Genomic DNA, 66,974 nt, shown 5'->3' on the forward strand with positions numbered 1-66,974 from the left:
GAACAAGGAAAAATTACAATTTTAAAGTCCTTTGGCCCTGAGAAATTCAGAGAGAATACATTTAAACTTTTCTTCAGTTATAAATCCAGTTCAGGTCTTTGAAACGTTCATACTGTATAGCGAGGTTAGATTTATTTCTTTACCTTGATTATTACAATTCGTTTCTTCAATTGAGGTACCTAGGAATCCTTGTTATACATTTACTTTGGCTCTATTGTGTCTGCTTCTAGATCATTGCTTATACAGGCCATTGTCAGCACAGCAGTTGTGAACCAAACAGGATGGTGGCAACAATGGCAAACACTACGTATTCTTCCTCATCTGGGCATTGTCAGCAGGAGTGAAAGCTCGCAGAGATTCCTTGAAGACCAGTGAGAATCCATAAAGAAAGAAATATTGCTCATATTTTGTTCATGAAAAAAACATAAGCTATCTGCTTTTAGGTGATAAATATTTTTACCTCATAGATTGCAATTTTTAAAAAAAGTTTTTTTAAAACCCTGTCATAGTGCCGGAATAACACTAGGAAGAAAAATATTGTAATATATTTTAGATTTATATACTTAACATATTTTTCAGAGTATAAGACGCACCTTCCCCCCACCTCCAAAAACAGGGTGAAAATCTGGGTGCGTCATACAGTGAATACAGTATTTTGGGCCTCCCGAAACCCCACCCCTTTCCAAAAATGGACATGCATAGCCTTTAGGAGGCCTGCAAAGTGCTCCTGGGGGCTGGGGAGGGCAAAAACAAGTGAAAATAAAAGCATTTCATTTCATTTCAAAAAAAAAGCAGGGGAAATTTTCTCATTGTGTTTAACTTTGAAGACATTTTATTTGGGTAAGGCACTTGGGATCAAGAGATGAAAAAAGATACAGAATACAATTATAATAAATACATGAATAAATAATAAGAGAAAGATGTATAACTCCTATTTGCATTTTGGATCAAAGACAGCAGCGTGAAAATCCTGCCTTGCTGAAACAGATGGAGAATAGCTGCCAAATCTGCATTTTTTCCCCACTATTGAAGACTTGTAACTGATTATGAAAATTGCTCTAGTACGAATTCCTTCCCTTGGCCATTGTAGATCAATAGGAGTAGAATTGATGTGCCATAGCCAATCTACAAAATGGTCAAATGTGCATGGATGAAATATGCACTCATTTGAAAATTTACTCTGAGCTGAAGCCAGAACATCAAGCAACTCTAAGAAATTCTTTAATTCCAGTCTCATATTTGGTTAAGTAGAAATCCTTTGGTATGAGACACGTAAGTGCAACTTAATTTGTGGGATTATACTTAATTTAACAGAACATAGAATAACAGAGCTCGAAGGAACCTTGGAGGTCTTCTATTCCAACCCCCTGTTTGAGCAGGAGACCCTATATCAGTGGTGATGAACCTATGGCATGCATGCCAAAGGTGAAACTCTGAGCCCTCTCTGTAGACATGCATGCAATCACCCCAGCTAGGCTCCATCACATGAGAGAGAGACAGAGACAGAGAGAGACAGAGAGAAGGGGGTGGAGGGAAAGAGACAGAGGGAGGTAAAGAGAGAGAGGGAGGGAGGGAGAGAGGGAGGGAAAGAGAGGGAGATAGGGGAGGGAAAGAGGGGGGAAGAGAGAGAAACAGAGAGAGGCAGAGAGAGGGGGAGGGAAAGAGAGAGGGAGGGAAAGAGGGAGAGAGAAAGAGAGAGAAAGGAAGGGAAAGAGAGAGGGAGGGAAAGAGAAAGGGGGAAAGAGAGAAAGAGAGAGACAGAGAGGGAGGGAGGGAGAAAAACAGAGAGGGAGAAAGAGGGCGGGAGGGAGAGGGGGGAGGGAAAGAAAGAGGGGGAAAGAGAGAAATGATATTACAAAAGTTTTTCTTTTTTATTGTTGCTAAATGTAATATTTCAAAGCAGGAAAAAAAATGAAGGGGCCTAAAAGTGCATTTATCACATTTTTCTTAGAACAATTAGCTGAACTCTGCCTTGTTTATCATTGTTTTAGGTAGTAAAACCTTGGTATTCAGGTTAAATTGCCGTGTTGCCACTTTGTGATAAATAAGTGGGTTTTGAGTTGCAGCTTGGGCACTCGGTTTCTAAAAGGTTCGCCATCACTGCCCTATACCATTTTAGACAAATAGTTGTCCAGTCTCTCTTTCAAGGCCTCCAGTGATGGAGCACCCAAATGTTTGAAGGCAAGCTGGTTGATTGCTCTCAAATCACCCAAATGTTACTTATGAATGCTTGTATAATGGTGTTTGGCATTACTGATTTAAACCTGAATACAGGCCATCATGTTTCTGTATAGCTTACTTTTCTGAAAATAATCAAGGCCATGGGCCTATCATCCTCAAGTTAGAAAGAAATTTCATTTAACAGCCAATTATGTCCTAACACTAAAAGAAACTTCACTCTTCCTTTTCTTTTTGCCTGTTTTTTCTTATTATTATTTTTCCAGACTAGCATCCTATTGATTAATTTCTGTATCTTACTATAAAATTGGGTCTCTAGTCAAATATTTTAGTGGTGTGACAGGCCAATGCATTTTGTTTGATTTGTGCAGGCTTCCTATGCCCCCCTCCCGTTACCATAGCGACAGTGTCTCAATGTGTAATTCATCTTCAACATATACCCCGATGAAGGAGAAATGCGCTTTGGTTTTAATTATCTCCTTTCGGAATACAAAGAGAAACTAAAAGTGCCTATCTCTAGGTAATAAGAAAAGATAAGAATGAATGAACGCTAATGACCCAAAGTCAGGCAGAGAAGTTAGCATAAGACTAAGTTAAAGAAAATGTCCTTGATTGTTTGAAAAGATAGGAAGGCATCTAATGTCACTGACCCATAAATGGTAACGAAATTTACCCTAATATCAACCCTTATTCAACAACTGCTTTATGGGCAGTGCTACAGTCAAGCTTTGTCTATAGCAGTGGTGGCAAACCTTTATGGCACTGAATGCCAACCGGAACCCGAAGTCCAGCTGGCTGGCACATGCATGTCTGTTTTATGGCTGTTTTTGGCCATTTTGGGGGGCAGTTTTGGGGGCCAAAAACAGCCCGGAAAACAGCCCGGAAAACGGCCTGTTTTTTTGCCATTTTTCAGGCTGTTTTCAGGCCATTTTCTGGCATCCCAGCACCCGTGAAGACCAGCTGGCGAGCACGCATGTGCATGCCAGAAACCAGAAGAGAAGCTTGCGACAGCATGCATGCCCACAGAGAGGGCTCTGTGTGCCACCTCTGGCACATGTGCCATAGGTTCGCTATTATTGGTCTATAGGTACTCCTTGACTTACAATCGTTAATTTAACGTCTGTTCAAAGTGAAAATGGCACTGAAAAAACGGAATTGTGACCAGTCCTCACAGTTATGTCGAATCCCCCTGGTCACATGGTCAAAATTCAGGGACTTGGCAACGAGCATGTATTTATAACAGTTGCAGTGTCCTGGGGCCAAGTCATTGCTATCTGTGACCTTCCCAGCTGGCTTATGATAAGCAAAATCAATCAGAGGGAAGTCAGATTCACTTAACAACCTCATCATTCACTTAACAACTGCCGTGATTTGCTTAACGACCATGGCAAAAGGTCATAAAATTGGGTGCAACTCACCCAACTGTTATCATGCTGCTTAGTTTCAATGGACATTCTGGCCCCAACTGTGTGGTCATAAGTCAAGTATCTCATATATTTTGTTATTGCTTCTTTTGATAAAATAGCAGAGATAAATCTGGTTAGGAATGTTTCTTACAATGTTCCCTTTTAGGAGAAAAAGAATTGGCAAGGGTGTTAGGCTGTTTGTGGTTCCTTGCCCTGATTTTACAGAGGTTGAACCAAGAGCCAAAATGAATTCAACAGATCTCACTGAGATGTATAAGGACTGTTAAATGTCAATCAATGACTGTTTCTGATGACCTTAAAGCAGAGAGTTTCCAGAGAGTAAGTTATCGGTGTACCAAGTTTGGTTAAAATTGCTGTAAGCTTTTTTCTATTTAATATCCTTAATTTTCATTGACTTGTAGGACTTTTGTTTCTTTTTATGCTATTGTCAGCTGCCCTGAGTCTATGTATCAATGAGATGGTCAGCATAAAAATTTAATAAATAAAGAAATAACATTTTGTGGCAATGTGTTCTGAGAAAAAGTGTTTAGTTTATTCTGCATTTCCTGATAAACCATCTAATTGGATCATCCTCTCTACAGTATCTAGTATAATTCAGGAGGAGGGAGGAAACCAAATCCCTCTTTCTTACTGTCACACAATAATTCTCAGCAATAATTCAGAGATGATTTGTTACTGAGTGCTTCCTATAGAAAGCTGAAATACAATTACAATCTTTAAAAGTGAACCGGAATGAGAAGTGTGTACAAATAGACTCTTAGCGGGGATAAGGGAAAAATTCAAATGCACTCTCTTTTTCCCTTTTCAGGTCTTCTTTGAGCAAACCTTTTTACTTGAGTAATTTGGCAAATGAGTGACATTTTTACTTGCAATTATAAAGTGGCTGCAAGGCATTCCAGTCAGCAGGAATGCCAGCCAGAAGTCTTGTGGCCGTAAAAATGCACAAACAGCAAACTTTCTTCTAACAAACGTCATTTTACCAAGCTTGTAGACTTTAACATTTTTGTTTATTGGAGTGAAGAGCAGTAGAAAACATCAGACCTGCTAAAGTTCTTAAGCTTTTAGCACATTCTGTTCTCATACTTGATTTCAAAGGCAGGAAGCTGGTCAATTGTACATTAAGAAATCCTTAGAGATTGGCAGACCCTTACTTGGTCTTTCCTAAAGAGCTCTTTTAATTTACTTTAAACAAAAATTCAGCATAAAAGTAAATTGTCCTTTTTTGTACCTTCCATATGTTTTCTGTTTCTTCTTCTTCTGATGACTGTCCTTTTATAGAATACAATAGGATTCAGAAGCTTCAATTATTTTGCTGTTGAGTGACTAGTTGTATATATACAGTACATACCCATCATGCTAGTCCCTTTTTGGAATAATTAATCATATGTAAAGCATGGGAAAGGAGTAAGAAAGAGGGAGAGAGGCAGGGAGAGAGGGAGAGAAGGAGGGAGGGAAGGAAGGAAGGAAGGAAGGAAGGAAGGAAGGAAGGAAGGAAGGAAGGAAAGAAGGAAGGAAAGAAAGAAATTGTAGTTTTCACACACCCTTTAGTGTACAAGTAGTACTTATTTACAAATTGCCTTGTTTAGCCTTTAGGACTTTTGCAGTTCTGTAAAGCAAAGAAAAGCTGAAACAAGCTCATACGTACAGTTACTGTTTCACTCAGCAATCGCTTCACTTAACAGAGTTGCAGGTCCCAAATGTGGTTGCTAAACAAGGACTACATGTCTTTCCTCCATATCTTTCTGCTTTATCTGCTTCATCAATTGATTTTTAACTGTATTAGTACTTTTACTTTTATTGTTTTTATGAACCTTTTCTCACTTGCACCTGTTGTTGTTAGTTGTGAAATCGTGTCCGACCCCTTGCGACCCCATGGACAACATTCCTCCAGGCCTTCCTGTGCTCTACCATCCTCTGGAGTCCATTTAAGCTCACACCTACTGCTTCACTGACTCCATCCAGCAACCTCATTCTCTGTTGTCCCCTTCTTCTTTTGCCCTCAATCATTCCCAGCATTAGGCTCTTCTCCAGTGAGTCCTTCCTTCTCATTAGATAGCCAAAGAATTTGAGTTTCATCTTCAGGATCTGGCCTTGTGCAGCAGGCAAGAACAGGATGGTGGTGCCTATGGTGCCGTGGAGAGAACTGGTTCGGGGGTGTGGTAGGCCTGGGTTGCTGCCGGTTCCAGGGACCCAGGCCGCCAAGTTACTAACGGTTTGGCGGAACCGGTCCGAATTGGTAGGAACCCATCTCTGGTTTGATTGCCTTGCAGTCCAAGGGACTCGGGGGAGTCTTCTCCAGCACCATTGTTCAAAGGCCTCAATGCACTTGCACCTACTGTAACACAAACATATCCCAGTAATGTTTTTGCTGTGCTCCAGATTATTTGACCCCCTGACCCACACCAGAGGCCGACTTCAGTTGTCCTTAGCTGTTTCAGTTCTAAAGTAATGTATTTTCCCCCTTTTGTTCTGGCCAATGTTCTCTATATATTTATCTATTTTCCCATTGATGTTATTTATCTTACGGTGATACCTTGGTACTCATCATTAATAGGTTCTGGGTGGCACAAGAATATTAAAAATGAAGAGTGTCAAACAAATCACCTGATTTACCACATGATTGTTTGTTTTAGCCAGGAAGGACTTTCTGTCTGTCCCTGTTCCTATGTCAGCCACCTTCCCAGCATGACCAACTTCCTGCCCATTCTCTGCAGTGGTCCATCTCTTCCTATTGCAGGACATCAAGTACTGAACAAATAATGAGTACTAGGACAACATTTTCATATCAAAAATGCATCGAGTACCCAAATTCAAATTTTGAAGTTGTTGAGTACCAATGTACCACTGTACTTTATCAACTATTCTGCCAATTATGAAGTCAGGTGACTTCTTGGGATAAACAAAGCTCCTACTGGCCACTTTAAATTAGTGCCATATGTCTCCTCCCCTCTGTTCTTTGGGTGCTGTCCTCCATGGGCATTCTGTTTTGAGCAACAAGACAAGTCTGGTTCTTTCTAATCTCCAACTTGGAGATCTGAATCAGACTGAAGAGCAGCTCACCAGCACCCGTGGCAGTATGAGAAGGGAAAGCATGAGGTGATGCATGTGGAAATAAGAGAAGGAAATCTGGCTATCATTCTGCCATTTCACAGAAATTTGCCAAATCTTGCCAAATCTGCCAGCTGTTCTTTGAGCTGCTTTGGAACATATGCTTTAGGGCTCTTCTGGAGTAGTGCTAAGCACATGTTCAGCTTTTTAGTTCTCTTATGGAAGAGTACTCAGTGTTTTCCCCAAAAATCCCTACAATCAGCTGATACATGAATTTTGACAAAGGGCTAAACCTGTGAATACTGTCATCTATTAAAATGTCCTCCTCCTTTGCCCTATTATTCCATTATAAGGCAAGTGATTGGTGCACATTTTCTTAGTCACTGATGGTGTTTTATGAGAAGGAAACAAAGTAATCCTTGTCCTTAACACACCCTGTACACCATAAAGAAGAGTGACACCATTGGTGGGCATTATGTCTTTCACTCCATTTTTCAGCTATTCCAGAAACAGTAGTAATAAGTGTTAATGTTTTAACCATTGGCCTAACAAAATTAAATAAACTCAACTTCAAGTAACTTTCATACAGTTTTTTTTTCAGCATGCTCAGGAGTGGTTTCCTACAGCCTTCTACTAAGCTATATTTCACTTCTCAATCTAGCTTGCAGTACTGGACCTGTGACCCAGCTAACAGATTTATAGGTGCCCAGAAAAAGAATCAAATACAAAACATTAAATATAATGATTAAATCACTGAGTTTACTAAGCCAATCCAGAAAGCATAAAAATCATTTTTATTATTCTACTTTCCTCAACTCACATACCCACCAACTCAATTCTTGACAATAACCTTGACAATAAGTTGGCTATAAATACATTTTTTAAAACAAATCTAGCCAAAGAAGCAGTCAGAAATTTCTATTGGTTAGATGGATCAACCTTGTTTGCCTTTTAGGATAAAGGGTAAATATTTTATGCCAACTCTTGAAAGCATTGGACAACATTTATTTCCAAACAGAGAGAGAGAGAGAGAGACATATGGTCGACTTTTTTCTTATTTTGTGGCACAAGCAAAATGTATAAGGAATTTCTAGTATCAGCATTCAATCACTGCTATCAAGGCATGTGCTATTGGGATCTGATTCAAGGTATTGGTTATCAACTTTAAAGCTTTTCACCTATGGGACCAGGTTATCTATGGAACCATCTCGTTCCCCCCCTTCCCTTGCAGCAGCAGAAGAGACATGCTGTGGACCCATTGGTCAAAGAGTTTTGGCTGGTGGAGTCTAGAGAGAGAACCAGGGGTGAAATCCTCCCCGATAGGGACGAATGTCATTGGTTCTGCGAACCGGTAGTAAAAGAAAAAAGCTTCCGAGGATTGCATGACTCAGCTTTAAGCTGTGCAATTGTTGGAAGCTTTTTTTCCTGTTTTTTATAGCATTTTCTTCCTGCCGGTTCGGGCAAATAGGAAGGAAAAAAATGCTTTAAAAAGTGGGGGGGAAAGCTTCTGACAATCGTGCGGATCAGCTGTGAGCCACACGATTGTTGAAAGCTTCCCCCCCCCCCCCCCCCCGCTTTTTAAAGCATTTTTTCCTGCGTATTTGCCCGAACCGGCAGGAAAAAAATGCTTCAAAAAGTGAAAAAAAAAGTTGGCCACACCCACCCAGTCACATGACATCCTCCCCCCATGCCACGCTCAGAGAATCAGTGGCAAAAAAAAATTAGATTTCAGCCTATAGAGAGAACCTTTTCTGCCATTGGCCTTTGTACTTCTGGAACCTCTTGCTGCCTGAGGTGAGGTCTACTCCCAGGCTTCAGGCCTTCCAGAGGGATGTTGAAGCTTCACTCTGCAAGATGATTCGGGATCCTGACAAGGGCAGTCTATGCTGAAGGTGGTTGGTGGACTAAGTAATGCTGAAGATGCTACCTCTGTTCCATTCTTTTCCTTTGATTTTTTAGCTTTGTATTTATTGTTGCTAATATTTTCATATTTATGATTTTACTTTTAAGCCACTCAGAGTTGCTTTGCAGAGTGAGGTGGGCATCATATACATTTAATTAATAAATAAATGTGCTATATCTTTAACTGAATCGTGAGACGGTTGCTGAAAAACAAAGGCGTCTGCGCCAAAGAATTTTCAAATTCAAAAGTATTTATCATAATAGAGTGCTATGGAGCTGTATTTTTATTGGACACCATAACAGGTCAAGATGGATGGCTACATTATACCCATTAGTTTCTATTTGTCTTGACATAAAACATTTTAAAATGGGTGAAAGCTTTCATTTAAAAAAACTAATGGAATAATCCAAAAGTAAGGATAAAGTAATAATTCTCATTTTACATATTTTAATTGAAAATAAGGATATACGTGGAAGCTAGAAATAAAGAGCTGAATAAAAACAACATAATTTACCAAAAAAAGTGACTGCGATGGTATATCCTTGTTTAACTTCAACATTTCATTAGCACGTTATAATTTTGATATAACATTTTAATCCAAAACATATCAAAAGTATTGAAGATGGCTAACTTAATCCAAAGCCTAGTTCTAGCTATCAAGTTAAATGCAGGGAAGAAGGAGAGGTCAACCAAAGCAATTGTGTAATGCTTCATATCCTGTTCTAAAACCATCTTGTTCTTCCCAAATATTGTTTGAGGCACCTAGGCAACTTTTTCTGGGCTTAAAAGAGTCCATCCCAGTGATTAACTTGACTAGGACACCAGTAGAGAATTCCAGCCAACAGGCTAAACTGTGAAGCAAAAAGGCATCCTAAAATAAGGAAATGGCCAGCCACTTCTACACTGTTGCCATGAAAATTATATGATTATGTTCAAGGAGTTATTAAGATTTAACTTGAGCACACTGTTATCTTTTAATTCCCCAATGTATTCAATTAATACTTATATTTATTTTATTTTATTATTAAACACGTGCCGCCCATCTCACCACAGGTGACTGTTTTGAGGCCAATTTAGTAGAAATATTTACAAGATTGTAATTTGGTCGACAAATATAATCTTTCTTGAGAACAGGGGCAATAGTATTTAGGAAGTGAATTGTATGCGTTGATAATTGTTAAGATAGTGAGTGTTTCAATGTGCTAGGCACAGACGTTGCATCTGGATTTTATAATTTTTAAAATGCGGGTACGACATGAATGTTTGTGGACTCCTATTTTCCTTCTTAATGTTCTGATCATGTCGATTTCAGGACTTTGGAGAGCTATAAAGGCATTTCTTTGTACTTTTCTCTGTAGTTTTCATTTGATGAAGGAGATCTGCGGAGGCAGCACATTGCTGATCTTTGAACAGACTCAAGAAAGTTTGACTGCATTTTCTTTTTAGATAACATCAGATAATTTATCTGTACCTATTCTAAGGTATAATATTCTATGGCTTCTTGGTATTGTAATAAACCAGGGAAAGAAGGAAGGAAGGAAGGAAGGAAGGAAGGAAGGAAGGAAGGAAGGAAGGAAGGAGGGAGGGAGGGAGGGAGGGAGGGAGGGAGGGAGGGAGGGAGGGAGGGAGGGAGGGAGGGAGGGAGGGAGGGAGGGAGGAAGACTTTGGGCCAATTCTCACAGGGTACCTCAATATTAGAAGTTCCAAGTTGTCCTATTCTTCCTGCAATGAATGGAAAAGCAACAATGAAAGCAGAATTTCCACACTCTTCAGAATTTACATTTGCTGTTCAAAGTGTTGAAAAATATGCAAAGGAATAAGTTTACAAATAACACTTGTTGTTTATATACTGAATTTAATTTCCTAGTGAATTGCAGGACCAAAACCTGGGGAGAACTGTGATTAGTGAACTTTTTCTTTCAAGAACATTAACTGGTAAATATCATTGATGGCCAAGAAACCCCCACCCAAGTGACACAGCAGCATCTTGGCTTTTTTGCGAATTAATTTTCCTCCAGACTCAATGGCAAAATTGGAAAAGAATGGTCTACTGATCACATTTTGTGGGGTGATTACTCAGACAATGGAAAGAGTATTTGGGGACAGTTTGAAATATTTGTAAACCTAATCAAAAAAAAAAAATTCAACAGCTACATTAGTCAGACAGTTTTGTGAATTGTTTGCCATTTGAAGTTAAGAGATTGAAATTACTCTCTAATCTTCTGTTGACACATGGGGGCCTCCCTTTGATCTTTTACATCTGACAGCAACAATGACAACTGGAAAAAAAACCTGAACATGTCTAAAGTCTGTCTGTCTCTGTCTGTCTGTCTGTCTGTCTGTCTGTCTGTCTGTCTGTCTCTCTCTCTCTCTCTCTCTCTCTCTCACACACACACACACACACACACCAGTGGTGGGATTCAATTTTTTTTACTACTGGTTCCATGGGCGTGGTTTGGTGGGCATGGCAGGGGAAGGATATTGTAAAATCTCCATTTCCTCTCCACTCCAGGCGAAGGTTGCTGCAAAATCCCCATTTCCTCCTGATGAGCTGGGACTCGGGAGGCAGAGAATAGATGGGGGTGAGGCCAGTCAGGCATGGCATTTACCAGTTTTCTGAACTACTCAAAATTTTCGCTACCAGTTCTCCAGAATTCAGTTTTTTTAAATATTTTTTTTATTTTTGAATAAACACAGACAAAATACAACAAACACCACAAAAATATCTTCCATTACAAATTGTAAAAAGTGTGTTAATTGGTTACAAAGAGCTTTCGTGCATCCCTTCCACAGTCATCACCTACAATTCATATCAAGTTATACTATAATTGTTTTTACGTCCCTTTATATAAAATATTCCAAAATTTAAAGCAAAATCACATGATGACATTTCGTTATCTATTTTCAATATCATCCAGCAACATTACATCTTTATAACACTTTCTAAATAAAAATTAATTATGTTTAATAACAAAGTTTCTAAACCTCTTTTCTTAATCACTGTTTACAATTTATATCCAATTTCCATTTTATCATGTCAATACAAATATTACATTATCATTATCAATCATTTATTTAACAATGTCCGTCATCATTTCATTTTTTTGTCTTAGTTTAACTAAATTTAACTTACTCTTTTTTAATATTATAAGCTTTCATACATAACAGAGTTTCTAAGCGTCCTTTCATGATCACCATTTAGAATTTATTCCAGATTTCCTTTTATCAAACCAATGCATATGTCTACATTGTTATCATTATCAATTATTTATCTAACAATATCCATGATCATTTTTAAAATAATGCTCTAATTTTAATTAAGTTTGACTAATATTTTGTTATTAGTTTTCATATCTCAACCTGTGTCTTTCCAGTAATAGTGCAGTCTTATGACTTTTGCCATTTGTGGAATTAATCTGGTTATTTCCTTAATCAAATTTGTGTGGACTTCTCTTCGCAACTTGTTGCTTTTTACATATCTTGTAAAATCTCGAGTCCTTCCGTCAGCTTCTTTAATCAGCTTATCTTTGGTTATCAGTAGTGCTTTTGTCAAAGTTTCTCTCCTTGAATCCATCAATTCTTCTCTTTTTTCTTCTTCTATACCTTGAAATCTGGGGTAGAGCTCCTTTCCATCTATCTTCCTTTTCCATGTTCCACTCTTTCCATCTCCAACCACACTCAGTTCACCGTCTATATCCACAATGATCTTGCCTCTTTGTTCATTTCTCCCTGGGTTTTTAGGACTCTAACCTCCACTTTTTCCATTTGCTGGATATCTTCAACTCTTCCATCGAATTTCACTGCATTACAATCTATATTTCCCAATCTCTTCTCAATTCTCTCTGTTGTTTCTAATAATTTTTGAATTTCAAACATAATCTGTTGTAATGTTATGGTTTCTTTTTGGAGCTGTGCCATTCTTCCAACTAGTAAACACTGCCACATTAGTTTCAAAACAAGGTTTTGTTTTCACTTCTCTCCAGCTGCCAAAGAAGCATCCAAAGAGCACCTGCATAAACAGCCCATGCTCTTCTCCTTATCTCTTCTGTAAACAAGCTGAAGCCTTTGAAGTGCAAAGTCAAAATGATCAAAGAGAAAAAAGAGAAAGCAATATTTCCAGGACTCAACCTCCAACCTCCACATGGCAGTGCAACTTCTTTTCCCTTTGATATTACTACCCTCCTTATATTCCTTTTATATCTTCTTTTATTCCAGGCTGATGGATACACTTTCTCTTTCCGCTTTCCTCCCATTGCGGAGCTGTCCCAACTTCAGCAGCTTTTGGCGGCGCTTTTGTCACTGGCAAGTAGAGATTCTCTTGGATCAATCAGGGACTTTGCGATGTCCCTGAGATCAACAAGACGTACTCTTCCCTGTCACCATCTCTTTGGGACGGTTTAGGTCCAAAAGGACCATGCAGCGGCAAAAAAAATTGACTGCGATCTTGGAGCTCCGAGATCACACATCGTACCGTTGCGACGTCAGCTCCTGTCTCCCAGAATTCAGTGTTGAATGATATCTGAGAATGTGCTTAGATGTGGCCTGTCTGCTGACTAGGGAAATCACATTGCCAGAGCTGTAAATAATGCAGAAGTCTCACTAATAGTTAGCAATAAGATAAGCTTCACCCTGACATCCCTCCCTCCCTTCCTCCCAAGACTAAATGGGATTCTTGGTGAGACAGAAGTCTCCGTGTTTTCAAAGGTTCCTGGCTTAGTTAAAATGAAACAAATTGCTTTTCCAGTTACTCCTCTCCAGAGGATAAAAGAGGCTGAAACTGAAGAAATATGAGTCTAAGGAGATTGTATGCTCAAATATCTATCTACCGATCTATCTAAATGTATGTCATTTAAATGGATGGCCTTTTAAAACAGAATCTTACATGCTAAAGAGATTCATTCATGTATATATGAATATATTGATATACTGCATATCTACATCAAGACATTTATGAGTTCATTACAGACACAGAAGGAAAATAATAGAGTTGTTTTGACAGATGTCCCATGAGATGTCCTTTCATTCTGATTTTTCTTAACTGCCAGTATGTTCCACTGAGGGTGTCCTTGTATAATGAACATGAGGGATAGAATATTTGATGATACCCGGGTGTGAGTCCCTTGGTGTGAACTGGGGCCCAGGGAGGCAGTGGGGCTTGCTGATTGTATACTTGGCTCCTCACTATGCATCAGCAGCCCTGCCCGAGCTCCTCGAGCTAATCTCAACGACGGCAATTGAGACTCCCAGACTTCTGGTCATGGGGGACTTCAACTTGCCGTCAACGGGAGCGGCTTCTGAGGTGGCTCGGGAGTTCATGGCTTCCATGACGGCCATGGACCTGACCCAATTAGTGCAGGGCCCCACTCACGAAGGGGGCCACACACTGGACCTCATTTTTGTATCTGAACAGTGGACGAGTGATCTGGGAATAGGGGATTTAGTCATCACGCCCCTGTCATGGTCAGACCACTCATCCCTTCGGCTGGACTTCCCTGGCGCTATCCCCCACCGCGAGGAGGCAGAACCAGACTCTATAAACTGGTACCGCCCCAGGCACCTGATGGAATCTGATAGATTCCAGATGGAGCTTGGGCCAATACCTGTAGCCTTGTCCCGCTCCCGCTCCGAGGACCTAGTGACTGCCTGGAATAGGGCGACGACTGGGGCCTTGGACCGGGTTGCGCCTTTGCGACCTCTCCTGCGGCATCGACCCACCCGGGCTCCTTGGTTTACTGAGGAGCTTAGGGTGATGAAGCGCCACAGGAGACCTCTAGAGAGCAGGTGGAGGTCCTCACGCTCCGAATCTGACCGAACACAGGTAAGAGCCTATTTGCGGACTTACCTTGTGGCAATAAGAGCGGCCAAACATAGATATTGTGCTGCCCTTATTGCGTCCGCGGATAACCGCCCTGCCGCCCTGTTTCGGGTGACCCGCTCCCTTTTATCACAGGGGGCGCGGGAGACACCCTTACAGGGTAGAGCAGAGGAGTTTGGGGAATATCTTCAGGACAAAATCAATCAGATCCGGAGCGGGTGGACCTCCGTCAGTGGATCAGACGAGCCGCCAACAGCGAGTCTTGAGAGACCATTCTGGGAGGAGTTTGACTCTGTTGCCCCCGAGGATTTGGACAGGTTGCGTGGACGGCTGCGACCCTCCACATGTTTAATGGACCCGTGCCCCTCCTGGCTGGTACTGGCAGCCTGGGAGGTGACACGAGGCTGGCTCCTGGGCCTGGTGAACACCTCACTGGGTGAGGGATACTTACCAACCACCTTGAAAGAGGCGGTGGTGAGACCCTTGCTCAAGAGGCCTTCGCTCGACCCAATGGAGCTAGCTAATTATCGTCCAGTCTCCAACCTCCCCTTCTTGGCGAAGGTTGTTGAGAATGTGGTGGCGCAGCAATTTCCACGACACCTGGACGAATCCGACTATCTAGACCCACGCCAGTCCGGCTTCCGACCCGGGCACAGCACTGAGACAGCCTTGGTCGCGTTGGTTGATGATCTCTGGAGGGCCAGAGATAGGGGTTGTTCCTCTATCCTGGTCCTATTAGACCTCTCGGCGGCTTTTGATACCATCGACCATGGTATCCTATTGCGCCGGTTGGAGGGGATGGGAGTCGGAGGCACCGTTTTGCAGTGGTTCGGCTCCTACCTCTCCGACCGGAAGCAATGTGTGTTGACTGGGGGGCAGAGGTCGTCCCTGAGGCCACTCACTTGTGGGGTGCCACAGGGGTCGGTCCTCTCGCCTCTCCTGTTCAACGCATATGTGAAGCCGCTGGGTGAGATCATCCGTGGCTTTGGGGTTGAGTAGCACCTGTACGCTGATGATACTCAGCTGTACATTTCAACCCCAAACCACCCCAACGAGGCTGTCGAAGTGATGTCCCGGTGTTTGGAAGCCGTCGGGGTCTGGATGGGGGACAACAGACTCAAACTCAACCCCTCCAAGACCGAGTGGCTGTGGGTACCGGCACCTCGGTTCAGCCAGCTGACTCCATCGCTGGCCATAGGGGGCGAACAACTGTCCCCTGTGGAGCGGGCGCGCAATTTGGGCGTCCTCCTTGATGCCCGGCTGTCAATGGAGGACCATGTGGCAGCCGTGGCAAGGGGGGCGTTCCACCAGGTTCGCCTGGTGCGCCAATTGCGCCCCCTACTGGACCGGAGTGCCCTGCGCATGGTCACTCATGCGCTGGTGACGTCTCGCCTGGACTACTGCAATGCCCTCTACATGGGGCTTCCCTTGGGACGCATCCGGAGACTGCAGCTAGTTCAGAACGCAGCCGCGCGGGTTATTATGGGGAGTACACGTTACTCCCACGTAACACCTCTCCTGCGTGACCTGCACTGGCTACCTGTGGCCTTTCGGGTGCATTTCAAGGTATTGATCACCATCTTTAAAGCGCTCCATGGCATAGGACCTAGTTATCTGCAGGATCGCATCCTACCACACACGTCCCTGCGACCTATCCGCTCACACAGGGATGGGCTCCTCCTGGTGCCGTCCGCTAGGCAATGCCAGCGGGCGACACCTAGGAGTAGGTCCTTCTCTGTGATGGGCCCAACCCTCTGGAATGACCTCCCCCCTGACATTCGAACTACCACCGACCTCCGTTCCTTCCGTCAAAAGTTAAAGACTCACCTATTTCAATCAGCTGGCCTGGCACTTTCTTAGTTTTACCCCCGGGGATTTATTTTAATTGGGTTTGGGGTTTTAATTGGGATGTTTTTAGGTATTTATTTCTTGTACAGTCTATCTCCCCCTCTAAATGTATTTTAAATGTATTTTATTGTTATGACGGTATTTTATTTGCATTGACTGTACACCGCTCCGAGTCCCTTTTTGGGAGAGGGGGCGGTCTAAAAATCTAATAAATAAATAAATAAATAAATGGTTTGCTACTGTAGTGACAGATATGACAGAAGAATGACTGAACATCATCATTGGTTGCTCTATCAACATCCTCATACAACTTTCCTCAAGTAACCATTGTTGAGTGGCTAGTTCTCCACAATATCCAGATGAAGGAAAGAGAAATTAAAAGAGAGAAGAAATCAAATAGATCCTAATAATACTGGCATAATTTATAGACTTTTGATTCCATTTAAATCCAGACTTCTCAGCTAGCCACCCAGTCACCATAAAAGAACCAGTAGAAAACAGACAGATTTAAATTTATTATTTTTTTCCTCCCTGGCCTTTCTGTCTACCTCATCTACTTCCCAGCTCATGGAAATAAAAGTTTTCTCAAAGATGATGCTGGTCACACGTGAGTGATTGTGACCTTCCAACTTTCCAAGGCCCCTTCCAGTTCTGTTATTCTCATTTGGTGGTTAAAGTTATTAGATTTATCTAGAGGAGACTTGCGTTCAAGAATCTTACAACCATGAAAATTCACTTGGTGTCTCTCACCAATCAATTGTGTTTCCTCATTCCAACCTACCTCACAAATGAAAGGAATTCTCTGTAGAATCCATCTTGAGCTCCTGGAAAAGAGCCAGCATATAAGCCTAAAATGAGGAAGAAGGACAGAAGCTGTGGCTATTTTATGCTAATTATTATGTATCGGTTTATTAAATGTGTAGGCTGTCCATCTTGCCAAGAGACAACTCTAAGCGGCCTACAACCATTTCTATTTCTAGTGCCACTGAAACTATAGTCATAATAGGAGCAATTGTCACAAGTGGGTTTTGGAAAGGGGAAAACAATTACAAAGCATAACAAAGCAGAATGCCACTAGTTTTTATAATCCACTATTATTTGGGCAAACCTGTTCTTTTCCAATGGGACACGGTGGCTCAGTGGCTAAGACGCTGAGCTTGTCGATCAGAAAGGTCGGCAGTTTGGCGGTTCGAATCCCTAGCGCCGCATAATGAAGTGAGCTCCCATTACTGGTCCCAACTTCTGCCAATCTAGCATTTTGAAAGCATGTAAAAATGCAAGTAGAAAAATAGGAACCACCTTTGGTGGGAAGGTAAAAGCATTCCATTCAGTGTTTAGTCATGCCAGCCACATGACCACAGAGACATCTTTGGACAGTGCTGACTCTTTGGCTTTGAAATGGAGATGAGCACCACCCCTAGAGCCAGAAATGATTAGCACATATATGCAAGGGGAACCTTTAACTTTACCTATTCTTTTCCATAAGTATGAAGGCCTCCTGTTACCTCTTGCATAGCAACCCCTGTTCCTTCTCTAACACTTTGATATCAGTATCTATTTTAATTAATAATATTTCCCTTTGTTCCTTGGGACCTGGACAGACTAGGATGTCCTTCCTCCCTCCCAACTTTCCAGTAAAATGATACTGCGTAATTAAAAGTGAAACCCTACAAGCAATATCTTGTCCTAGGAACTGACAATCTACAATTAAATTACTTTGGTGAATTAAAATAGATAGTCACCCCAAGTGGACCGAAGCTCGGCACAGTATATATCCAAAGTTAATCTGAAGAAGTCTTACATCCAACCAATCGCTACCCTGCTCAGCTTCTGAGTGAAGCTGGCCTCAGCCAGTTTGTCATCTGCTGAATCCTGTAAGTTCTGCTCTACTCCAAAATAACATGATTTGAAACGATGGTCAAATTAATGGTCAGAATACAGAATGTTGTTATGGAATAAGGAAGATTATTCATCAATATTCCTGAGTAAAAGTTAAGATCTCAAAACTAAAGCTCTGTTCCAGAGATCGATGTACTGCAGACATCAGGTGACACTAGATGCTACATTCTCCATGTTTTGTATTCAAAATATTGTAGGAACTTCAGGTAATTTAAAAAAAACCTTTTCCTGGAAATGTTTACAGTAGAACAACTCTGTTTCCTTTACTATCATTCTCAAATAGCTGGTTAAGTAGCCCTGTTAGAAGATGCTCCATAGATGTACCCATATTCCATAGATGAACCCATAGATGTTACCCATATACCCATATACTTTCCCACAAAATGCTGAGCTCACTGTCACTTCTGAAGCTTGCCCAGCAAACACATCCGATCCAGACAGGCATCATCTGTCTCCTTCAGCCATTGCTAGTATTAAAGATAAAGCAAATTCATCCTGCCTTCAGTGGGGGATAAATCAAAGTGACTTCTGAGATGAGCCATAGAAAAATGGTTAGGGAAGGAGTTTGAGAATATGCTTCATAAACTTGTTTTGTAGCATCTCTAAATCTTGTTTTATCTCAACCTCCATATTTCTGCAGCACAGAGCCTTTGAGTGTGATACCTTGTGGTGAAAGTTTTAGTAAGATTTATTAACTTGCCTCCCCTAAGATAAAAGAATTGTGAGATGCCTCTACCATTTACAAAGCTGAAGCTTAATAGGATCCAAACTATTGCTCATTCCAAGTATCTTTCCCCAGCATCAACTTCTTGGCTGGGAAAGATGCCTTTCTGAAGACCTATGAAATCCAGATAGATATGTTTGGACTCAAAGAACCAAAAATCTGATTCACTAAAAGATAACTTTGGCGGTGGTCTGCATGGACATAGCATCTCTCGCCAATTCATCCTGAAAGAGAAAGAAATAAGAGCATGTGGACATACCTCTTGCTTAGTGTTCAGAATTAAGATGATTAACAGAAAGATTAATCATCCTCTGTTCTACTTTGGCTTCACAACAGGATCATATTATAAAATCTGCTTCATTCTGCCACCACAAAACTTCAGGCTTCACTTTAATAGCAATAGCAGCAATAGCGCTTAGACTTATATACCAATTCATAGTGCTTTTACAGCCCTCTCTAAACAGTTTACAGAATCAGCCTATTGCCCCCAACAATTTGGGTCCTCATTTTACCCACCTCGGAAGGATGGAAGGCTGAGTCAACCTTGAGCCGGTGAGATTTGAACTGCCGAATTACAGCTAGTAGCCTGCAGTACTGCACTCTAACCACTGCACCACCTCGGCTCATAGCCAAGGCAGGATGCCAGCATTTGTAAGAAGCCTACTAATCTAAAGGGAACTATCAGCAAGTGGTCTTGTGTGAACCTTTTGGTCTCATACACTACCTTTCCTTTCCCATGCTGTAATCTGCTTAGCAGTTTTTGCCAACTTGCTACATTCTCAATGGAATTTCCACTGCCCACTCAACACAAAAAGAACAATGGACTTTAAACAAAGAACAATGGAATCAGATTGGGGAGAATGGAGAAGCCTTTGCTCTATAGATATTGCTGAAATATAGCTTTGCATAGCCCTAGACAGAATGATCAATGGTAAGTAATGCTGGAGTTTAGAAATCTATGTAAAATCTCTTCACCTACTCTAGTGATCAGTTTTTCTGCCCATTTTCATTATATGGTTCCATGTTGAAAATGTAGCAAGTTATAGATGCCTCCCACATCTGTTTGTTAAGATTGCTAGAAATATTCAGAAGGAACCATGGCCTCCTAAAATATTATTAAGTACTTAAAAGAAAAGAAACGGCCCGGAGTGGCTTTCAGATGAACCGTTCATATTTAGAGTAGTACCTCTGCTATCTATGAGAGACAAACAGGTTTTCCTATTCCCTACCACCTCACCCCCTTTTAATGCTGGTTTGAAAGTGAGTGATTTGTTAGAAACATGACACATTTAATGCATCCACTTGGGACTAGGCCCAAATGACAAAACAGCAAGAAGCAGTTAAAAGCTTCCCGTCTGTTGTCAAAGCCCTGTAATTTGCTGCCTTTCTCCAATCAAGGGCTTCATTGACAAGGCCCGTTCCACTAATGACCTCGGAAAGAGCTTTTCATTCTGCCCTTCCTTGGCTAATCTGCTTGGGTCTTAGCAGGAGCTTCCAAAGAGCAGGTGTCACCTGCCCACTCTTTCCAGAAGGAGGGCAAACAGATCCGTTTTGTTACCTCACACAGAGGCTTTGTTGGGCTGGCTAATTCCTCTTTTTTATTTATGCACATGTCCTTATCAGCCGGTGAACATGTCCTTCTCTCAACCCTGCAAATGTTTATCTTCTCTCGTTCAGTCTATTGGAACACCGAAATTAGAGGTGTAGAAAAGCTATTAATCCATCATTTCTACCCCATTTCAACATTGTTCCCCTAGGTATCTTTTTCTATTAGATATCACTTTTAGTTCTCTGGGTGCAATTACTACTAGTTCCTTTCCCAGATCAAATTACACACACTCTGTCTCTCTCCCCCCCCCCCCCCACACACACACACACTCCCCTTCATTTCAGTAAATTTGATTCCAAAAGGTGTGCTGGAAACAAGGCTGAAGCTGGTTAGCAATTTCATTTTGTTACTCTATATAATTCCTTTTCCACCTCACTGACATGCAGTGCTAGGTGGAAGAGATTGTTCCTAGCAGGAAGCATTACTCTCTTCCTTCTCTGGCATGATTGCCCTTGCTTTCCAACACCAAGGTGCCTTGTATAAAGGTGAAATTTGTTTCCTTTAGCAAGTACTTCCCTACCTGAATCTAAGCTGAAATAAATCAAAACAGGACATCCGATTGGCATAGCAACTTTCTCCTGACTGTGAAATAAAGTATGATATACAGCCTCTCTGTTATCCTCTTCTTCTCTGGCTTCTTCCTCAATAGTAGGTTAGTGATATCATTTGTCCAAGGGCTCAGATGTCTAAAATTTATGTCAACATAAATGGCTCTGTTCTGACACCAGATCGCCAGTCAGTGATAAGGCTGGGGACGATCTCTAGACAATGATGAAGTGTCAGTGATAAGGCTGGTGACTGGTCCAGTCCTTTCATTTTTAATCTGGGATACTGTAAAGGGAATGATGTGTGTAGATTCCCTTGGCTGTGTTGCCCTCCCTATCAAGCGTTTCCCCTGATATGGAAACAAAATTCTTAGTGAAATGGCTTGGAATCACTTTGGTAGCATGCTTAGCTGATGTGGTGAAATATAGTCTGGATTCCCAGGAAAGAGAGGCTGCTTTCCAGAGGGCAAAGAAATAGTGGAGCTTGGAAAGTTTGGCCAGCAGGAGGGTCAGATGGCTCCTCACTAGCTTTTTCCAAAGTGTACCTGCAGTTATTCAAACAGTTGATTTAGACAGGCAAGATTCTGTCTATCGTGAAAAAAACAATAAAGGAAACTACTTGTAAGTCACTCCACTGTTGTTCTTAGTCCTAACATCTGGAGGTTTTAACCACCTTTCGAATTTCCTGAGTAACTGGCATCAGCATGGATTCTGCTTCCTGCTGCACACTTTCTCCACTCCATTATCCTGTCAACTGGGCTATTTTAGGACATAATCTTTCAAATGATCACCATACCTCCCCCCCCCCCACCAAATCACTAGCATGGTGGAAAGGCTGTGGTGAACGTTCTTCTGTTTCATCCTGTGTCTCTCCATTAGGATGTTCCAATGTCCTTGCCTACCAAGAAGTCTCCTCTTGAGGCAGCTTCTTGTAACGAAAGATTTGATCACTAAAAAAATTGGTTTGGACAGATGTATAGACTTTATGGCAGCAGGTTGTCCGTCTGGTACAAAGGCTATGGACATCACAAGTCATCTAGATAGGTTTGTAGAGTAGAATACTCGGGGAGGACAATCATGGTGCATATTGGCACCACGGATATTAAATCCAGGATTTCTCAAAAATGCTTTTCTGTTTATCGGAAAAGGCAGGTATGGGAGAAACGGAGTTGTCAATTCTTGGGTGAGATGGTGGTACCAGGATAGGGGTTCAAATGTATTGGAAACATTCCAGGGCATGCCAGCTCTGTAGGCCTCTGGTGTTTAACAATAAAAAGGTTACAAAGCAGCTTTTATTCTGAACTTGGTAGGACAGTCGATCAGAAGTTTCTACTAGTACTTCCTATATCAGTGATGGCAAATCCTTTTCTTACGTCATGGCAAAGTTGCACCCAACTGCGCTTGCGCGTGACCCCCGTGCATGCATGCACAACCCACCCGCACATGCGTGTGTGACCCCCTCTACACACATGCGCATGCAGCCCTTCCCCAGAGGCTTTCCTGAAGCCTGGGGATGGCGAAAAAGCCCCCTGCCCCCTGGAGGCCCTCCAGAAGCTGGAAACAGATCGTTTCTGAACTTCAGGTTGGCCCGTTGGGGCTGTTTTTCGTCCTCCCCAGGCTTCAGGAACCCCCCCCCCCCGGAGCCTGGGGAGGGTGAAAAACGGCCCCAATGGCCCAACTGGAAGTTCTGGTTGGGCCGTTGGGGGCGTTTTTCTTCCTCCCCAGGCTCCGGAAGCTTTCCTGAGTCCTTGGGGGGGGGGGCAAAAACAGCCTCCCCTGGCCCTCCGGAAATGTGAAAATTCAGCTGACGACTGGTGTGCCACCAAATATGGCTCCACCTGCCACCTGTGGCACGCGTGCCATAGGTTCACCATCACTGTCCTTTATGAATATTACTCTGATTTGGCAATACTCATCCCTTAATGATAAAAGGGGAAAAATTTGGGAGAGTGGCTCCTAAAGGAAATAAATATATTCATAATGACCAGAACATGGTAGGAAAGTAATACTGGACCAATGGAATAACAGGTGGGCAAGGAGAAGGAACTGTAGGAAAGGAATTGTGTATTAGTGCCTGTATGTTCATGACAGAAACCTGAGTAAAATGAGAATATTTATTAAGAATAGTTAAAATTTTCTAGATACAAGCTACAGAAAGGGTAGGTATGAGTCCACAGGGTAGCATTTTGTGTTACAGAGGAGATAGATCCAATCAAATGGAATGTATGCCAAAACAGGGCAACTGATAAGATTGGAAGACAGAATGCAACAGTTGAGTTTGTTTAGCTTAGATGAAAGATGTTTAGGAAGCAACTTGAATTTATAAGAATGCATAGTAAAGAAAGTGGTAGTTTTCTCCATCTCCCCTAATAATAGAACACCCAAGGATTAAATAATTGGCCACCCAATGAAATTAACTGGTAGCATATTTAGCACTAATAAGAGGAAATATTTTTCATGTGGCAAATAATTAACCTGTGGCATACAATGTCCAAAAAACATGTTCCAAGAGGAGAATTTTATCAATGACTGAGCTTGATGACTCAGAGCTTGGAGGCTCTCTATAATAGGAATACTGATGCCACAATGTAACAGCTGCTTTGATGTTCTATTTGTGGGCTTCCTACATGCAACTGGTGAGCTACTGTAGCCTCTGCTGTTCTCATGTTTTTGTCACAGGTATTGTGGTTCATTCATATAAGTGTGTCAAGAACGATATTATTTTAAAACAAACCATATAAAGGTAAACTTAAATTGGCTCCAGAGCAGGTTGGTGATGGGACAAAGCAAACATCACCAGGACATGTGTTAAAAAGGTTAGTATGAAACTTTTGTGTTGCCAGTTAGCAGAGTGTCAGGATGAAACACACACACCCTTTCCCCCCTGCTTCTGGGGACATTTTCCATAATGAAACTTTATGTTGTTATTTGTCCCAGTGTCTCAATAAAACTTCCTCTGAAGAGATCTTAATGCATTTCTGTTATTCCCTTGAGTATCTTACAAAAGCACTTCTAGTCCCAGATTTTGACAATTTTGTAAACCGTATTCTTCATTGCTTTGATTATAAGGGTTACTTTCTGCACCATCGTTGGAAAGAAGCAAACGGAGCAGCAATAAACCATGTTGTGTCTTAACATCCCCAAATCACAGAAACTTTTAGCAGCAAAGTAACAGAATTTTGGTAAGGTGATTTTTGTGTCAAGATAGAAAAATGGAAATACAAAGCATCTGTGAAATACTTCAGCTTCCGTCTTTAAATCCTATGATGCTTTCACGTTCATCAATAAAGAGGCCAAAATGTGGCAGTGCCAGTTTCCAGAGACGCTACCAAATAACTGGAAGTTGTTCAGTGATCTGCTAATAGTCAGGAGACTTAGTCACAAATCCCAACTTTTATAGCAAAGAGTAAACAGTAGGGGGTAGATCCATTAGGTTTGTGATGGGCAAAAATATTAAATTATTTTGGCAAGAGAGCAAGGACTGCAGTCGGTTTTGTGATGATGCAAAATGGATTGGAAATTGTGCTTCTGGGCAGCACTTGGAATTTCTGGGGCTTGGTAGGAATGTCTTCTTTAAAAAATAAAAACACCATTCTTACCCCAATCCCCATATTATCACCAGTTTTCAGTTTCATGCTGCTTCCTGTCTCAATATGATAGGAAACCAACATTCAGTTGAGTAGTTATAAAACGGTCCCAAGGTTTGCAGATTGCTCATTCTTACTGTGATATGTTAAATTTAAATTGTCCCCAAGCATTTGCTCAGAAAGGGATTACATGCAAACCTGAAAATTTCAAAAAAAAACCTTAAGATCTGGTGCATATTCAATGCCAAATATGATACTATGGATGAAAATACCTTGAAAAAGATTAAAGATGTGGAAGCTTTTTTTTCTACAAAAGAAATATTGAAATTGACATTATTGTAAATTAAAACAGTAGAAAGGTTTGAACTCGTTTCTTCCTTTCTTATGAGGTCAAACAATCTATACTAAAATCCCTATAATTTTCTACTAACAGGTGGACATAAACTTTGTTAACAGATACAACCAATTTCTTTGTCAGAGGCAGAATGCCATTGTCTTCAAACTGTTGCTCTACTTAAAACAGTACAAGGATACACCCTAAAGATATGCAAGTGATATCTACTAAGGTGTGTGTGTGTTGAAGGTTGACTCAGCCTTCCATCCTTCCGAAGTGGGTAAAATGAGGACCCAGATTGTTGGGGGCAATAGGCTGACTCTGTCAACTGCTTAGAGAGGGCTGTAAAAGCACTGTGGAGCAGTATATACCATATTTTTTGGAGTATAAGACGCAGCAAGGTTTTGAAGAGGAAAATTTTAAAAAAAGTTTTTGCATTCTGCAAACCTCCCAAAAACTGCCCGTTTTTTTCAAAAAAAAGGGCATGAATAGCCCTTAGGAGGCTTATAGAGTGCTCGGGGGGGGGAGGGGGCAAAAACAAGCCAAAATGGCCCATTTTTGTAAAAAAAGGGCATGGATTACTTTTAGGAAGCTTAAAGTGCTGCTGGGAGTTGGGGGGGGCACAAATGGGCCACTTTTTCACTCACTTCTGCCCTCCCCAGCCCCCAGGAGCTCTCTGAAAGCCTTCTAAAAGCTATGCATGGTCATTTTGGTGAATGGGAGGAGTTTCGGGAGGCAAAAAATGCTGTATTCAGTGTATAAGACGCACCCAGATTTTCAGCCTTCTTTTTTGAGGCAAAAAGATGTGTCTTATATTCTGAAAAATACGGTAAGTCTAAGTGTTATTGCTATTATCATCCTCTGCTCCTACATATAAGTTTTTCTCTCCTTGGGCTATTCATGAAATGGATCTTGTGTAGAAAATTTGTAATCTACCGTATCAGTGAGCGTTTTAGCATTTCTTGAACCTGAAATGTCCCCTTGTGCACCCCTCAAAAAGAAGGAATTCAAAACCAAACCAAACGAAATACTGGAGGATTGGGGGGAGTTTTCCCTATTCAAAATCCCATTTATTCGTTTAAGAAGGTTCAGAAGCATGCTGAAAACAGTGTAAGAATCAGTTTCATTTTTATTTTTCTCTCAAATGTGATTATACACATTCATGTGTCTACTAAAATTCTGCACTGTTACATTAAAGATACAGTACGGTCACATTCGATTTGAGGTACTTAGAATTTATAAACGTCCTTCATAAATAATGCCATCAGTTGCTATAGACAAGCACTGTTCCAAACACAACTAGATCCAATCGTGTCTGAAATAACGGAGCTTAAAATTTTCATTTTTAGAAAATAAACAGTGGTGCAATAGGTACTGTAGAAATTAGAATTATTAATTTAAATTATATGCAGATCAGCTCAAAATATATTACACTAAAAATCCAGTAATTTCTTTCCCCATTCAGTTCAGCTCTGCAAGATGATATTCAGAATAATTTCAATATTGTCTATAATATATTTTTTTCTCGACCTCTGGCTCTTTATAGATAAATATATTGGATGGCTCCAGAAGAGTTAAGCAATATACAGGTAGTCCATGACCTACAACCATTTAATCATTATTTTAAGTTACGACAGAACTGAAAAAAGTGACATATAACTGGTCCCGGTACTTATGACCGTGGTAGCATCCCTGCAGTCACATGACCAGAATTCAGGCACTTGGCAACCAGTGTGTCTTTAAGTGTCTCCCGGGATCATGTGATCCCCATTTGTGGACTTACCAGGGGCTTCCAACAAGCAAAGTCAATGGGGTAAGCTAGAGTCACTTAATGGTTTTGCAATTCACTTAATAATCATGATTCGCTTAACAACCATGGCAAAAGAGATCATAAAATTGGCATGGTTCACCTAACAACCACATTGCTTAAGGACAGAAGTTCCAGGCCCAATTGTGATTGCAAGTTGAAGACTACCTGTATTATAAATATATTACCCTAACAATTTAGGATATGAACTTTCTATTAAGGGGCAAAGCCCTAATTTGGGGACAATTCTGTAAATCTGTCGAGTTATTTCTGTGGTACAGTTTGATGCTGCAAATCTTCTCATTTTGTCCACAATCTACATAAGGTAACAATTTGAGTTTACTGAATCCAATTTAGCTTAGATATTAACAGAGTAGTGGGTCAAAGTTAATATGCCTGATCTACTACTGCTAGTAAAACACCAGATGATGGAAACATATTAAGGACCATCCAGTTCAATTTAAAAAAAAAAACACTCTCTAGTTCAGAAACGTATCCTGCATTCACAAGAATACTAAATTGAGTGAAGTACAGGTAACTATATTTGTTTTATTCTATTTGGCGAGGAAAACGTAAGTACTCAAAGCTCTTTCCAAGTTGCTCCATGGGAGGAAACAACAGACCAAAGGCTAGATAAATATAATCCTAAAAGTCATCTATCAACTTTATAATAACATTGCTATTTAAATAATTGAATTGTCTTTTAAATTTCACTGTATAGCTACAGAACAAAATTTGAAAGTTTCTTCATTTGTAACATGCAAAGAAAATGTTGGCTTCCTTCTGCTTTTTATGTGTTCAAGACCTAATACACACACACACGCACACACACACACACACACACACACACACCTCATTCCAGGTAGCTTTTTCCTGATCAATATATTAGTACTCAGACTCTTCGTTCTGATTTGACAGATACTTCAAGTAGTCATTTATCTTAATAGCCTCCCAAAGGAGATCTGCTTGGCCCTATTATGCCTTGCTATTAGATTGGTAGTGAAGTCAATTTTTATTCCAAGCTTTTACAAAATACCTCTTTAAAGCTGTCATTAGCTGCAACTACTACCTTTTAGTTTTTTAATTCTGATTTTCTCAATATTTTCTAATAGTTAATATATGCTCTTTTAGAATGTAGAAAGGCAGGTTATGTATGCTGAAAATAATAAGCTAACATTAGGAGTCGTTCCAGATTCAACTAAAAGGCGTTATAAATGCAAAAGAAACACCCTCATGCAATACACACTATATAGTTGACTGTTTAAGGTTGTATCTCAGCACACTTACCAAGGAATTATTCCTAGGGAAGCCAGCAAAATTGATGCCTGAACAAACATATGTAGGATTGCATACAGGGGCATTGAACATCAGGGGGAAAAATACAAATATTCAGTGATATAGACATGGTTCCACACTACTGCAGAGATTTCTTATCTTATTCAAGGATCTTGTGAAATCCATTAATGTTTTTAGTTCTCATAGTTGCAGAGAAAAAGTATAAATATCTTTCCCATATTCGTCCTTGAAGATAAGCCATTTCAAAACAAGAAGAAACATGAGAATTGGAAATCAAATTCAATACATTAAAACTCTGAACCCATCTCATTTTCCCCCCACTTGGGCTACTGCAACTTAACTATCTTACGCGGAGATCTGCCTATTGCTCCATCTATTTCTCAGGAGTAATAATTTGATTTTACTGAAAAGTAGGACATGCATGTGGCTACCATTTTGACGCATGGTGATACATGCTGGTTTCACTAGCATTGTGTTTGTGGAAGAGGAAACAATACATTGAAATGCAGGGAAGAACTTAAAGATAATTTAGGATCTTTCGTTAGAACCCTAACTATTTATAAAGGTAAGTTAGATATTCTGGCAAACTGCCTACTTGTAACCCATTATGGAAAAAAACAAAGGAGGAAAAATTCAATACATGGGTCTGTGGCCCTAAAAAAGGAAACTGAGCAATCTGGTGTCAGAGACAATTCATTTCTCTCTTCAGGAATGATTATGATTATACTAATTCCAGTTTCACTGTTCATTGTCCACAAATATTTACCATAAATAAATATTTTCCAGAATAAAACTGAGACCTTTCAAACACCATGTGCTTCAGTGGGGTAAAGCTAAAAGTAGCAGTGTACATCTGCCATCTAGAGGCCGAAAGGGCACAGGGCAACTGATGTGACCTATGTCTGGAAACTGGATTCATTTCACCTTAAGGTAATGCCATCAGTCTTCCTTAAATCATGCCACTCACGGTGCTTTTATATGGCGTATCTGAAACATGTAAAATTAAATGGATTAGGGAAAAACAACCTAAGAGAGGAGCATTTTCTTCCGAACAAATTATACAGATGTTTTTTTTCCCCCTAGCACTTCCTAACAAGGATCTCAGGCAATATAGTTGGGTCTTCCCAACTATAGACTCATGTTGATGTTATGATGAGAGTTAGATTGAGACTAGCTCTTTCTCTAAGAAATCAGGAATATGGAGCAAATTTTAAGACTGAAAAAAGCTTGGACCTCTGCTCACTCTAATCTAAATCCAGTGCTTGAATCATACTTAAAAGTTGTGAGAATGTAATCCTTTACATTTCTTTGAAAAGCAACTCCATACCTCTGAGAAATGTAAATAAGTGGGTTTTTTTTTTAAATCATTATTTGTGATGATAAAAATGTAGGAGACACAGGAGTAGCATTTGCTCTTAAGGACAGCTTTTGTTTTGTGGGTATATTTTTAATATGCTGCAGTGCTGAGAAAATGTTCCTGCTAAATGGTTCTCGTGTTCAAGTATTATTTGGGACACCACAGATATTTAACGAAACCAGGAATCAGGATTTCATGTCCTAAAACGTTTTAGGCCTCCCAATGGTTATGCTGGCCAGAGAATTTTGGACATTGTGGTTTGAATTCAATAAGAAACCACAAATTAGGAAAAGCTGATATAGGTTGGAGACTGGAAGCATCCAGTCAATACAAGGGTGGTGGCATGGGACAGAATGATGAAAGCAGTGTTGAATCACCATGATTCATTGTTACCTATACAAAAATAGGAGAACTTGCAATGTGATAAGTGTTTTTGTTATTTTACTGAAAATTTCAGATTCTCTGGATGCCTCAGAATTAAAGCCACTATTCTAATAACTAGGACAATAAAATGTTGTGCTAAGCAGCTACACTATAGTGAGATGCATTTATATTTACTTCATTTTAAAAAATGTGTTGTAAACAGAAAACTGGGACAAATCTATTTCAGACTAATACTTAAGTTATTTTCTAGACTGAAACGCATAGGGGTTGCTTTTTTGGAGCAGTGTCTTTTATTTCACAAACATGGTACCTCTACTTTTATCATCCCTCTTTTTTTAAAGCTACTTGCCAACTTGAACCTTTTCTTGTTAGAAATGCAGATAGTCGAACCAATTTAAAAAAAAAAACTGGAAAAGGAAAGCTTGACTGACAATTGAAAAATCTCCAAAAGTTAGATAAGAAATATTTGTCACAAATATCCCAGATTCTGTAGGATTCCTAGTTCCAGGTTGCAAAAATCCCACTTGGTATTTTTTGTTTGTTGTCGCATGACATTTTGATAGTCTTATTGTGATCTGCTCATAACCAAGCAGTAATTTACGCTTGTGCTAAACAGTATACTTCTGTAGTCATAGAGAGAACTACAAGCAGATTCACAAGCAATCTTAATGGTCACATTTACACTTAACAATAAATTTAGGAAATTTAAAGTATAGTTTGTTGAAGTCATAGTGTCTGATAAGTTAAACAAATATTATTTTGTATGAGTCTGGCAAATTTCAAATCTCTTCAATAATTCTGCTGCAACCTGTGTTAAATTACAAATACCAGGAATCCCTTTGTCGCACTGGCTGAAGATAGTGAAAACCATAGGATGTGGAGGGAATTAGATGAGAGAAAAAAATTAACATCTAGAAATTTGGGAGGTGTTTCAAAACTTATACTTGGGTGAACATATTCTAACCAAACTGCATAATGTCCAATCTACTTGCTCATTCAAAAACAGAGCTTTCAAACCTACTTGCTTCTTTTCTTTAAATGCCCCACTAGTTAATTTAATATGTGAAGCATTAAAATATTCAAGTTTCAGTTGTATGGAAAAAAATGTCCCTGTATGGGTACATTGAACAAATATATTCCATGGCAATTTCTAACAATTAAAATGCTCCAAACATCTGTATTTTTACTACTTGGGGGAAAAAAACTATGTATCTTTAAAATGGTATTTGGGAAAATAAAACTCACAAAACTCATCATCTGCTTTTTGCTACACATTTTCTGACACTGGAAAAAACACAGATGATGTATGAAAGGCAGCCCTAATAATGGCTTTTAGACTTGATTAAATGAAATGTATTTAATCCCTTGAAAAGAAAATTATCAGAGAGATTTTGTAATAGTGTAAATGCCATTATGTAATACTTCAGAGTAGGCTCTCCTTGCGTGAAAGGCTTTAGCTGCCATCATTCCCGTCCTGCATGTACTCTGAGGATAGTAGGAACTGCACTAATACATCTGGAAGGCTACCAACTAGGGAAGGCTTCCCAGAAGTAATCCTGGGCAAGCAAAAATGTATGATTGTATTTTAAATATCAACAGTTTCCTTGAAAAAGAACTTTCTAAAAAAAAAAGGTTAAGGTTAATTAAAAAGCAACCTTGGGTTTTTGCTGTTCTCTTCCACAACATAAACTAAATACAAAATGCCAGTATTTGCAAAGCAACTCAGGGCAAATTACACTTTATATATTTTCCAATCAGTTGCTATGAACTTCAAATGATTGGCATTTGAAGACCTCCTATGTTCCCTCTAGAAAACCTCAGCCCAGGCATGGTGATGCTGCAGCTAAACCAGCCTCAATTCTAAGTTTGAGTCGCATCCAAATGGCAAAAAACTAAAGACACTTTTAATTCTGAGGTGTTCTAAGAAGCCTACAGCACGGAGGAACAAAAATAAATAAATGATAAATCAAAATGACAGGAAATAGCAGCAAAATAGAGACCAGACAAGTTATGTCCCTTGACACACACTGCATGGAGGGGGAAAAATGACAACTTTCTTCACTAATAAGGCATTCCATCTGTGCTAAAGCCAAAAATCTTTAACACTTAATTTGCTAGCTTGATCTTGGGAGCATGTAGTAGAAGAAATACACGTAGACAATAAAAAGTACAGCAAGAGTTAAAACTGTTCACTGCATTTAGGAGTGTCCTACTTGAACTGACCATATATATCTGCAGACAACAAGCTAAGCATGAAATTGGCCAGACACAATACATCATAGAATCACAGAGTGTTCTGCGAACCCACCTTTTCCTTCAAGCATAAAAAATAAGTTCTGGAATTTGCCCTCCCTGAACCCCAGTGCCATTGGTGCTGTCTGAAGAACACTGGAATTGCACAGTCACTTTGCCACATTGGACCTCTGTCATTCCTTCTTGTCCAAAATAGCTGAGTTCATTACCATCCAAAATCACACTAGCCGTATAAAAAGTATCTGGTTCGATTTGCACTGGATACTCAAACCACACGGGGAAAGTATTGCTAGATCCATCTGAGAAATACTTGCTTAGGTTTTGTCCAAGGATAACGCCTTGCCGCTTGAGTTCAATCTTAGCACTGTATTCTGCTGATCCGCAGCTGGAGCCATAGAGTCCAAACCCAGCAATGAAAACTCTCTTGTCAACAGCAAACTGGATGCTGTCGCACCGACCCCTGTAGCGCCACTGGTTGCTGCGGTAGGCACATGACTGGAAGCGATGACAGCGCTGAGGGACCAGGCCTTTGCGGGCATTGCTCACAAACTGCAGCTCTGGTTTCTTGGCAGCTGTGTACCAAAGGAAGATATCGTTTGTTTCACTGAGGGTCAGAAGACCAGACTGAGCAGCCCCATTGGCGAAGTCATCCAGGGCCATGGTGGGTATGCGAATGAGATAGAGTGCCTTCCCAAGCACTTTGCGCTTGTTTTCAATGCTAGGAGGCAACTCTTGCCGTTGACACTCCATTTCAGCCCAACTGAGGGCAGCTTCGAAAACCACAATCTCTTTGGCGTTCAGGGTCTCCCTTTGGAGAATGCTTTCAAGGGTTTGGAAATCAATGTCACAGAAGCCTTCCGATTTCAGAGCCAGCTCGGCCTGCGCATCGATCACCTCCCAGCAACGCTCAGTCAAGTCCGGTTCCTCAAATAAGCAGCTCTGGGAAAGCAGCACACAAGCGTTTTTTGCACTCAGGCTCGTCTCTAGGAAATTCACACAGGCTCGGGCGAGATGAGGAACAATGTACTTCTTGGCCGCATAAAGAGTTGCCAGAACTGTATCGGCAGCCAGGTCAATTTCATCACAATAAATGTACCTGTAATAAATAAGTATACGCATCATTTTTAGCAGATAGGAAGGGTGATAACATTTTTTCTACAATACTGAAAATAGAAAGGACATGTCTGGGAAACACTAATGTATTCCCTCAATCGTAACTTGTACACAACAATTTAGACTGCTGACCAAATAACGTCCTCACTATTTAACAAATTCTTTATCCTTAAAACTTGTCTGTAAGTATAGGATAATTTACAATCTATGCTGCAAATCACCAGTAGAAGGCAAACTTTAATGTTTTTTTTTCTTCCACAATATTGTAATAAATTGTTGGCTTGCATACATTTTGAGTGATGATTCTTTTATCTGGCTAAACTCATTTAAGGCAGCAGCCGTGACTTGTTTAAGCCATGACATAATGAATTTAAATTAGTCTGACGTTGTTTCACGAATCCAAGTGTGAGTTAACAGGAGCTTCTCATTACAGCCTTAGCCACAATCTGATCCTGCTCTCTTTGCAATTCACCCTCACCTTGAGCCTAGGTACAGAAGAATGAAACAAATGCAGGTAGAAAACGAAACTAATCTCCTGCATAATTCTGACTGAGCTAACCTAGTTTACTTGACAAGCCTGTCTCCCTCGCTTTGAATGGTGGAAAATTTAAAGGGAACACCTAATTGGTCTATTTACTGCATATATAACTTGATCCACCACAGCAGCTATTATTTTTGGCGAAATAGTTTGGCAGTGACCACTATGTTAAACTGTCATTGTGGCCAATTATATCATGAACAGCAGATTTTTGCAGAGCATATTTTATATACCTTACAAATGAGCATATAATTCTCAGGATAGTTAAGAACTTATCAGATTTTTTTTTAAAAAAAAACACCACATATATTTATAGTGTTGCATGCTTACAGGGATGCACTAGCTCAGGGGTGTCCAAACTTGGGAACTTTAAGACTTGTGGACTTCAACTCCCAGAATTCCCCAGCCAGCTGGCTGGGGAATTCTGGGAGTTGAAGTCCACAAGTCTTAAAGTTCCCAAGTTTGGACACCCCTGCACTAGCCAATAGTAAAAAAGAGGGGGTGGTTTATGGTGATTTATGTGGGACCTTTTTTTAAATAACATGTAAGGTTTATAAATTCTGATAGGAACAACATGCTTTAAGCTGTTGTTCACAAATCTCCCCATGCAGGGCTTCTTTTGTATGTCAGCCAATAAAGCTGGTTGTGAGCCAACCATTTGAAGACCAGAGCAACTGATTGGAAAAAAGGATTCTCCCATTTAATATCACAAATCCTTTGCATCAGTTTGGTGAACAATGCTATGGTTCTGTAACTTGCTCTGTGTAAATTTCCATATAACAGCCCAAGGTTATAGTAATACACTATTTGACTTCCCCTAGAATGACAATGTGGGTATAAGAAAATCCCCTGCCTACCTAACAATAAACAACTATTATTAGATGGTTAAAAAGAAAGAACTTCTGTAGTGCTGAATTTCTCCCTTTGTTAACCTTAGTTGAAGCCAATCCCTCTGCGTAAGCTTCTGCACGTGATACTCTTATATACACACATATGTAAGTGTGGAAATATACCTGCCAAAATCCACATGACCTAAATAGGATAAAAAAATAAAATTGTATTAAGTGAACTACAGGTAGGCTTGGGATTGTGGATGTAAAGAACAACATCAAGTGACCGTATCACTTAGTGACAATGCCAGTAGTCCCAGTTGCTATTGCAACCCCAAAATGTGTGGGGGTTCATTAAGCGGGAAGCAATGCTACTGGGAGTGGGTAAGCCCTGGTAAGCTCAGTAGAGGCTAAGGGGAGGAGGATGTTATGGGACCATGCAAATGCAGGAAGAAAATGGGGTAGAAGGAGCAGCACAAGTGCAAAAAGGCCATGGGATGGAAGGCGTAGTGCAGAAGATAGAATGTGCAAGTATAAAAAGGCCATAGGGGTGAAGGGCATGATGTAGCATGAGTGCAGGAAAACCAGGGGAACTTACCAGAACGACGTGTAACATTTCCTGCTATCTTCCCCATTAACTTGCTTGTGGGGAAGCCAGCAGGGAAGGTTGCAAATGCACATAACCATGATTCCTGCAATTTTATTATTATGAGCCAGGCAGCCAAATGCCCAGATTGCAATCATGTGACTGTAGGAGTGCAGAAAGCCCCACAGGACACAGAGGAACAGTCATATATCTTTCTTTTTTTCAGTAGTGCTGTAATTTTGAATAATTGTTGAACTAATGGATGTTAGCCAAGGACTACTTGTAAAAATTAAGCTCAATTGCCCGTCAAATAAGATGCACCATTTCCAAAATCTGCAAAAATGAACACTGTCTCATGCAAACTGTTCTCACCAAAGGACATATACAAATTCTTCCAAAGAGGAAAATTCAGGATGGAGATCGGATAAGAAGAAAAAGTAATTGTAGTGAAAAGGAATGGAGAAAGAAAGCAACAAAACTGATGGAAAAAAGAAATGTGGGAAGAGGCATTCAATCAAGGAAGAACCCTTGTCTAATTGTTCCAAAATGGTTAAATTTACTAAGGAAACCATCTTTCCAAAGCAGCACCTCCAGGTGATGTCTGGATTACTTGTACTTCATATTAATTATTTTGTTTTCAGTATATTTTTATATTCTTAATGTGCATCCCTATTCACAGATTTAATTATTTGAAAGAAAAAATATGACAAATCGGCTTGGATGGTACAAAGTCCATCAGAGAAACATTCCACTGCTTTTTCACTTCTCAATTAAGTTGCCGCTGGACATCCCAAGGAGGGGAAGAAGAGAAGAAAAAGGTTTTGTTTTTACTTGCAACCAAAACCTCTGAGGACAGCACATTGATACACAGACCCACCTTTGCAACCTGCTAATGGTAAAAGAGCTGAACATACAGCAAAGTTATGCCAGTCCAGGTTATAAGATCGATCCTGTCAAAGCACAATACAAATCAGGATTGGACTTGGCTTTGCTTATGAGAAAGACTGATTTGGCTTCTTTGGTGGATCACAGTGAATAGAAACATAGAGTTAACTTTCTTATGAATGCAGCCACCATGACAGAAACAACCTAATAAAAACTGCAGCTTTAATTCCCTGCTCAACCAATTAATAAACTAAAGCTCTGGCAGCTCCATAAATTTTCCACAATGGTAAATTACTGTGAAAGTTACACTTGGGGGAGGGTGGTAGTGAAGGGAATTGATAACGATGTTCACCACCAACAAAAGATACTTCAGCCACTCAGTCATATGGATTGTTCTGCCACAAGTCAATGCAAAGACCTCTGGCTTAGGTGGCTTTAAAAAGAGTAAACAGGTATTCAATGCCTTTCTGCATTCTTAGTTGATTTAGTGGAAGCTTACTCTATTAATACTTCTGAATTCCAGGAGGAGTGGGAAGACAACAATAATTTCCTGAGTGACTGTCAAAATTGGCAAGACACTCAATTAATTTCTTCTCCTCCCCCATTAGGTGTTTAATCTAGTAGAGTTCTTATAGCCTTTATCAAAATTTCAGAACACTCAATGAACAGTATTAGGCTCTCTCTGTCCTAACCGGCTTTTCTTCCTTGTCAATTCAAGGGCTTCAAAGACCTTGTTCTATCACTGTCTACATGCACATTTATGAGAAATGCTCCAATTTGCCCTCTCAGGGGAAGTAGCTAGACTTGAAGAGATGGAGTGGGGGGGAAGGGTATTCCCTAGTGAGCTGTACTTCAAAATGTTTGCTGTAAAGAAACACTTTTTCTGGTGCTTGTCATTTTCTGACTTCCAAATCCAGCCATGAAGCTAAAAGGAACATGGCAATTTGTTTGGAAGATGTGAACAGAGAGAAGATTCTTCTTTTGCAACAGTTTTGATCTTAGCTTTGCACAATCTTACACAATCCATCATTGAAATGAAACATGGACGGGTTGCACACATTGGCATTCTATACAAGTTCTGTGGTTTAGAATGGGAAATATGATTTATATGATGCGACGAAGACTTGTGTGTCCTTGTGTGTCCAATCACACACATTCCTTGTGTGTCCCACATAATAAAGAATTCTATTCTATTCTATTCATTACAGAAAAAGATGGGAGAATCTGGTGTTGAAATTTGCTTGAGAACACTACTGATTTCCTAGTGGGAAAAAATGAAGACAACCTTGCAACCTTTTAAACATTCCTTGCTAACTGGAAGTGGGAAAAGCTTCAAAGAAGAAATGCCAATTTCAGGTAAGCTGTTATTAAAAAGAGTTCCACTCATATGCCTTATTTTCCTGCTACTAGGCACTGATTGTTTATTTCTAGGGCAGTCCTAAGCTCCACTGAATACTGCTGCTGCTGTAACCTATACCACCAACCTAAGGCTTTTCCAGAACACAAAGCCAATGCAGTAAAAGCCTGATAGGAGAGAAATTCACCTGAGTAGAAAGTGCGGCTTTCAGTTGAACATTCCTAAACATGGATTATTATCTGCTAAAGATGACTAGAGTGTAGTGGAGATGCCTCTTTGCTAGCTTTTGTTAATGGGGAGAGCTCTGATACTGGGAAGTCTCCCACTTTCTGCATCTGCAGAAAGAGCCCAGTGTAGCAAGCATAAGACCATGAAATGAGGCATTCAGCATCTGTTTCTCCAAGACAGACTTGATTCAGGCCCCTCAATTATGCCTGTAGAGAGCTGAGAGTCCCTCTCTGTTACCCCCAATGACTGAGTCAATAATAAATAATAAATAAATAATAAATAACAAACAACAACAACAACAATAATAATAATAGGAAGAGGAAGAGGAAGAGGAAGAGGAAGAGGAAGAAGAAGAAGAAGAAGAAGAAGAAGAAGAAGAAGAAGAAGAAGAAGAAGAAGAAGAGAACTAGAAAAAATAATGAAATATCGCGACCTGGCCATCGAAACTACACGGATATGAATGAAGCATGTAACAGTGATACCCATTGTCATCGGGGCACTTGGCACCATGTCCAAGAATTTTACAAGATACATCAACAAATTGCAGGTTCCTGAAACAACACCAGCGGAACTGCAAAAAACTGCGCTACTCGGAACCTCTTATATTTTAAGAAGGTACTTGGTTGATACCTAGGACGCTGGCAGCAAACCGTATCAACCATTAACACCAGTCACTGGTATTTGTAATGCATTTTTGAATGTTCAGTTGGCTGAGTTTCATGTTTAATGAATAAAAGTATATAATAATAATAATAATAATAATAATAATAATAATAATAATAATAATAATAATAATAATAATAATAGTCTGCCAAGATGAAGCCTAGCAAAACTGTTCCTATAAAAAATCAGTCTCATGATGACTAGGAATTTTGAAAGTTGTAGTTCTCTAATATATTTTCAGGGGCCCTACTTTGGAAAAGCTGTTAACATGCAATTCCAACTCGTGGAACTGTGTTTTATTGGATGAAAAAATGTACAAACTGGAGTTTTTTAGTACAGTACACATAAGAAATATAATCAAGAGCGCTGCTGAAGATTCCAGAACAACCCTGAAATCTACTATAGAAATACAGTGCACTAGGCACATATCAATGGTATCTCACCAAATACATTTCCTAATACTTGCAACATAGAGCATTATGGTGTTGTTGAAGTCAATCAAGCAGCACTTCAGTTTTACTGAAAACGTAACTATCGAAGTGTTTACCTAAAGATATTTAGCTAAAATGCATGCTTATTATCTAAATATATGGTAATGCTGACAATCTTAATAATTAAAACCTAGCACTTACATTTAAATATTACAATCACAATCAACTTTGAGAATTCTCAATGTCGAGCCACACAATGACATCTTATTGCTGGTTATCCTGCTTTGTATAAAACTTCCTTTCATGTTCCTCATATAGTGTGTAACTGGTGATGCACTTGATTTTAAGGAAGTTACAAAGTACTTGTTTTATTATCATCCAGGCACTTTAATTAAGGCATTAATATCTAAGAGATAGCTATCCAAAGTTGAGGGGGAGGGGGGGAATCCAACTCCCACATTTTAAAGACGTAATATGATTTTTAAAAAATGAACCATATCACAAATCAATGAAGGTTTCTAAATAATAATACATCTTTTCAGATACACCTTCTATTTGAATTTATGGAAAGCACAGTAAGAAAGCAAGTTGTTTTTCTTTACATCCCACTCATCACACAAGAGAAGCAAGCCAGATGGAGTGAAGAATCGCTAAAAAAAGAAAAATGCATGTTCTATCTTCAGTTCCATATTAAAATGCCTGAAATATATTTGGAGAAATCAATTGTTGTTAACATTTTAGATTTTATGCAGCCAATAGGAAAAAAATACTATCATGATGAATTCATTTGACAGATTTATGCAATGACAATTGCACTGGAGAGGAATGGGAAAGCACTGTGGGCTTTACCAAAAGAAGCAATGCAAACATTTTTTATCAGGATATATATGAAATTATTGATTTGGATTTTCTTGTCATGTTTTTAAACTTATCATATCTCTCCTTTAATGTATAATATATTAACAGTTTGCTCCAAAGTTTTAAGGGACACGCAAAATGTAGCGGGGGATACAGGGAAAATATAAAATTTGCAAATTAAAAGTTTTAAAACTAACACAGGGACCATTTTTGGAGCAAAAATGGAGATGTTTCTTTTTATAACAACACAACTTTTTAACACTATCATTTATAGAGCAGACAAACTAATTCATTTCCAGCAACTGAAGGAAGATGTTTGCTTACTTTAGCATAGCGAGGAAAGCAGGAGGCTCAACATCTGGGATACGGATTTCATCTTTATCCTCAGCAAGCTCTCCGTAAAACATTGCATGGAACACAGAGCTTCCAACGGCTAAGACATACTGGGTTTTTTTTTCAACAAAAAGAAAATATTAGTTCATGTTATTAAAAAAATATATACTAGAGTCACACATGCATTAAAAAAGAAGGCCTAGTTGAAGGCAATGAAGGTTTTCACCATGCTGGGTTTTTCTTTTCATCTTAAGAAATTGTTCTTCAATATATCTATTGCTTTCCTAAAAGAGCTTAAGAAATTCATGCTGAGAGCCAAGCAGCTGTGGCATTTTGGAATAGGCTTCCACATCTTGTGTCCTCCTTATCCAATGGGCTATGATTGCACTCCCCTCTAGCTCCCATTATCAATTACTATTATTAGAATTGAAGTCCATCTTACAGCACTTAGAAGGCGCTTGGGCAAAGTAGGCTTATCAAACCCCACTCTTGCAGCAACCTTGGGTAAGACTCTTATCTCAAACTATATCATAGGATTTTTGTAAGAATTAGAACTACTTGTGGGGGGAAAGATGGTAGCAATCTGGAAGAACATCGGGATAGTGTCACAAATCACACATAAAATTCTGCAACAGATCTTCTCTCAGTATTGCAAAAATGTGTTAACTAGAAAGGAAATTATTAGAACATTTCACAGGCAGTTATTTAACAGTATTTCTAAGTATACCAGTTCCATGATTCAAGCCATTTATATCAATTTAAAGTAGGAATTGTAGATATTCCCCATCACACTCCCATGTCAGATCTGCTACTGCAGTTCTTGCTTACTTTGTGTCCTGGTAATCGCTGGGTCCCACCTGGTGGCCCAACCACAAAATGAACATCTGCCATCAAGTCGTTGTTGAACATCACTGCATTTCTATAAACAGAAGCAATATATTAATTGGGAGTGTTTAGCATCAAGCTTTATCTCCCAACACACACAATTCATTTTGTTGGAAGCTCTTTAAAGGATTTCATTAAAGATCAAACCGAGAAAATTAAAACAGAAAGCAATGATGATTAAATATTCCAAGGTTCAGTGCTTTTAAAATAAGGATACCATTACAAAAAAACTTTGGGAAAAACTTTCATCAAAGTGAATGTGCCAAGCTGCGCAAACATCTGAGAGATAATACATAGAAAATACATTCGTGTTATGAGCGCAGACAATTATGAGATTAAAATGGCTTGCATGAGAGTGTAATTTTCATTATCAAAAGACAAGAGCTACACTGTTGGAAAGGAGAAGCATTTCCCCTTTTCTCAGTTTTAATGAACGATCCTGTGCTGATAAAACACTTCATTGCATGCTGCCCCAGGACTTGTAAACTCAAGAAAGAAAGAGAGCCAAACTTCCTTACCTTTCTCGGATGGTGGGATAAAGCCCTTGCCAGTTGGGAGCTGGAATAATATTGTTGTTATTGATATTCTGCTGGTGATACTGCTGGACAGCAGTTGTGTTACTGTTAGCCGGTTTCTTTCGGGGGAAAATATCAGCAGCCATCTTTTTCTTCTTTTTAGTCTTCAAGGTAATGATTTCATAGCACACTGGAGGTAATTTGCTGCTGCTGCTGCTGCCTCCACCGCCACTGCTGCTGCTGCTACTGCTGCTGCTGCTACTACTGTTTACCTTCTTCGAGCTTTTCTTGGACCTGTTCTTAACTGTCTCTGGAAGCATCAAGAAGAAGGTGAGACATTTCATGTTCTTTCCCTTGTCATCTACCATGAGTATCTCTGTCTGTGTAAGCGGAGAGCCTTACTTGGTAAACAGAAGGTGCAAATAAAAGAGCAGCAAAGCTGAGAGGAGCGCGCTTCTTTCTTTCTTTTTTTCCCCCCAGCAAAGACAAGGTGACCTTTTCCAGGGCGCTGAATAAGAGATCGGCTTTTAAGTTTGATCCAGGGCTTGACTGGTTAAATGTTTCCCCATCGTGATTCCCTTTTTCATTTGCTTGCCAGGGCTTTTTTTTTTTTAATCCCCCCCTCTCTCTCTTTCCTCCCTCCAAAGATCTGGAGGCTGAATCACCTGAAAACTGCCAGGCTGTGGCAAAGCAAGTAGAAGAGCAAAGATGTATGCTGCCTGCTCGTCAGCTGCCTCAACTTGTGTGCTGAAGGGATCTGCACACAGGAGGCATTAAGAGCCCTGCAGATGGAGCCAGACGAGCAGCAGCCTAGCCCAATCGCTGAAGTCACCAATAACAATTGGACTAGCGGCACAGTGACAGCTATTGTAGACGTACAGTGCCCAAATATTAAAGAGCCAGATATCGCAGTCGCACTTTGCATCGTTTTGAAAAGTGAGAAGCGATAGCACATGCAAATGCATGTGCGCTTTTATGTAATTGCTAAACTAATCAATGTGACTTAATGCCTCGCATGCGAGCAGGGAGGAAAATAATTTCAGAGAACAGCAGGATTCTGTGGTGTTGTTGCTTTTTTTTAAAAAAAGAAAAACACCAGAAAAATATTTCCAAGTAGATGCGATAAGCCAAATAATGCAGTGCTCATTCCCCCCCCCCGCATTTCCCCCATAATTAAAATGGTTAAGTGAAATTGGTATCCATGTGAAAGCCAATTAATTTGCAGCATAAAATGGACTGATACAATTTCAACGCTCTTCCTTCAAATGTAGTTTGTATTCCAGAGCCTTACCGAACAGAGATGAGGTCACCACATTAGTTTTTAACTCACTATGTTTTCTGTTAACAGTCTTTGACAGACATCTCAAATCACTAAGTACGGGCTAATTAGACAATAACTATGCCTAAGATAATTGCAAAGCTTCCATTGAAAAATATCTACAAGTGTAGACCGAATCCAAATAAATCAAATTATTTATATATAAATTGTAGGGGAAAAAAATATTTTGTGTACATGCAAACAGATCATATTTTTGAACTAAGATAATTACACTTCCATTGGAATGTAATTGCTAAAGTGGTCCAGAACACAGAGAGTAGTAAGGAAATTATATAACCACTGAACAAATTACAGGATCTGCACAGATGGCCCACACTTTAAATCATTTCACTTCCCTCAAATAACAGCAGCTTAACACTGTAAGATTTGAACTGCAGAAAGAGTATTCAAGCCGAGGCAGAAGGACAGCACCTCCACATATAACAAGGTGTCACACAATCAGACCAGAGGAAGCCGTGTGTGTGGCTAAGTTAAGGACAGGTTATGTTCCTGCAGCCAATGAGTCCTAGACACAGGAGTTGGATTCTCATTGCAGCATATGCTTCACCGTATTTTAATTTCTCTCTGTAATGTAGCACTGAATGAAGGAAGCATACAAAGAGATAAAGCGCTATTGCTAAATAATAAGCTTTGAGGTATGGAATGAAAAGTAGAAGAGGGGAAAAACTAGGTGGAGGAATGGCGTTTGAACAAACAGCCCCTTGGCTTCCATAACAGCTGTCTTAATGCTGCAGTACTTATTTAGATAAATACAATAGCCTACATTTAAAGTATGAATCTGTATAGGTAGTCCTCGACTTACAACAATTCATTTAGTGACCATCCAAAGTTGTTACAGCACTGAAAAAAAGTGACTTCTGACTGTTTTTCATACTTATGACCATTATAGCATCACCACAATCACGTGATCAAAATTTTCAGACGCTGGGCAACTGATTTTTTTTATTATTTGATCTTATTTCTGATGGTTGCAGTGTCCCGGGGTCACGTGATCACTTTTTGTGACTTTCTGACAAACAAAGTTCAATGGGGAAGTCAGATGCACTTAACAACTGTGTTATTAATTTAACAACTGCAATGAATCATTTAATATCTGTGGCAAGTAACGATGTAAATGGGGCAAAAGTCACTTAAAAGCTATCTCACTTAGCAACAGAAATTTTGGGCTCAGTTGTGGTCGTACGTTGAGGACTACCTGTATGATGTGCTTGGGCAATCCTATAAGCCATCCTGGCCATGAGCTGTAACTACCTAGGTAATGTAATGATCTACCTGGATACCTGATGGTCAATTCAATATCAAAACTTGCCATACAAGTTAAATGGAAAAAGCACTGTTTGTTTGCTAGTTATAACGTCAAGCAACAAGGAAAGATGTTTTGCCTATTACTGCTGTAGTGTTTTTTTAATATATACTTCATTAATCATTTCAAGAATTTAAATTAGAGAACAAAAACAAGAATATAATGCATCACTACATGTAGATTGCAAATACAATTATCCATAATTCTACAGATTTACATAATATTAGAATGCAAACCCACCTTCCTGCTATAACAGAAAAGTGCAGAATATATTAAGCAATGGATAATAGCGTGGGATGTCTATTTTCATTAACAGACTCCTCTAACTATAGAGTTCAAGATTTTGGACGCTATCCTTATATTCTTAAAAGATCAGTTATATTATGAGAGAGAGAGCAATAATGACATTCCTACAATAAGAAATATCCTCCACATATTTTGGGAAGGTACTGTATGTAAATTAGAGTGTGTGTGTGTGTGTGTGTGTGTGTGTGTGTGTGTGTGTATGCTGGTCTTGTTGTATTCGGGTTTTTTCCCGTTTAAGATTGAGATTGTCTTGGCAACATTTCGGCGAGATGGCAAGTGAGACCTCGCCGAAACGTTGCCAAGACAATCTCAATCTTACATGGGAAAAAACCCGAATACAACAAGACCAGCATACCTACACCTGTGAACATCTACGAAAACAAATATATATGTATATGTATATATTATATCTCTATTTAGATGGATACAAAAGCATGTATATTTAATTTAATTGTGTATATTTAAAATTAGTGTGTACTATATGTGTGTTAGTAATGGAAGTTGGATTTTGGGGGGCTTCTATCTGCAGTTTTAACTACAAAAACGTATACAGGTGAGCCTCGACTTACGACCACAATGCAGCCCAAATTTCCATTGCTAAGCAAGACAGGTTACATGAGTTTTGCTCCATTTTACAACTTTACATGCCACAGTGGTTAAGTGAATAACTGCAGTTGTTAAGTTAGTAACATGGTTATTAAGTGAATCTGGCTTCTCTATTGACTTTGCTTATCAGTAGGTCACAAAAGGCCATCACATGCCCCTGGGACATTGCAACTATCCTAAATACAGGTAATCCTCAACATACAACCACAATTGAGACCACAATTTGTTGCGAAGTGAATAATTTGTTAAGTGAGTTTTGCCCCAATTTGCAATATTTCTTGCCAAATTTGTTAAGCGAATAACTGCAGTGGTTAAATTAGCAAACTGGTTCCTCACGAACTTTGCTTCTGTCGATCACAAAAGGGGATCACATGAACCCAAAACATTGCAACAGCTGTAAATGTGAGTCAGCTGTCCAGCATCAAAATATAAAACACATGACCATGGGGATGCTGCAATGGTCTTAAGTGTGAAAAATGGTCATAAGTCACTTTCTTCAGTGCCATTGTAACTTCAAATGGTCACTAAGTGAACTGTTGTAAATTGAGGACTAACTGTACATGCGGTTGCCAAGTGCCTGAATTCTGATCACATGACGAGGATGCTGCAACAGTCATACATGTGAAAAATGATCGAAAGTCACTTTTTTCAGGACTGTTGTGACTTCAAATGGTCAATAAACGAACAGTTGTTAGCTGAAGTCTACCTGTACCACATTTAGAACAGAATATAAATTGGACATATTTTATTAGCAATGGATATCACTTTCCAACCCGTAAATATAAAACGTTCACTTATTAAATTAAATCCTTTTTAGGGTGATAGAGGAAATATTAAGAAAATCTACATCCGTTGTGGTTACATTGTTTTGGTTGGCTGTTGTTGTGGGGAAAGGAGAAGGAGGAAGATACATTCATCACCTTGAGTTACGTATAAAGTAATAAAGGTGGAATAAAAATCTAATAAATAAATAAGATTACAAACATTGAATGGAATCGCAAGTCTCTCTTCTAAACTGAAATTTAATCCTGCTAAGATAAGACATTCTTCCAGTTAGCAGAGTTACCAATCTAGAAATAATAAGGGGATATTCCCCTTGAGAACTTGGATTTTTCACTTGAACTTTGACACTTAGGTGACACCCAATGTCAGAAGCACTTCAGTCATTTATACATTATAAATAGGGAGGGCAGATCTTGCTATGGTAGAACAAGCCTAAGCTACATATCAATGTTGTACATACTACATTGATTCGTTTTAAAATTCAGCTCAATGTGTTTTATTGATTGGTGTGGGGTCTCAGGAACATGTCAGTAACCTATCTTTTTCCAGGCCCAATTGAAAGTGCTAGTTATGACCTTTGAAATGTCACGTTTTAAGATGAAGGACCTTTGAAGGACCATTTTTCTCATATGACCCTGCCAAATATTAAGAGGATTTCAAAATGATTATAAGGCCACATGTCGCAACAAAAAAAAAAAAAGCTTTTTGTTGGTGCTGTCAAAACTCTACAATTCCATATCTGAAAGTCTGCCCTTCCTTTTTTGAATTTCTGCCATCACAGGCTTATGATCTTTCTGTTCAGAATTTATTTTCTTTTGGAAGCAGGGTGTGAATATTTTTAAAATAGATTTGTTTTCCCATTAGTACTATATTTAAGATTCACTAAGTGTGTTTTATTGATCCCCCTATTTTTTCAATCATTTAACTTCAACTACTTTCAGAACTTTCATCTTATATATATTCGTCTATATTAAAAAGATGATATATTTCTGAAAGGCTTTGCATACTAATTGTAAAATAACTTTCTACTGATTTTTCTAATCAATATCTTCTACTCTTTTTGTTTCCAACCAGCAGGGACGCTTTTTTTTCTTCATTCTCCCAAAAGTGTTTTTTTTTTCCAGGGGCAACCAGACTTTCTTGTTTTTCTTAGAAGATGTTCTGCTTCTCATCCAAGAAGCTTCTTCAGCTCTGACTGGATGGTGGGGAATGGAAAGATTTATACTCCTTGAAGACAGCTGGTCATTTGCATCAGCTGTTTGCAAGGTATATAAATCCTTCCATTTTCCGCCATCTAGTTAGAGCTGAAGCTTCTTGGATGGAAAGTGAAACATCTTCTAAGAAAAACAAGTTGTCTCTTGAAAAAGCACCTTTGGGACAACCATGACCTGGATGACTGAGAAGCTCCATCGACAATTTTCTTAATTCTGACATCTAAAATAACCTCAGTTTATGTGGTAGGTTAGAGTTCCCTCTGTGCAACCTGACTGTTCATTTAGGGTTGGTTCTATATTAGTTCCCTCACTGTTCCCTTTCTTCTGAACAGTCCATGCCTCTCCTAGTAATTGTCTGGGGTGCCTCCTTTAGAAATATCCATGACACACTTGGAAAACCTGAGTGGCACAAATATGAAACTTTCAGAATTGAAACGGCTCATGGACTAATTAGCTTGCAATCATCCTGTTCCCCAAGACAGCGCCGACTGGAATAGAATAATATTTTTAAGTCTCATTATTATGCTGCATGATTCTACCAGAATAAGAATGTACTTATCTTTCCATTGTGTATTTGACAAAATTGCCAGAAAACACTTATAGTGCTAGTTATGCATAATTTGTTTCCTGACAATACGATTAAGGGGAAAGACAACTATTAATTTCAGAAACAAATACTGGAACAAAACAGATTTAGCACTATATAACTCAAGAATTATTTTCATTACAGTCCATAGACACTTTAAAGCAGCAGCAGTCTTCTCCTTCACTTCAGGTGCGAAGAGATACAACCAATTGCATGGAATTAACTTCTCAGTAGGTGTACATAGGATTGAACTGTTAGATAAAAAAGCATTTTTCAAGCCACAAACCATTACACTACACTACAATCAATTGAATTTATCCTATTCAAAATAATATCCATGTATTATTTTAGGAAAAGACTGTTCAGAAATGCTACTTTTACATCTTAACTGGTGCAAAATATCAATTAAATTTGAAAGGATCCTTATGACACTAAAGATACCTAAAATCCTTGACTTATGACCATTTATTTAGCGGTTATTCAAAATTATGATAGCCGCGGAAAAAGCGACTTACATCACTTTTAAGTCCTGACTTAAGATGTGCCCTTAAGCATTTATGGCCATTGCAATGCCATATGACTGCAATCTGGGTACTTTTCAACTGGCTGACACTTATGAATAGTTGCAGCTGCAGCAATGTGAGCACCATTTGCAACCTTTCCAGCCGATTTCCAACATGCAAAGCTGGCAAGGGGTCACAAGTTGCAATCGCATGATGTCTCGTTTAACAACTGTAACTTAGACTTAGAATAACTTTATTGTCACTTTGAATGTACACTAATAGGCTGACATTAAAATGAAATTTCATTGCATACAGCTCTCAAAGGGTCTCTACCTCTAATATAAACATAAACACGACAAGATAGATAGACAGACAGACAGATAGATAGATACATACATACAAAATTATGCATGTACCCACATATATTCTATGACACAGAGAAACAACGCAGTCTAGTTCGGATGTATACATGTACATGGTGAGAGAAACAAATCTTGCAAGTTTACCAGACAGAAACAAAGCTGTTACAGAATCTGGAAGTCCTGCTAGAAATACTTTGAAACCTCCTCCCCCAGGGGAGCAAGAGAGACAGAGCGTGAAGTGGGTGTGTGGGGTCTCTAACAATGCTTCAAGTTCTATGCACATATAGGTGATTCATTTAAGGATGGTGGCATGTGGTCACATGATGCTTCACTTAATGACTGCTTAACAATGAATTTTTTGATCCCCATAAGAAGTTGAGGACCATTTGATTCAGGGTAATACAATGCACAGTATTGAAATTAAGCGTGGGAGATTTTATTCTGTTGTGAGCCTAAGTTCAGTGAAGGTAGGGGTAGTGAAGAACTGCATATAGCCCAAGCTAGTAGGAGCAATAAGTGAAATAATCTTTCAAAAATCCTCAAAATATTACCCTGTTTTGCCTTCATAGATAGCTTTTATGCATAGCCCCTGCCATTATTATTTTGATCAATAACATCAAAATGTTATGGCAATTTCCAACAGTATAAGTATAATCTTTATTGTCATTGTACTTAAATACAATGAAATTGCAGTATGCAGAATATTGTAATATAACAGAATCCAGTTCTGGATGAGAAAAAGGAATTGTATATTTATTAAACCATACATTTATACAGAAATGTTTTAGAAATTAATCGCAAAATTGCCAGTGCTAATTTTAAGTTTCAGGCAATGCTTAGCTGGCATGCATAACACACAACTAATCAGATTACTAAAAGGATATTATCAGGTATTACCATGCTAAAATTAGGTCTACTATTTCAGAACTAAACATTGGCTGAAAGCTTCTATCCATGACTTTTATTCTGGCCTGTCATATTTTTGACTCCTTTGGATAAGCAAAATATACCAATACTTCTAATGAGAAATGTTTGTGTGATAAGATGGAGGTAGCCCCCTTGTTAGAATAGTTTTCTACATTTAATGCATTACCTATATAGATGTTTACTTTTCTGTATACATTATACTGTTTTAAATTGTGAACCACGCAGACTCATTTTGGAGTCTGAATGAATGGCAACTGTTCTCCCTTCAGGCTCCAGCAGAGGGAGGAGAATTGCACTATTCTATTAGTTCTGCTGAAACACCAATCAATTCTATTCGGTTTTTCTTTTTCTGAACTCCGTTCCCGCTGGGTTTGTATTTTTGATTATAAGGAAGAGAGAGTTGTTTTCAAAGCCATTTTGGGAGCTTTTTGGAGGGAGAACAGGTTTATGATGCTATCTGTTTGTAATTGCACAAGCATTTCTTCTTTTACATCACCCTAGCTGTTATCCCTAGCAAAATTAAGATCACACACTAAAACTAAGATCACAGCACTAGATTCAGTTTATACTTTTATCTAAACTTTCAAATAATGATGGCATGTTAAAAAAAAAGGCTTATCAATACCAGTAGGGAAACAAAGTTCATCCTGAAATTCATGGGAAAAATGAAAGAGTCCAGAGTCAGTTCAGTAAACGTTTGCACCAAAAGGCAGCACAATAACATGTAAGCGTCAGGCTTGCAGTTATATTCCTTTTAGAATCTTTGGCCTGCCACACGTTCTCTTTCTTTACTATGCTGTTTCATTAGTGGGCAATTGGGAGGGGGGAATAGTAAGGAGTAGAATTGTGGAATGTGTTGTTGTCATTCCTTTCTAGAAATCAAGGTCATTCTTTGTCTCTGCACCTCTGCATCTGACCGGAACTAGATGGGTGGAAATGCCAGCACGGCAGAGGAAGTTTGGACCATATGATGGATTTATAGGTGTGTGGACAAGATCATGAACTTTCAACTGGGTGGGAATCTGAGGAAGCTTTCAGATTCGGGATTCCACAGTTGGTGCCAACATGTCTGTCTTATTAAATTGGAACTTTAAGGATAGTTCTGCCTTGGACTCTGATTTAATTCTGCATGATATTTGAAACGCTGACAGTAAGGCATTTCTATACAAATCTATATTTGTGTTTCTTTAGGTAAAGAAAATAGAAAATCTGAGAAATTCTAAATGCCTTTTGCAATCATAGAAAACTAGCATATTTGATCTTGAATTTTAATCATGAAAATTCTCACAAAACTAGCTTTAAAATGCCACAATACAATATAAAGGAATCAATTTGCCATCTATGAAATGTACTTAAATTGTTTGTTTAATATTAATTTCATAATTTCAGGAAATGATCAAGATTCCAATTTGCATAAATCTCTGTTCATACTTTGTTCTCACTGAATACTTCCAAGCAACACAGAATACTGCATCAAACAGAAGTTTAACCTGAAATATAAACCTTTTAGCCTATTATTGTACTTGTTAATGTTTTAGTCACAATCTTGCCTATTAATAACTTATTATCCAACATTTTTATTACAATATAACTTTGCATCACAGAATTGTTCACTCCATATTCACAACTTACCAAAGATAAGGTATAGTTTTCTTAACACAATGTTTCAAAGTATGTGAACATTGCTGTAGAAGTAGTAAAGCCCTAATGAATACAGTCTTCGTGGTAGATCATCACATGACAGTTTATTAAAAAAAACAATTTTCAGACATGGATGGGAAGATTATTTTTTACATAGTGATAAGGTTCCTACAGCTATCTAATGACCATCAAATATAGGTTCGCAAGATTCCTAAATGATACAACAGCTTTATTTTACTAACTGACTTATTGATGTAGTAAATTTTAAATTTCCCAATACATCACATAATATGCTAAAACTCTCTTTTTGATGGGAATTCTGCAAGCTGCACTCCAGGGTAATTGTTAATCACAAATTTGTGGAAGCTGCGTTAGGGAAAGCAGGACAATATTCAATGATAAAATGTTCTCTTTAACAAATCATTCCTTGACACAAAATCCATTTAATGAAACAAAAGAACCTGCCATATACATGTGGAAACCACTCACTCTCGTTATGTGAGGAAATAATATATCTGAAGAAGATAGAAGCTCCACTTTTATTTAAGATTTCAGTCCTAATATGCATTTATTTTCAACCCAGTGGACTTTACAGTACCTTCAGTATTGTACTTTTTAAATTGCATAAACTAATTCCATGCACTAATACTTATATTCTTATTAGCATTGCAATAGATGAAAAAAAAGGCTATCATATTACAAGAGGCATTTGGAACACAGTAAAATATAGTATATTTAGTATTTTCAACCAAATATGGGCATGTAGTCAAATTAACAGCCAGTTTGATGTGGTACTTAAGGCATCAGGATAGAAAATGGGAGCCTATGAACTTTATCTTGCCTGAAGCCCAAAGTTGAGTAAATTTGGGCAAATCACTCTGTTGGAAGAAATCTGGGTTCAGTTCCAAGTAGGGAGAAAGACACTGGAAACATGGAGGCTATTTGGAAAGACGGTTTAATGGTGGTGGGCATATGGTTTGAGATCCTGGCAAAAAGGCACATGGGTGAGAGATAAGACTAATACCCTCTGTTGGGCTTTGAATTTGAGCTTGTATTCTGATTGGCTGTCACACTCCCCTGGGGCCATGCAGGAGCAACTCTGTAGGCTGTCCCGAGTCCCAAACTTGGTTCAGCCTTGCTGGGTGATGATATAATGAAGGGGCTTTGGGCAATTCCTATCATGGCTCTGCCTGAAGGAGGTAGATTTTTATTATGTAGAATAGACTGGCCCAGGCCTTAATGGTCCATTGACAAAGGGGGGGGGGCTGAGTTTCTGCCTCCCTTTTAAGGGAAATATTCTGCCCTTTTAATATTTCCTAAAATATTTCATTTTCCTAGGAGAGGGGTGGGTGCTAGCTTCCTACAACTCTTTCCCAGCATTAAGACGATAAGGACAAACCACTGTTGAAAGCTATCACAAAAACTTCAGGCAGGCTTGGTAGTCACTAGAAGGCAAATACTAACTCAGAGGAATAAACACAAAAGTGTTTTCAGACTGTCCCAAGACTGTTGGGCTGCTATTTTAATAAAGCTTTGTACAGTGGAATTCTTTTACTTTCTGATGCTGTAGATCTTTATGCAATCCTAAATCTAGGAGTAAATCACTGAGCTCAATGTAATTTCTTCTGATTAGACAAGCCTACAATGCATCATTATTAGACAAATCTTTGTTGTTGTTTTTCCTGGTGTGTTTTGAAGGTGATACAGCAAATTTGTCTACCCTGCACACTAATGTGACTGCCCCTTTATTATCATAATTCTAATATTTTGTTGAATATCATTATCTTGATATTCCATGTGTCTTGAGCTCTAATGTGCACTAAAAATACAAAGGCTGATAGATTTAGTTGGTTTGTTGAATTCTACTGTATGAATATTGTTATATGCATGTATATGTTGTTGTGTCTTATTATTCTAATGTTAAAATTCAAGACCAACTCATTTCCTCCCTTTTTGCAGCCCTGCACCCGTAAGTTAGAACAGCAAATAAATCCCAAAGGGAAATACACTTGTGTCTGTTTACAAGCTAAAAAAAAAGTATTACTTGTTGTTGCTAGACAAGGTAGTGGCAATTCCTAGAGAAAAATTAAAGAAATTTGAACAACCAAGATAGCCACATAGAAATGAAAGATAGTACCCAATTGTTTTGTTTATCTTCAGGTTTGGAAGAGGTGTTAATTGAAAGGGATGTGAATGAGATTGCCACCTGTTCTGTTAATTTACTGGATCAACACCTCAAAGGTTTTTTTTTAAAGCACCGAAGATATGTTTCCAATGACACATTCTAATTTAAATTGACTGATTTCCCATTGTTTTTTATTTTAACTTCTTTAATGTTTTAAAAATAAACATTGTTGCCCAGGATGTAGGTAGTAGTAAATGTAGAATAGGTGATACGTGGCTCAACAGCAGTAACTGTGAGAGGGATCTAGGAGTCCTAGGAGCGAACACTGAAATATAAGCCAGCAGTGTGCTGTACCTGTCAAAAAAAGCCAGTGCAGCTTTAGCTGCATCAACAGAGGGTTTCTTAAGATGTTGGCTATTTTTGGGTCAGTGTTGAAGGCTGTCTTGATATTGTGTTTGTGGAGAATTTTGCTGATTTTATCTGTGGTGCCTTTGATGTAAGGGAGGAGGGTGATGCCATTTTCCTGTTCTGTGTCTCGGTTTTTGGGGGGAGTCTCCCTTTGGATTAGGTTGGTAATTGTTTTTCTTTGGAATCCGTTGGAAATTAATACGTTTGTGAGAGTGTGTGATTCAGTTTTCAGGTGGTCTTTGTCGGCTAGGCATTTGGTTCTGGAGATGAAGGCCTTGGCTACAGAGTTGATTTGTGCAGGGTGGTGATGGGATTGTGCGTTTAAGTAGCGGTTGGTGTGTGTTTTTTTCTGGTAGATGGTGTGTCCTAGGGAGCCATTGGGTTTTTTGTAGATTAGGACATCCAGAAAGGGAAGTTGGTTGTTTGCTTCTATTTCCATGGTGAATTGTATTTTGGGGTGTAGGATGTTGAGATGTGTGAGAAAGTTGTCCAGTTTTTCTTTCCCGTGTGGCCAAATCACAAAAGTGTCATCAACATATCTAAGCCAGAGTTTATGTTTGTGTTCAGATTTATCTAAAGCGTTAGTTTCAAAATGTTCCAGGTATAAGTTAGCGATGACAGGTGAGAGGGGTTATCCCTTGGGTGTTCCTCCTATCTGTTTGTATCTTTGTCCATTATGGATGAAGTATGTGTTGATTAGACAGTGGTTGGTCAGGTCCAGAATGTGCTTAGTTCTGTGTTTGTTCTGGATAGCTGTCAAGGCTTCTTTTATAGGCACTTGGGTGAAAAGGGATATGACATCGAAGCTCACGAGTAGGTTGCTGGGTTGTAGGTTTTGTTTCTTTATTGTTTCTATGAAGTGGAGTGAGTTTTATACATGTGAGGTGATGGATTCTACGTAGAGTTGGAGTTTTTTGGCGAGGAATTTGGCAAGATTCTGTAGAGGTGAGCCTATGGAGCTGACTAAGGATCTGAGGGTGTTCCTTCTTTGTGTATCTTGGGGAGACCATAGAGTTTGGGGAATCTGGAAGATTTCTCTCTGGGGATGATTCTTTGCTGGATCTCTTCACTGATGGGAGAGGCTTTTATTTTGGATTTGGTGGTTTTTTCCAGGTAGGTGGTGGGGTCTGTGTTTAGAGGTTTGTAAGTGGGGTCTTGGAATAGGTTGGATAGTTTGTCTTGGTAGTCAGACGTGTTCATCACCACTGTGGCGTTACCTTTGTCTGCTGGGAGAATGATTATGTTGTTATCTTTCCTCAGGCTGGTGAGTGCTTTTTCTTATTGTTGTAAGTTGCTTCTGGGTGGATTACTGAAGCAAAGGATGCTGGTGACTGCAAGTCTGATTTTATTGGCTTCATCTGGGTTGATTTTGGTGAATGTAGCTTCAACTCCGCATATGATGTCTTCAGTGGGGATGCGTTTAGGGGCAACTGCAAAGTTGAATCCTCTGGAAAGGACATTGGTTTCAGCTGTGGTGAGGGTTCTGTCTGATATGTTGTGTACTGTTTGTTTCATGAGTTGCTGTGAAGTGGGGTTGGGCTTCTGTTGTTTTTCTAGTCTGTGGTGTTTCTTGGTGTGTTTGTCTGTCTTGTAGGAGGTTTCTGTTTCGGCTCTCCAGAGGGCTAGTTGTTTGGATTTGTTCCAGAGTGCTGGGTGGATTTTGTTGCTGAGTTTGAGGTGAAGAGTGAGTAGGTCCCGGTTGGTTTGGTCTAGTAGGAATCTTTCCTGTGGAGCTTGTTTCTGATTAGGGCCAATTCAGTTCTTTTCAGGATCCTTTCGGTGGCTGAGGTTTTAGAATGTAATTTTAGTTGGAAGCATGTGGGGATCAGGCTTTTGCCTCGGCAGTTGCATAGGAATGTGAGGTCACATAAGATTGTGGCTCTTCAGACTTGAAGTTTTTGGCTTAAAACATGGCTGGAGCTGCCGTCTTTCTATAAATCTTGGTCTGTGTGTGTGGAGTGCTGGCGTTGTTTCAGTAAGTGGATTGATTGGATGTGTGGCTGTATCATGATTGGTAGATTGGTGCTGATTGGTGCTGGCTGTGGGTCCGTTGTTGTTTTGTATTGTAACGGCCTGGGTAGTGGGTGGAGCTCGTTTATTTACCAGGACTGGTTTCCATGTCTGGTAGGTGGGAGGTATCGTCACGTTTATTCATGTTGTGGGGGTGTTTCTCTATTTCGATAGCTTCCATAATTATTCTCTTGTTGAAGTGTTCTGTTTTGGAGATTAACCTGGTTCCTTCAAAGTTAATTTCATGTCCTGTAGCTTTCAGGTGCTGGAAAAGGGAGGAAGTTTTTTCTTTTTTTTCTTACTGCATTCATGTGTTCTGCTATGCGTGCATTTATTCTCCTGTTTGTCCTATGTATGTTTCAGGGCAGATTTTGGCTGATATATGTATGTATGTATGTATGTATGTATGTATGTATGTATGTATGTATATAATCTCCCTTTATTTATTTATCAGCACAAAGGCAACACAAATGTAACAAGGCAACATAAAAAAAATGGCTTTCTGCCTGGATGGCTCCTAGGGTGAGCCGATAGACAGAAAAGAGAAGCAGTATGCTCCCTCCCATATGTGGGCATACCAGGGATTGTGACACAATACATACATGCATACATACATACATACATACATACATACATACATAATATAACATATAACACACACACACATGTATGTATGTATGTATGTATGTATGTATGTTGCAAAAAGGAGAAAACATTGACCCTACAAAAGTTGCTGAATTACAATGCCCAGTATATGTCACAATACCAATATCATTACATTCTGATTAGTGCTGCCAGATCTGGATTACACAACACTGGAAAAAATACCACGTCAGAAAAGAGAAATAGAAAATTTATAACCCTTAGCAATCCACCTGGGTTTTTGCAGCCCAATGCTAGTAGGACTGACCTAGCTTTTCCTTAATATATTAATTATCATGGCCTAGTCTTCATAAATATGTTCAACCTATACTTGATGTGAATATGGTGAGTCAATTACTACAGCTTCTAATAATTATATCTACATATCAAATAACCAAATACCAATATGAGAAAAGGATTTTATAGTATCTTTTTCCTTAACATGCTGGCTTTTATGTGCAGCAAAGGTGAAAGTAATTCACTACTGATACATAGGTTTTCCTTGCTTCATGTGTATTCACTTTATGTGGAAAAAGAGATGCTAGTATGAGATTTGTGCTGTTATACTATGGTTAATTTGCATCAAAGGTTTGGAAACACGCTGAAGTGTTTTCCCACCATAAGTGCTTGAACATTTTCTGGCCAAACTCCTTTATGCTCTCATACTTACTGTAGTTATTTTAATTGTGCATCCTATCTTCCACTTATTACTGTACTTGCAATAGCCATTACTCTTGGTCAAAGTTGTCATCAACTATTGCCCAACGCCCTTACCCAAAATAAATAGAAATAAAGTTGGGTATATAAAACTGCACTAAAACTGGTGAATGATCCTCATCCCTAGGGCAAGGTATAAATTTGGGTGTATCTATTGTGGCCAATATCATAAAAATGCTAATATATAAATAGTGGCCATTTCCTGGACTAATCCCGGCAGGTTTTTTGGCAAGATTTTGGAAGTGGTTTGCAATGGACTCCTTCCTAGGGCTAAAAAAGAACAACTGATCCAAGGTCAAGAACTCTCAGTCTCCCAGTTTCTAGCTCAGTGCCTTAAGCACTGTATCAAACAGGCTTTCATACTAGAAATACAACTGTGAAAAAGATTGAGAAACTGCTTTTAATGAAAACAGAAAATGAGACAAGGAAGAAAACATGTTTATCAGCCTAGTGCTTAAAATAAGGCACTAAAAATGTACAAACGCATGTCAATTCACCTGAATAACGAATGCCACCACACCTTGCAACATCATTTTTTCCACTAGTTTTGTCTCTCGCTTTATGTAAAGTTTTGGGAGAAATGTATAAACCTGGAATGTACGAAGGATGGCCCCGACGGTATTACTGATTATACAGGTAGTCCTCATTGAACACACCATTCATTCAGCAACCATTTAGTTACCAAGGCACTAAATTGAGGTGGTCTTATAACTGGTCGTGCTAACTGCAGCAGTCGAAGCATCCCCACAGTTGCCAGCTTGCAACTGCAACAGTTGAGGCAATCCATGGTCACATGATCACCATTTGCCATCTTCACTGCCAACTTCAGAAAAGCAAAATCAATGGGGAAGCCAGCAGGAGGTCGCAAATAGTGACCGTGTGACTGGCGGAGACTTGGTCTGCGCAGGACTCACTTAATGACAGCTGCTGGAATGGCTACAGTTGCCACTGTATGTTGGCAGGATCACATGATGTTGTGCTTCACAATAGACTTGCCAGCCCCAATCACTGCTGTCAATAGCAATAGCATTAGACCCATATACCACTTTACAGTGTTTTACAGCCCTCTCTAAGTGGTTTTACAGAGTCAGCATATTTCCCCCCAAGAATCTGGGTCATTTTACCGACCTCGGAAGGACATAAGTTTGAGTCAACCTTGATCAGGTGAGGATTGAATTGCTGACAGTCAGGAGAATTAGCCTGCAATACTGCATTCCAATAGGGACACAGTGGCTCGGTGACTAAGGCGCTAAGGTTGTCAATCCGAAATGTTGGCAGTTTGGCAGTTCGAATGCCTAGCGCCACGTAACGGAGTTAGCTTCCATTATTTGTCCCAGCTTCTGCCAACCTAGCAGTTCGTAAAAAATGCAAGTAGAAAAATAGGAGCCACCTTTGGTGGGAAGGTAACAGCGTTCCGTGTGCCTTTGGCGTTTAGTCATGCCGGCCACATGACCACGGAGACGTCCTCAGACAGTGCTGGCTCTTCAGGTTTGAAACAGAGATGAGCACCGACCCATAGAGTTGGGATCGAGGGGAGCCTTTTACCTTTACCTGCATTCCAACCACTGTGCCACCAGAGCTCCAGCCTTAAGCCAGGGCTACCTGCAATGCCCAGAAATCATAGCCAGGGGCAGTGCATGCTGGGAACTGCAGGTTATCCATCAGTATTGCAGGCTACTTCCCACACATTTTTTAAAATCATTTCCCCCAATATGGTCTCATTAATCAGACTCCCACAACTGATGTGCAAAAAAAAAAAAAAACCAACCCAAAACCCCGCAGCAGCTTTTGCTTGCCCTCTTGTCCCTGTTCGGGTAGACCTGCACGGGGCTTCCCACCTGCAGCCTCACCAAAGAGGAGCCTGGCGGAAAACTAGGTCCTTGAGCGGACAAAAAAATATCCCCGAAGGGAAGGGAAGGCAGCGAGGCCTCCTGCTCCCCAGAGGAGCTGCCGTGCAGCCTTCACTCCCGCTTCCTCCGTCCTGTCCGGATCGATCTGCCCCCTCCTCCGCCGAGGCATCCCAGGACCCGCCATTTTCAGGCCTCGCCTCCTCCTCGCTCTTCTCCGCACACTCCTGCAGCCGCCGCCGCCGCCCGAGACTTCCCTGGAGCCAAGGGCGAGCAGGGGGAGGGAAACCGCGGCGCACGCCAGCCCGCCTCCGCAACCTACCATCTCGCTGCCCCGCCGTCCTCCTCCTCCTCCTCCTCCTCTTTCCCCGCAGACGGCGGCGGGCCCCTTCCCCGGGCGGAGGGAGCGGGGTGGAGGGTGGGGAAGGGCTGGCTGGCTGGGTTCGGCCGCGGGAGCGCGCCCGCCATCTGCACGTGCCCGCTCCCGTTTGCTAGAAGTGAAGGAGGAAAGCGGGACGGAGGGCGGGAGAGTTTTAGGAGCCGATTCGGGACGAGGAAAACCTTGCGAAACTAGGGCGGGTTTGGGTTTTTTGTTTTGCCGTGGCCGTTGACCTAACCTGAGGGTTGGGGGGGGGGGACACCGGGGCTAATGCACATCCCACCCCCGCCTTTCCTTTGCTCTCCAGCGGGCTCTGGGCGGTAAAGCAAACGCTGTCCGGCAGACGCAATTTCGCTTCTTTTTTTCCGCTTCATGTTTCGCGCTGCCGCTTCTTTCGCCCCACTAGCGTCCTTCCCGTTATCAGCCCTAATGCGTGTTCCGTTTGGCAAAGAGCTTGTTGACTGTATGGACGTTCCGCTGAGGTTTCTGTAACGTTGTTCCTGAATAAAGGTGGTCCTTGACTTACAACAGTTCATTTAGTGACCGTTCAAAGTTACAAGGACACTGGAAAAAAGTGACTCCTGGCCGTTTTTCACGCTTAACGATCGTTGCGTCATCCCCGTGGTCACATGATCCAAACTCGGAAACTTGACCAACTGGACCGTATTTTATGATGGTGATCACCTTTTGTAATCTGACAAAGTCAATGGGAAAGTCAGATTCCCTTAACAACACTTAGCAAATGCAGTGATTCACTTAACAGTGGTGGCAAGAAAGGTCGTAAAATGGGGCAACATCCACATTCCAGTGCCCTTTATAAGGCAATTTAACTCGTAGATGAAACCATCATAATTACATATGAACGATGCTTTAAAGGAAAAAGTGCATAATGCATGTTCATAAAACCGGCTGTCTAAAAATCAGAGTTTGACCTTAATCGTACACAACTTCTAGAACAAAAAAAAAGCTACCTAAGAAATGGTAGTGAATTCATTAATGGAAATTTAATAAAGTAAATGTTTAAAGTGTAATACAAAAAGAGGCATATGCAAGAGGAATAGAAAATATTGCAGGTAACCCTCCTCACAGTTCCAGTCAACAATCCCATTTCTTCTTCAGCTTGGGCGCTGTGCTTACTGACTCTTGTGTACATGCAGGTGGTGTTAGTTGGGATACAGAAGCATCAGCACTCATATCTAAACAGCAATAGTTGCTATTACTAATGATTATTTAAACCTGTTTTGACAGTTACTCTTACGGTGTAATAGAAGTAGGATTGGGGAGACCTTGGATCATATCCCCACAGTTATGCACTAGAGGATTTGAGATCTCTCAGTACATCATAACCTATTTATTTCACCTGCTTACAGTGGAGGTAATACAGAACAGGTCAGACAGGAGAAGGAAAACCCTGTGACTTATCATGAACTCAAAAGAAAAGCAAGACTTGCTGAGATTGAGTTGGAAATTGTACATCCACATCATTAAACCACCACAGATGTAGTAGTAAGGACAAATCTTAGTTAGCAATCTCTCAAGGAGAGTGTGACATAGATTGGATCCATTTATGATCCACTGATGGATTAACACCTGGTAGTACTTTACCCCTCTTTACTTGCAACTCCCCCAAAAGCTGCTGTATTTGCAGAAAGCCTCAATTTGGGGCATACGCAGGGAAGTGCTGAAGAACACAGAAAAAGTATAAGAAAAAATCCCATTGTAAAATGAAGGTTTGCTTGCATAATGGTGGATGCAACTCTTGTCTTAAAAATACCATACAGAACATAATCAGGTTTTGAAATAGGTATTTTTAAAGAATGAAATATCCATTATTTACCCAAAGGTACTGTTCAAAAGGCAACTAGACTTTGGGGGGAGGGGGGGTTCCCTTGAAAATGTTTCTCTTGAAGCTAAAACATTTAGCTGCTGATACAGTTCTATAGAGAAATTATTGAGTCTGTCATCTGCACCTCTATAACTGTCTGGTTTGGTTCTGCAACCCAACAAGACCAATACAGACTTCAGAGGATAATTAGAACTGCAGAAAAAGCCATTACTACCAACCTGCCTTCCATTGAGGACCTGTATACTGCACGAGTCAAGAAAAGGGCCGTGAAAATATTTACAGACCCCTCGCATTCTGGACATAAATTGTTTCAACTCCTATCTTCAAAATGACACTATAGGGCACTGCACACCAAGACAACTAGATACAAGAACAGTTTTTTCCCCAAACCCTGTGCTAAACAAATAATTCCCTCACCACTGTTAAACCATTCACTAAGGCTCCATTAATATTACTATTAGTCTTCTCATCGCTCCTATCACCCACCTCCTCCCACTTATGACTGCAGGACTGTAACTTTGTTCTTGTATCCTTATGATTTATATTGATATTGATTGTTTCCGGATTGCTTTTTATGTACACTGAGAGCATATGCACCAAAGACAAATTCTTTGTGTGTCCAATCACACTTGGCCAATAAATAATTCTATTTATCTATTTTTTAAAATCCAATTGCCTTTTGAGTGCACCTTTGGGACAACCATGACCTGGATGACTGAGAATATCCATAGGATATCCGTAGAATATCCATAGGAATCCATTATTTACAGACCACAGTTGAGATTATAATTGAAATCAAAGCAACATCAATCCCATTGCTGTATGCATATAATATAAACACTAGTTTAAATACAAGTTTGCCCTTTGCACCAGAACGTGAGGGACTTTTAAAAATAAAGCATTACTTTTTTTAAAAAAAAATGTTGTCTTCAATTTTAGTATATATGCTATTGCCGAACAATATTATTTATTTATTTATTTATTTTATTTCTAGGGAAATAGATATAGAAAAAAAAAAATCAATAGCAGCTTTTCAGCCTACTGAAATATCAAAACCCATTTTCAGCCTACTAAAATATCAAAACCCATTTTCAGCCTACTAAAATATCAAGACCCATTTTTCAATAACCAGGATTCAATTCCTCGTTTATTCACTTACAAAAAAATCCCAATTTTTAAAATTGCTGATGCTGTCTAAACACAAGGGAAATTAAAACATTTTGCTGGCAACTTATGTTGAAACACATGGCAAAATGATTGGCTTGTGGATTCATTTTGGAGAAGCATTTATTTCTACAATGAATAGCCCTCTCAATTTAAATTACAATTGGCAGTCATTCACCCATATTGCACATAAAATATTAGTGGATAGTTTTACTATTGTAGAATCATACCGTACTGTGTTGAATTAATAGTTTTTCTGTTTTATCTTGTCAGTTTTATTTAGAATCAAGTTACGTTAAATAGAAACCATCAAAACTATACCACACACTCACATTTTATAGCTATTAAGCCTCCTTACAAGACGAGTACATGTTTTGAATTACAGAGTGAAAATGATAGCTTAATTGAAGGCTGGATAGCCAACAAAAATATTCATTGTTTGAAGTGAATTTAAACTGCTTGCTTAAGATAACTACTGCAATTTTGTCTTATTTTCTTATTGAAATTTAAAGCATTATTTTAAAAGCCGAAATCACAGCAGGAGTGTCTTGTTAATAGAAGATGCCAGATGAATTTCTTATTAAATCATAGGATATAATACATCTGAAATATTAAATGCTTACTTTTTTATTAGGCTATATCATAGACATAATTTTAACAGGATTGCTTCTTGAGCCTTTTATTGCTTCTCTCAGCTATCCCACAGCCATATGCACAGAATATGTTCCAGGTGGGTCTCCAGATTTTGGGGAAGGTGGGAGGCACTGGAGAGGAGAGGGAAACCACTGTAGACATATATGCCATTTTGTCAACAACTGAAAGAATTGATTTTCAAGGCTATGAACCAGTGGTGGGCTCCTACCAGTTCAGCTGAACCAGTAGTGGTTTGGCGGCCTGGGTCACTGGAACCAGCAGTGACCCAGGCCTGACACGCTCCTGAACCAGTTCCCTGGGCGCCGCCATCGGTGTTGCCATTTTGTTTTTCAGTTCTGCACAGAACAATTTAAATTGCACTGCGCATGTGTGCACAGCACATACCAAGTGCACACAGTGCATATCAAACACACACAGTGCACATCAAGCGTGCTCACAGCACACACACAAGCAAACTGGCAGTAGTGCCTGCCGGAACCCATCCCTGCTATGAACCACAGGATACCTACATATAGGCACTGTATTCTAATCATCTTATTCTTACTTATCCTCCTGCAGCATTAACTCTGCACTGCTGATTCATATTCCAGTGAAGATACGATGATTGTGTGGGAGGAATCAGAGAATATAGAATAGCAAGTGAAATAGCTTAGTGTTTCTTATAAGTGTTTCAATATAAGTGTAAAAATCAAAGTTTGGTAATATCAGTATAGGTGTTTGGATGGCCTTTGTCAAGGCTTGTAGGAACTCAGCCAGGTCAGAAATACACCCAAGGGACCCAGTGGGATAGAATGATGAGGAAAGATGGCTGGGGAGAGTTGCAACATCCCTACAGTCAATCAATCATAAGGGTGGGTGGTTGCCAAGCACACAAATTGTAATCACATGACCATGGAGGTGATACAGGTGCCATACAGGGTACAAAACATAGGTTCCTTGCTGAACAAATGGTCGTAAGTTAAGGACTACCTATAGCAATAGCACTTAGACTTATATACCGCTTTCATAGTGCTTTACAGCCCTCTCTAAGTGGTTTACAGAGTCAGCCTATTGCCCCCAACAATCTGGGTCCTCATTTTACCCACCTCAGAAGGATGTAAGCAGTGGTGGGATTCAAATAATGTAACAACTGGTTCTCTACCCTAATGACTGGCTGGGTAGGCGTGGCCAGGGTGGGTCATGTGACTGGGTGGGCATGGCCAACTCAACATCACTCATCACACCCAGCCCTGCTCCCGGCCACTCATCTCAGAGGCAGAGGTGGGATTTAGCCAGTTCAAACCAATTCAGACTAATCATACCACTGGCTAGTCCTGCCCCCATCCATTTTTTGGCCCGTTTTGAAGTCCACAAGTCTTAAAGGTGCCAAGGTTGGATACCCCTGAGCTAGATGTTCTGATAGATCAGTGTTTTTCAAATTTGGGAACTTTTAAGATATGTAGACATCAACTTCCAGAATGCTGTCCGGGAATTCTGGAAGTCCACACATCTTGGGATTGCAAGTTTGAAAAACCCTGTCAAAATAGGGAAATTAAGATCCTTTTGAGGGATCTGTGCTTTGGTTTCCTTTAAAAAAATTACAGATTTATCCTGAGCAGCATATTTATGAAGGAAGACTCTAATAGAAACATGCTTTATACATAAAAATATAGAAAGGCATCTAACAATCACTAATCTCCCCTCCTTCATGGACCATCATTTATGAGAAGTTCGCAATGATCTCAACAGAAGTTTTCCTCACCTCTGCTTTGCCTGAATATACAATATCTATGCTCTGTCATTCAGCTGTGATTATTCTGGCACTAAAAATAGACACAAAGTTCTCCCAATCATAAAGCTGTCCTTGTTAGATAGGGTGAATGGAAGAGGCAAGACTCAGGCTTCAGCAACAACAGCTCTTTATTAAGTGACAATTACATACAATCCAACAAAGTTTCTGCTGGCAGCAGCTCTTTTATAGGGAACTATCAGACCTCTTGACCAATCACATTTGAGTATAGTTCCTGCCGGATCAGAGGACATTGGTGGAAACTACCATACTGGCTGTCAGTATGTAACACCCCTCCCCTGATCTGGCTTGTAACTTACTCACGCAGGTAGGCAGGTTTTCTAGTAGCTCTCCCTTACCCGCGCAGTTCAGTCACTGCTGGAACTTCGGTCAGGTCAGATGGACCTGTTTCCTCTCTGACTTCGCCTGGTGGAAGGGCCTGGAACTTTCCACAGGGTGCAGCTGGAGTTTCTGGAGCAGGTTCACTCGGAACTTGCTGTGACCCTGCAACTTCAGCAGATAAGTAAACCAGTACCTTCGAGCTTCAGTAGTCTGTGGAAGGAGTGAATTCGTGCTTCTTTTGGGTAGAGCTTTGGCTAACTCATGCAGGAGTTACATCTGGTTGCCCAAGGTTGGATTGGGAGAGGCAGTCTCGGAGTTGGTCAATGTGCCGCCACCAAATCCTACCGTCCTCGAGCTCTAACTGGTAAGAGCGAGGTACAGTGATTCATGTAACAGTGGCAGGAATCCAGAGAGCTCCCCCCCAGCATAGTTGTGGGTGTAAACTTGATCCCCATGCTAAAGTGTCTACGTTTGCTGGTCGAATCAGGGGGTGTCGCCGCAGAGTAGTTTGGGTGTAGCCAGTCTAAGGGCGATCTTAGCCGGCAACCATCAGAAGCTCAGCGGGGCTTCTGCCAGTGGTTGCTCTTGGCATGATGTGCTGGTAAAGGAGGAATTGGTCTGACGTGTTTGCCAATTTCCCGGCCCCATTCTAGATAAGGCTTCTTTTGCAAATCACACCATTCTCTCCGCCTGTCCATTATGGGCCAGATGGAATGGAGCGACCAGGGCATGCCTGATTCCCTGAGAAGCTAAGTAAGTCTCAAATTGCATGGCTATAAATTGGGCCCCATTGTCCGAGACTAGGATGTCAGGCAAGCCATGAGTGGAGAATAGTCTCCATAGTGCTTTGATGACCACTTCTGCTGTAGTAGCGATCATGAGGACTACCTCTAACCATTTTGAGTAGGCATCCACAACTACCATGAAGATTTGGCCATGAACAGGGTCAGCAAAGTCAATGTGCATTCTCGATCAGAGTGACTGAGGCCGTTCCTATTCCTTAGTGGGTGCCTCTGGGGGAGCTGGTGGGGACTCCTGGCACGGTGTGCAGGTAGCCACCCACTCTTCAATCTCCCTATCCATGTGAGGCCACTACACATAACTCCTGGCCAAAGATTTCATCCGGACAATTCCCGGATGCCCTACGTGCAAGGCCGCTAATACTGCAATTCACAGTTTGATTGGAACAATGACCCAGTCCCCCCACAGTAAACAACCATTTGCAACAAATAGTTCATCCCTTTTGGTTACAAACATTTTAAATTCAGGCCCAACCGGCCCCTTGGGCCACCCCCTCCACACCCAGCTCAAAACTTGTGCAAGAGTTTGGTCTTTTGCTGAGTGGTGGGCAACCTTGCCAGAAGAAACTGGGCGAGCCTCAAGGCAATCACTAAGTGAAACCAGAGTCTCTGGGGTCAGATCGGCAAGCAGTTCTGGTAGAGGGCACTGGCTGAGGGCATTCTCTTACTATCTTTAAAATCATATATATATGATTCAAATCCCAGTAAGGGTATGGCTAGCCCAGGTTCAAATCCCAGTAAGGGTATGGCTAGCTGATGAGAGCTAATTAGCTCGAAATAGATCTATCCTAGTCTCCCTTTATTTATTTATCAGTACAAATACAACATATATATATATATATATATATATATATATATATATATATATATATATATATATATATATATATATATATATATATATATATATATATATATATATATATATATATATATATATATATATATATATATACATACATACATACATACATACATACATACATACATACATACATACATATATATATATATATATGTTGTAATTGTACTGATAAATAAATAAAGGGAGACTAGGATAGATCTATTTCGAGCTAATTAGCTCTCATCAGCTAGCCATACCCTTACTGGGATTAGAACCCGGGCTGTATATATCTTAGGCAGGAGTCTTAACCACTAAGTCACGGGTTCTCTTCCTTATCAGTTGAGCCAGGGAAATAGGTATGTATTTGTGTTACAACCCCTGGTATGACTAAATATGGGAGGAAGGTCACTACTCCCTCTTTCTGTCCTTCGGCTTATCACAAAGACCATGCAGGCAGAAAACCATATTTTTATTTTTACTGTTGCCTTTTTATATTTGTGTTGTAATTTGTGTTGTATATATATATATGATTTTAAAGATAGTAAGAGAATATAGTTAAGATAAAACTGAATCTTTTTTGTGGATTTCCTTTGAGATCTTCAATGAAAGTTAATGTTGAAAG

The 66,974-nt window shown here is 39.9% G+C and overlaps 1 protein-coding gene across 2 annotated transcripts; it reads right to left on the bottom strand.

Annotated features, from left to right (window-relative positions):
• Positions 1-31,483: 31,483 nt before the first annotated feature.
• BTBD3 (BTB domain containing 3) lies at positions 31,484-59,028 on the bottom strand. Of its 2 annotated transcripts, XM_081944857.1 has the most exons (5): positions 58,878-59,028; positions 41,240-41,546; positions 40,665-40,755; positions 39,828-39,946; positions 31,484-33,110 (listed from the first exon to the last, which is right to left on the bottom strand). In XM_081944857.1, exons 2-5 carry the CDS (start codon positions 41,380-41,382, stop codon positions 32,078-32,080), a joined length of 1,386 nt encoding a protein of 461 aa, XP_081800983.1. In that variant the 5' UTR covers positions 41,383-41,546; positions 58,878-59,028; the 3' UTR covers positions 31,484-32,077. The 2 variants fall into 2 exon arrangements, with proteins under 2 accessions (XP_081800983.1, XP_081800982.1); XM_081944856.1 differs by lacking the exon at positions 58,878-59,028 and having other exon boundaries at positions 41,240-42,101.
• Between the last annotated feature and the right edge of the window lie 7,946 nt (positions 59,029-66,974).

This window comes from Natrix helvetica (assembly GCF_964273705.1).
Source record: "Natrix helvetica genome assembly, chromosome: 2".
NCBI lineage: Eukaryota > Metazoa > Chordata > Lepidosauria > Squamata > Natricidae > Natrix > Natrix helvetica.

Bases quoted from the DNA above. Each gene is read 5' to 3' on its own strand.
- BTBD3 (XM_081944856.1), bottom strand. From the start codon at position 41,604: ATGGTAGATGACAAGGGAAAGAACATGAAATGTCTCACCTTCTTCTTG. The intron at 40,756-41,239 runs GTAAGGAAGTTT...TTCTGTTTATAG, and splicing joins TATCCCACCATCCGAGAAAG to AAATGCAGTGATGTTCAACA. The intron at 33,111-39,827 runs GTAAGCAAACAT...TATTTATTACAG, and splicing joins GCTTTCCTCGCTATGCTAAA to GTACATTTATTGTGATGAAA.